General features: G+C 40.7%; 1 long non-coding RNA gene and 1 pseudogene across 1 annotated transcript; both read right to left on the minus strand.

Annotated features, from left to right (window-relative positions):
• Positions 1–22,575: 22,575 nt before the first annotated feature.
• On the minus strand, positions 22,576–28,815 carry LOC128691553 (cytochrome c oxidase subunit 1-like; annotated as a pseudogene).
• A 140-nt stretch (positions 28,816–28,955) lies between these two features.
• On the minus strand, positions 28,956–39,981 carry LOC138853266 (uncharacterized). The gene is made up of 3 exons (XR_011392466.1): positions 39,841–39,981; positions 33,065–33,282; positions 28,956–29,083 (listed from the first exon to the last, which is right to left on the minus strand). It is a non-coding gene; the product is annotated as an uncharacterized lncRNA (long non-coding RNA).
• Positions 39,982–72,089: the final 32,108 nt, after the last annotated feature.

A 72,089-nucleotide genomic window follows, 5' to 3' on the forward strand; every position in this document is an offset into this window, starting at 1 on the left:
CTACACAGTAGGCTTCTTCAGTCGAGTACAGAAAAGTTGATAGAAGCAGAAGATACTTGAAGACGATGTAATCAGTCCATCACCCTTAAAGTTTTGAGGTGGTCAGTCCCTCAGTCTGGAGAAGAGCATTGTTCCGTTGTCTGAAACAATATGAAATTGAAGTGACAGAATCGGGCCTTATATAGTGCCAGGAGGTGAGACGTAGGTTGATTTGGGAGGGCAGGTCCTTCTCAAACCCAGCCGTTCTCACTAGTAGAGGTTGTCGAAGTAGATGGTCTGTACCAAGATACCCTTGTGTTGCAGTGTCTGACAGAATGAACATTAAAATGGTATAAAATACCGACAGATTGTTAGGTAAGACACATATGCAACAGTTAGGTATCTTTATTTTGAAACGTTTCGCCTACACAGTAGGCTTCTTCAGTCGAGTACAGAAAAGTTGATAGAAGCAGAAGATACTTGAAGACGATGTAATCAGTCCATCACCCTTAAAGTTTTGAGGTGGTCAGTCCCTCAGTCTGGAGAAGAGCATTGTTCCGTTGTCTGAAACAATATGAAATTGAAGTGACAGAATCGGGCCTTATATAGTGCCAGGAGGTGAGACGTAGGTTGATTTGGGAGGGCAGGTCCTTCTCAAACCCAGCCGTTCTCACTAGTAGAGGTTGTCGAAGTAGATGGTCTGTACCAAGATACCCTTGTGTTGCAGTGTCTGACAGAATGAACATTAAAATGGTATAAAATACCGACAGATTGTTAGGTAAGACACATATGCAACAGTTAGGTATCTTTATTTTGAAACGTTTCGCCTACACAGTAGGCTTCTTCAGTCGAGTACAGAAAAGTTGATAGAAGCAGACTGAGGGACTGACCACCTCAAAACTTTAAGGGTGATGGACTGATTACATCGTCTTCAAGTATCTTCTGCTTCTATCAACTTTTCTGTACTCGACTGAAGAAGCCTACTGTGTAGGCGAAACGTTTCAAAATAAAGATACCTAACTGTTGCATATGTGTCTTACCTAACAATCTGTCGGTATTTTATACCATTTTAATGTTCATTCTGTCAGACACTGCAACACAAGGGTATCTTGGTACAGACCATCTACTTCGACAACCTCTACTAGTGAGAACGGCTGGGTTTGAGAAGGACCTGCCCTCCCAAATCAACCTACGTCTCACCTCCTGGCACTATATAAGGCCCGATTCTGTCACTTCAATTTCATATTGTTTCAGACAACGGAACAATGCTCTTCTCCAGACTGAGGGACTGACCACCTCAAAACTTTAAGGGTGATGGACTGATTACATCGTCTTCAAGTATCTTCTGCTTCTATCAACTTTTCTGTACTCGACTGAAGAAGCCTACTGTGTAGGCGAAACGTTTCAAAATAAAGATACCTAACTGTTGCATATGTGTCTTACCTAACAATCTGTCGGTATTTTATACCATTTTAATGTTCATTCTGTCAGACACTGCAACACAAGGGTATCTTGGTACAGACCATCTACTTCGACAACCTCTACTAGTGAGAACGGCTGGGTTTGAGAAGGACCTGCCCTCCCAAATCAACCTACGTCTCACCTCCTGGCACTATATAAGGCCCGATTCTGTCACTTCAATTTCATATTGTTTCAGACAACGGAACAATGCTCTTCTCCAGACTGAGGGACTGACCACCTCAAAACTTTAAGGGTGATGGACTGATTACATCGTCTTCAAGTATCTTCTGCTTCTATCAACTTTTCTGTACTCGACTGAAGAAGCCTACTGTGTAGGCGAAACGTTTCAAAATAAAGATACCTAACTGTTGCATATGTGTCTTACCTAACAATCTGTCGGTATTTTATACCATTTTAATGTTCATTCTGTCAGACACTGCAACACAAGGGTATCTTGGTACAGACCATCTACTTCGACAACCTCTACTAGTGAGAACGGCTGGGTTTGAGAAGGACCTGCCCTCCCAAATCAACCTACGTCTCACCTCCTGGCACTATATAAGGCCCGATTCTGTCACTTCAATTTCATATTGTTTCAGACAACGGAACAATGCTCTTCTCCAGACTGAGGGACTGACCACCTCAAAACTTTAAGGGTGATGGACTGATTACATCGTCTTCAAGTATCTTCTGCTTCTATCAACTTTTCTGTACTCGACTGAAGAAGCCTACTGTGTAGGCGAAACGTTTCAAAATAAAGATACCTAACTGTTGCATATGTGTCTTACCTAACAATCTGTCGGTATTTTATACCATTTTAATGTTCATTCTGTCAGACACTGCAACACAAGGGTATCTTGGTACAGACCATCTACTTCGACAACCTCTACTAGTGAGAACGGCTGGGTTTGAGAAGGACCTGCCCTCCCAAATCAACCTACGTCTCACCTCCTGGCACTATATAAGGCCCGATTCTGTCACTTCAATTTCATATTGTTTCAGACAACGGAACAATGCTCTTCTCCAGACTGAGGGACTGACCACCTCAAAACTTTAAGGGTGATGGACTGATTACATCGTCTTCAAGTATCTTCTGCTTCTATCAACTTTTCTGTACTCGACTGAAGAAGCCTACTGTGTAGGCGAAACGTTTCAAAATAAAGATACCTAACTGTTGCATATGTGTCTTACCTAACAACAACAGAGTAAAGTCCGAGGCAGCTATGGTGAAAAGCTCTGTTCCACAAGGCACAGTACTTGCTCCCATCTTGTTCCTCATCCTCATATCTGACATAGACAAGGATGTCAGCCACAGCACCGTGTCTTCCTTTGCAGATGACACCCGAATCTGCATGACAGTGTCTTCCATTGCAGACACTGCAAGGCTCCAGGCGGACATCAACCGAATCTTTCAGTGGGCTGCAGAAAACAATATGAAGTTCAACGATGAGAAATTTCAATTACTCAGATATGGTAAACACGAGGAAATTAAATCTTCATCAGAGTACAAAACAAATTCTGGCCACAAAATAGAGCGAAACACCAACGTCAAAGACCTGGGAGTGATCATGTCGGAGGATCTCACCTTCAAGGACTATAACATTGTATCAATCGCATCTGCTAGAAAAATGACAGGATGGATAATGAGAACCTTCAAAACTAGGGAGGCCAAGCCCATGATGACACTCTTCAGGTCACTTGTTCTATCTAGGCTGGAATATTGCTGCACACTAACAGCACCTTTCAAGGCAGGTGAAATTGCTGACCTAGAAAATGTACAGAGAACCTTCACGGCGCGCATAACGGAGATAAAACACCTCAATTACTGGGAGCACTTGAGGTTCCTGAACCTGTATTCCCTGGAACGCAGGCAGGAGAGATACATGATTATATACACCTGGAAAATCCTAGAGGGACTAGTACCGAACTTGCACACGAAAATCACTCACTACGAAAGCAAAAGACTTGGCAGACGATGCAACATCCCCCCAATGAAAAGCAGGGGTGTCACTAGCACGTTAAGAGACCATACAATAAGTGTCAGGGGCCCAAGACTGTTCAACTGCCTCCCAGCATACATAAGGGGGATTACCAACAGACCCCTGGCAGTCTTCAAGCTGGCACTGGACAAGCACCTAAAGTTGGTTCCTGACCAGCCGGGCTGTGGCTCGTACGTTGGTTTGCGTGCAGCCAGCAGCAACAGCCTGGTTGATCAGGCTCTGATCCACCAGGAGGCCTGGTCACAGACCGGGGCGCGGGGGCATTGACCCCCGGAACTCTCTCCAGGTAAACTCCAAGTAAACTCCTACCTTACATTCAACAACATACTTAACCCATGCCAGTTTGGATTTAGACCAAAAAAAAAAAAAAGCACGAATGATACTATTATACAAATGCTTGACCTAATATATACAGCTCTCCATAAGAATGAATATCCCCTGGGGCTCTTTATCGACCTAAGAAAAGCGTTTGACACAGCTGACCACAATCCCTTGCACCTCAAACTGTATCATGGCATAAGAGGACATTCTCTAGACTACCTAAAATTCTATCTTAACGACAGGCACCAGTACGTGCATGCAAATGGAGTCAACTCCGCTATCCAACCTGTAGCTGTAGGAGTACCCCAAGGTTGTGTCCTAGGCCCACTCCTCTTTCTCATCTACATCAATGATCTCCCCAATGCATCCCAACGCCTTACACCAGTTCTATTCGCAGATGACACTACATATGTCTACTCCCATTCAGACCAAGCTGTGCTTGAAAAAACTGTAAACAATGAACTGCTAAAGATAAATGCTTGGATGATGACCAACAAACTCACACTTAACATAGAAAAAACTTACTTCATGCTGTTTGGCAACAGAGCCTCAAATATTCAACTCAACATACTGTTAAATGGTTCCCCTATATCAAGACAGAGGGCAAATTTCTAGGTCTTCTTGACTGTAATCTTAAATTTCAGTCCCACACCCATCACATAGCCAAGAAAATTTCCAAATCAGTAGGAATCCTTTCCAAGATACGCTACTATGTATCACAAACGACTCTCCTTACCTTGTACCACTCTCTAATATATCCTTACTTCACTTATGGTATCTGTGCCTGGGGCTCAACCACAGCCAACCACTTTAGACCCTTAATAATCCAACAAAAAGCTGCTGTGCGGGTGATAACCAGCTCCTGTGCTTGACAGCACACCCCACCACTTTTCAAGACAACTTGCTTAATATACAAAACATACACTCTTATTATTGTGCCTACTACATATACAGAACTTTAAACTCCACTCTAAACCCTCCCCTAAAACTATTCCTCGACAGTTACAACAGAATGTACAGTCACAATACAAGGCATAAGGTCCTTTTCAACATCCCTCGAGTAAAACTCTCACTATGCAAGTACGCTGTGCACATAAAAGGCCCAAAGATCTGGAAATCGCTACCGGAACAAGCAAAGGATCCCCAGACAACTTATAAATTTAGGACTGCTAAAAAATCATCTTATCTCACAATATTAACTAAATCAACCAAACATTTACTGGCTAGATTTATCATTGACCTCCTGGCTTTTAATTCTGCCATTCCATAAAATATTACCACCTGCACCATTTCTTGTAAATTAGATTTTGTACTAAGTATGTATACATAAGATTTATGAAGTCCAAATAAGATTGTAAAACAGCTAACCACTATTGTGTGTTTAGTTTTAAATAATAATTACTATGTACTATTATCTTATCTAGTTTTAATTAGTTACTATGTATTAGGATTAGTTTGCCCGAAATGCCTCAGCATGATAGTGGCTATCTTTGTACTAAGCAAATCAAAATTGTAATTACACATAGTAACCTTTACAAAGAAATAAACTTTGTATTATTATTATTATTATTTCATGTGAAAAAAATTATTTTGTTTAATACTTTTGGGTGTCTGGAACAGATTAACTGGATTTCCATTATTTCTTATTGGGAAAATTAATTCAGATTATGACAGATTTGGTTAAAGACACACACTCTGGAACAGATTAATGTCATAATCCGAGAGTCCACTGTAAATTTAAATTTAGTAACAAAAATATCTTATACGTCAAATCTGATTTACTCCTTTTAAAGGGAGAGTTCCTTAATGCTAGTGAAGGGCTCTTGATTCAAGGAACTGAATCAAGAGTCCATTGCAATAGATCATTACCTCCCATTGTATGCCACCTACTGGTTTACTATAAAAAAAAATAGTAACCCCCATGGCAAAGCTCTCGCTTTACACATGGAGGGCCCAGGTTAGATTCCCGGCGGGGTAGAAACATTGACATGTTTTCTTACACCTGTTGTCCTGTTCACCTACCAGCAAGTAGGTACCTGGGTGTTAGTCGACTGGTGTGGGTCGCATCCTGAGGAGACAAAACTGAGGACCACAATGGAAATAAGACAGTCCTCGAAGATGCACTGCCTTTCTTGGGTTATCCTGGGTGGCTAACCATCCAGGGTTAAAAATCCGAACGAAATCTTATCTTAACAATTGTAAATGACCTCACGAGGCAGTAACTGGTAGGCTTAATATATTAGGTTATAGCCTACTGGCAACAAATTAATTTTTTAATACTAATAATGTCAATAATACTAATAAAAAGACTAGTACAGTGGACCCCCGCCTTTTGGTAGCCACAACTTTCGTGATATCCGACTTTCAGCAATTTTTTTCGGCAAAATATAGCCTCGTGGTTCATGACTGACCTCGTGATTCGGCAAACATCTAGTATGCGTCCGAACGGCATCCCAGCGTCAACGTGCACACAAAGCCAGACTTCCGCACCATTCACACTCTGTGGCAATGTTTATCAGAGTGACCATCACGCCAAGGGTTCATATGACACATTTCATAATAATCCATTGTTTTTTTTGTGCTTGCAACTGCTAAAGAAGTCACCATGGGCCCAAAGAAAGCTACTGCCAGCCCTTTGGTAAAGAAATTGAGGAACACAATTGAATTAAAGAAAGAAATTGAAAAATATGAAAGTGGAGTGCATGTTTCAGAGCTTGTCTGGATGTATGGCAAACACCATTCAACCATCACTTCGATCATGGCGAAGGGAAAGGAAATCAAGGAAGCTGTTGTTGCAAAAGAGGTAGACATGCTGACAAAAAAGAGATTTCAAATCCTCGAAGAAGTGGAGAGGATACTGTTGGTGTGGATTACCCAAAAACAGTTAGCAGGAGATAGTGTTATGCAGTCAATAATTTGTGAAAAGGTAAGGCAGTTGCATGATGATCTCGTAAAAAGAATGCCTGCAACAAGTGCTGTTTGTGATTTTAAGGCCAGCAAAGGCTGGTTTGAGAGATTTAAGAAGCATAGTGGCATACGCAGTGTGGTAAGGCATGGCGAGGCTGCCAGTTCTGACAAAAAAGCGGCTGAAAAATTTTTTTATTTTATTATCACACCGGCCGATTCCCACCAAGGCAGGGTGGCCCGAAAAAGAAAAACTTTCACCATCATTCACTCCATCACTGTCTTGCCAGAAGGGTGCTTTACACTACAGTTTTTAAACTGCAACATTAACACCCCTCCTTCAGAGTGCAGGCACTGTACTTCCCATCTCCAGGACTCAAGTCCGGCCTGCCGGTTTCCCTGAATCCCTTCATAAATGTTACTTTGCTCACACTCCAACAGCACGTCAAGTATTAAAAACCATTTGTCTCCATTCACTCCTATCAAACACGCTCACGCATGCCTGCTGGAAGTCCAAGCCCCTCGCACACAAAACCTCCTTTACCCCCTCCCTCCAACCCTTCCTAGGCCGACCCCTACCCCGCCTTCCTTCCACTACAGACTGAACAATTCAAACCCCAACAGGTATTCAATTGTGATGAAACAGGCCCGTTGTGGAAGAAAATGCCAAAGAGGACCTACATCACGAAGGAGGAAACAGCATTGCCAGGACACAAGCCTATGAAAGACAGGCTAGCTCTCATGTTTTCTAGTAGTGCTAGTGGGGATTGCAAAGTAAAACCTTTACTGGTGTATCACTCTGAAAATCCCAGTGTTTTCAAAAAAACCGGATCACCAAAGCTAATTTGAGGGATGTGGAAGGCTTACAGTAAGGTTTGGGTCACGAGGGATATTTTCCTCGATTGGTTCAATGAAGTGTTTGACCCCAGTGTGAAGAAATACCTCCTGGAAAATAAATTAGAACTCAAGTGCCTCCTGGTAATGGACAATGCTCCATTTCATCCTCCAGACTTTGAAGAGCAAATGGTGCAGGAGTTTCGTCTCATCACAGTGAAGCTTTTGCTCCCTAATACCACTCTCCTCTCCTCCAGCCCATGGACCAGGAGGTCATTTCAAACTTTGAAAAAATGTACACCAAAGCATTGAAAAGTGCTGTGAAGTGACCTCAGACACTGAATTGACCCTAAGAGTTTTCCAGAAAGATCACTTCAGTATCCTCCACTGCATAAACCTATCGAGTAAGGCTTGGGAGGGAGTGACTTGCAGGATTTTGAATTCTGCTTGGAGAAAATTGTGACCTGAATGTGTACAAGAAGGATTTTGAAAGGTTTGAGGCTAACCCTGAGGAGCCTATGCCAGTTTTGGAAAGTATTGTGGCATTGGGGAATTCCATAGGGTTGGATGTGTGTTTCGAGGACGTGGAAGAGTTGATGGAGGACCACGATGAAGAGCTAACCACTGAAGAGCTGCAAGGTCTAGAACGGATTAATTGGATTTTCATTCTTTATGGGGAAAATGGTTTCGCCATTCATGAATTTCAACTTTCAGCAGACTCTCTGGAACGGATTAATCATGAAATTCGAGGGTCCACTGTACTAATTACAATATTACTAATCAGGAAAGTAATATTCTTACTATTACATATTATACCTATTATATAAAGAAGTGTCAAACCTAAGAAATATATATAAAAATTTTAAAGATTAGCAATGAGAATATTATTAATATTTCATATATAGTGGACCCCAGACTTACGATGTCCTCAATGTAATGTATGTTAAAACCGACTTATGATGCTTGTCAGCATTAAAATTTGACCCCAACATGCATTGAAAAACTTGCATCATTCATCCTGTAGCATCCAAGCGTATGTCTGGCCTAAATGCCTCAGCTGAGCTTGTGTGACATTGTTTACAAGCCGGGGCAGACACGGTTGCACGGTTAGTGCTTGTAACTGCTAAAAAGGCCACCATGGGCCCAAAGAAAGCTTCTAGTGCCAACCCTGTGGTAAAAAGGGTGAGAAATACTATCGTACCACGGTCAGCTGTACTACTCGAAGATGTGGAGAGACTGTTATTGGTGTGGCTTATCGAGAATACCGAGAAACAATTAACCCCAGAGGGTTAGCCACCCAGGATAATGCAAGAAAGTCAGTGTGTCATCGAGGACTAACTTATTTCCATTGGGGTCCTTAATCTTGTCCCCCAGGATGCGACCCACACCAGTTGACTAACACCCAGGTGAACAGGAAAAAATGCCTGGAACTAGTGCTCATATTGGCGAATTTAAGGCCAGCAAAGGCTGGTTTGAATGATTTAAGAATCGTAGTGGCATACACAGTGTGATAAGGCCTGTTCTGGAAGAAAATGCCAAACAGGACCTACATTACTCAGGAGGAAAAGACACTCCCAGGACAGTCATCACTACATTATCGATAAAGGTGTCATTATTCTTCATTTAGTACACTAGTACAAGCACAATATATATTGTGCATGTATCCTCCTTTTTGTGTTTAGGAAAATGTATATTTCATGTGGTAAATTTTTTTTTCATACTTTTGGTTGTCTTGAATGGATTAATTTGATTTCCTTTATTTCTTATGGGGAGAATTAATTCGACTTACGATAATTTCGTCTTACAATGTGCTCTTAGGAACTGATTAATATTGCAAGTCGGGGTCCACTGTATAACAATTTTATATTTTAATGGAATGTACTACAAACACCATTGATGGATTGGGTTTAAAGCCTATCTACTACATGGTCATGATTTATTGGGTTTAAAGCCTATCTACTATACAAAGGTTATAATTTATTTATTGGGTTTAAAGCCTATCTACTACACAAAGGGCATGATTTATTGGGTTTAAAGCCTGTCTACTACACAAAGGTCATGATTTATTTATTGGGTTTAAAGCCTATCTACTACACAAAGGTCATGATTTATTGGGTTTAAAGCCTATCTAATACACAAAGGGCATGATTTATTGGGTTTAAAGCCCATCTACACAAAGGTCATGATTTATTTACTGGGTTTAAAGCCAATCTACTACACAAAGGTCATGATTTATTTATTGGGTTTAAAGCCTACTACACAAAGGTCACTAATAATTTATTGGGTTTAAAGCCTATCTACTAATCAAGTTATGATTTATTGGGTTTAAAGCCTACTACTACACAAAGGTCATTAGTGATTTACCGAGTTCAAAGCTTATCACACGAAGGTCATGATTGATATATTGGGTTTAAAGCCTATCTACTATACAAAGGTCATGAGTGATTTCCCGAGTTAAAAGCTTATTACACGGTTATGATGGATTTATTGGGTTTAAAGCCTATCTACTACACAAAGGTCATGATTTATTTATTGGGTTTAAAGCCTATCTACTACACAAAGGTCATGAGTGATTTCCCGAGTTAAAAGCTTATTACACGGTTATGATGGATTTATTGGGGTTAAAACCTATCTACTACACAAGTCATAATTGCTTCATTACCTGGAGTTTACCTGGAGAGAGTTCCGGGGGTCAACGCCCCCGCGGCCCGGTCTGAGGGTTTGTTCCCCATGTATGCGTGGAAGAGTATTTGGTTTAGATTTAGTAAAATGAAGTTAAATCCTCGGGCGCGTGAGGTGATGTTTCGTTTTCTGTATGGGATCCTTCCGTCTGGTGAGATATTACGAAACAGACAGGTTGTAGAGGGTGGGGGGTGTGGTACCTGTGGAGGGGATGAGACAGCGTTCCATGTAGTTTACTTTTGTGAAGGGCTAGAGGAGGTTAGGTGCTGGTTAAGTAGGTTGGTACAGAGGGTGGGGGGCCGTGGGGTGTCGGTTCTGCGTGCTTAAAGTCTAGATATGGGTGGGTTAGACGAGGGTGTCATAAGAGCTTTAGATTATATCATGGTAGATTATATATATATGTCGTGGGTGATGAGGGGGAGAGGGGATAGTGAAGAGAGAAGGAAGGTTCTTGCGGTAACGTTCTATCGTACGATGTGTCATAACAGAGATTTGTATGGGAGGAGGTGGGATCAGGCTTTCTCAGAGGGGTATAGAATGCTAACGTTAGGGATTCTCGTAAATCTGTGATTGATAATGAGTGAGTGAAGGGGTTTTCATAGGTTGGAGGGAGTCAGGGGATCACAGCGGGCTCGCCTCCCTGGGGGGGGGGTCGTGAGAGTGTTGTGAATGTGGGTTTGGAATGTTTTCCTGGTTTTCATTGAGACTTTATGGCATCCAAGTGTGGATGTAGAGCTCAAGGTCTCGTTATGTTAGATATAACACTTTTCAGAAGGTAGGTATAATATAGTAGATTTTTTATGTATAATTTTGATGTGTATCAGTCTTGTATAACATGATTCATGAGTAATAAGTTCTTTGCGACATGAAGTGTGTTTTCATTTGTATTTATGTTACGTGCTGGGTTTTTGCACGATGAGATATACTTATATACTGTTTTGCTTTGTGCATACAGTGCATCTGATTAATGTGATTTTGTGAAAATTTTTGTGTGTACGTGTGGGTGTGTGTGTGTGGATGTGGGTGTGTGTGTGTGTGTATATATATATAAATATATATCCGTTTCTTTTGTATTGAGCCTTTGTCATGGGTCAGACGTTATGTAATACTTTATATATGCATGATTGATTCTTTTTAAAGTTTATAATTATGGTCTGTACCCTGATACCGATTTGGTGTTGATGCTAAGTTCTTGATGTTAAGTTTTAGTCTGTATGGTATACAGACATATCTAGACAGTTTAGTGACGTAGTCCATTTGTGTCTGAGATTTGTATATGGGTTTATTGTAACAGTATAGAGCTTCAGTTATTGTGTTCTAAGCTGTATTCTTTTTCTGTTTATTTGTATGTTGGTATATGTAAAGCTGTATTGTTAGGGATAAGTATGTAGATTTTCTAGTAAGATTATGATGTTAGGTTTTGGGTTTTTGAATGCGAAGGATGGGATTTAACTGATATAACTTCTTTGTATATTTCATGTTCAAGTGTATTGAACCTTTGTCAGATGTCATTTATATGTACAATTTATATATATGCAAGGTTTTGTATATATGTCAATTCATGACCCTGTGACATGGAATTTTTTTTAGCTTTGTTCTTGCTGTAAGTTATTGTTGTATGTTTGGCAGCAATATCTTGCCAGCATGTAGGTACAATCCGTTTGTCAGTTAATTTGATTAGGATCCATACTGTATTTTTATTTTTATGTTAAACTGTATTGGTTTTAAATAAAAAAAAATAATGATTATTGTAAAAGGAGGGTTTGTAGGTTATGTATATAGGTTGTGGGTTATGTATATGGTTGTGGGTTATGTATATGGTTGTGGGTTATGTATATGGTTGTGGGTTATGTATATAGGTTGTGGGTTATGTATATGGTTGTGGGTTATGTAAATGGTTGTGGGTTATGTATATGGTTGTGGGTTATGTATATGGTTGTGGGTTATGTATATGGTTGTGGGTTATGTATATAGGTTGTGGGTTATGTATATGGTTGTGGGTTATGTATATGGTTGTGGGTTATGTATATGGTTGTGGGTTATGTATATGGTTGTAATATGGCCATGATCTATGGTGTTCTTTAAATGTACCGGGATTGTGTACTAGAGGTTTTGTAATATCTAGTATGGTTTTTAATTTATACTCTTATACATTATTGTATTTGTTCTATGTTTTAAATAAAAAAAAAAATTCATTTTTTGTTCCGTTTTTTTTTTCGTGTATTAAATGTTTATACTAGTAAGCATAAGTCACCTTATGTAATTTTCTTATTTACTATTGTTTGCTTAAATATTAGCTGAATTGATACTTTCTCTGTCCATATTACTACCTCATATTTTTTTTAAATACTATTAATTGATATTACTTACTAAAATTAATAATTAATTACCATTTTTACTATCAGTACAATTTACTCTTAACATTTTTGACATTGAATTACCATTACTTGTCTAATTACCATAACCTGTTTTAATACCACATTTACTATCTTAGAGTACTCTTAATTACCTTGTACTGCCATATAACCTCTAGTATAACTACCAGTGCAATATTGAATGAAATAAACATTACTTTTTCACTTTTTTTGTAATCATTATTACTTACTAAAATTTTATTAAACACCATATTTACTACCAGTCAATTTTACTTTTGTACATTAAACATTATTTTATACTTTTCATAACATTTTGTTGCCAAATTTTCAAGTTTGTATATTCAACTCCAACCTTTATATTATCCTTTGTACCTGTGTACCTGTGTACCTGTGTACCTGTGTACCTGTATACCTGTGTACCTGTCTACCATCTTACTATCATATTATAACCAAGTCATTGCCATTGTTATTTTTTACTTATTATTCTTTTGGTAAGAGATAAGATAAGATTTCGTTCGGATTTTTAACCCCGGAGGGTTAGCCACCCAGGATAACCCAAGAAAGTCAGTGCGTCATCGAGGACTGTCTAACTTATTTCCATTGGGGTCCTTAATCTTGTCCCCCAGGATGCGACCCACACCAGTCGACTAACACCCAGGTACCTATTTGCTGCTAGGTGAACAGGACAACAGGTGTAAGGAAACGTGTCGAAATGTTTCCACCCGCCGGGAATCGAACCCGGGCCCTCCGTGTGTGAAGCGGGAGCTTTAGCCACCAGGCCAATTTAAATCAATTTAAATCTAGTTATACTCTTGATCTTGTTAACAACCTGTATCAGACCCTAGTGCAATTGCAAGTACCATTTTAATTTGTATTTTTATATTATAAGTTTATAAGTCCTACTCTAAGATTATTTTCATATCTTAGTCTACCTGGAGGTTATTCCGGGGATCAACGTCCCCGCGGCCCGGTCCACGACCAGGCCTCCCGGTGGATCAAGGCCTGATCAACGAGGCTCTTACTGCTGGCCGCACGTAATCCAACGTACGAACCACAGTCCGGCTGATCCGGCACCGTCTTTAGGTATCTGTCCAGCTCCCTCTTGAAGACAACCAGGGGTCTTCCCGTAATGCCCCTTATTGCTGGTGGGAGGCTGTTGAACAGTCTTGGGCCCCGAACACTTATTGTTTTCTCTTAGTGTACCAGTGACGCCCCTACTTTTCACTGGGGGTATGTTGCATCGCCTGCCAAGTCTTTTGCTTTCGTATGGAGTGATTGTTGTGTGCATATTAGGGACCAGTCCCTCCAGAATCTTCCAGGTGTAGATTACGATATATCTCTCTCGCCTGTGTTCTAGTGAGTACAAGTCAAGTCCTTCCAGGCGCTCCCAGTAGTTAAGGTGTTTGATGGAACTTATACGTGCAGTAAAGGTTCTCTGTACATTTTCTAGCTCTGCAATTTCACCTGCCTTGAATGGGGATGTTAATGTACAGCAATATTCCAGCCTAGAAAGAATAAGTGATTTAAAAAGGATCATCATTGGATTAGCATCTCTTGCCTTGAATGTTCTCATTATCCCTTAGCCTGGTCCCAGCGACTTCCATATATTTCCCGATTACAACACAACGTTCTATAAATGGTCGCCGCCAACACCCTTTTGCGCACCTCCCAATCCCCATTCTCTCTCATCGCCCAGGATACATAAACAAAATCCGCAATTATATACGTGATTGCACGTTGCACAGGCGCCTCTACGCCTCCCACGTCCAAACTTAACGCCCTCAATATTGGTATCCCGCCCCCTCCCACTGTCCTCAGAACCTTACCCATCCATTCCCTGATACTCCCTAGATTATCACAAAAATATACTACATGAAACGCCGTCTCCTCATCCCAGCACACCTGACATGCGCCCTCCACCATCAACCCTCTTTCCTTAAGTGCAGCACCCGACGGCAGTATACCATGAAGAAAACGGAAAAATACCTCTCGCACATTTGGTCGCACGCGCATCAACCGTAACCTCTCCCATATATCCTCCCACGCATACATAGGGTAGATACTCTCAGCCTTCGCGACTATCTTCGCCCTTACAGCCCGCTCTAAAACACTCACCCGAACTTTATTAGGGTCCCGGACATGCAGCAATGCCCGCAACACGTCTTCACACACCCTCATCTCCGACCCTCCCCACCACATTCGCACCTCTTCACCTGGAGTTTACCTGGAGAGAGTTCCGGGGGTCAACGCCCCCGCGGTCCGGTCTGGGACCAGGCCTCCTGGTGGATCAGAGCCTGATCAACCAGGCTGTTACTGCTGGCTGCACGCAAACCAACGTACGAGCCACAGCCCGGCTTGTCAGGTACCGACTTTAGGTGCTTGTCCAGTGCCAGCTTGAAGACTGCCAGGGGTCTGTTGGTAATCCCCCTTATGTATGCTGGGAGGCAGTTGAACAGTCTTGGGCCCCTGACACTTATTGTATGGTCTCTTAACGTGCTAGTGACACCCTTGCTTTTCATTGGGGGGATGTTGCATCGTCTACCAAGTCTTTTGCTTTCGTAGTGAGTGATTTTCGTGTGCAAGTTCGGTACTAGTCCCTCTAGGATTTTCCAGGTGTATATAATCATGTATCTCTCCCGCCTGCGTTCCAGGGAATACAGGTTCAGGAACCTCAAGCGCTCCCAGTAATTGAGGTGTTTTATCTCCGTTATGCGCGCCGTGAAGGTTCTCTGTACATTTTCAAGGTCAGCAATTTCACCTGCCTTGAAAGGTGCTGTTAGTGTGCAGCAATATTCCAGCCTAGATAGAACAAGTGACCTGAAGAGTGTCATCATGGGCTTGGCATCCCTAGTTTTGAAGGTTCTCATTATCCATCCTGTCATTTTTCTAGCAGATGCGATTGATACAATGTTATGGTCATTGAAGGTGAGATCCTCCGACATGATCACTCCCAGGTCTTTGACGTTGGTGTTTCGCTCTATTTTGTGGCCAGAATTTTTGTACTCTGATGAAGATTTAATTTCCTCGTGTTTACCATATCTGAGTAATTGAAATTTCTCATCGTTGTACTTCATATTGTTTTCTGCAGCCCACTGAAAGATTTGGTGGATGTCCGCCTGGAGCCTTGCAGTGTCTGCAAAGGAAGACACTGTCATGCAGATTCGGGTGTCATCTGCAAAGGAAGACACGGTGCTGTGGCTGATATCCTTGTCTATGTCAGATATGAGGATGAGGAACAAGATGGGAGCGAGTACTGTGCCTTGTGAAACAGAGCTTTTCACCGTAGCTGCCTCGGACTTTACTCTGTTGACTACTACTCTTTGTGTTCTGTTTGTGAGAAAATTATAGATCCATCTACCAGCTTTTCCTGTTATTCCTTTAGCACGCATTTTGTGCGCTATTACGCCAAGGTCACACTTGTCGAAGGCTTTTGCAGAGTCTCTATATAGTACATCTGCATTCTTTTTGTCTTCTAGCGCATCTAGGACCTTGTCGTAGTGATCCAATAGTTGAGACAGACAGGAGCGACCTGTTCTAAACCCATGTTGCCCTGGGTTGTGTAATTGATGGGTTTCTAGATGGGTGGTGATCTTGCTTCTTAGGACCCTTTCAAAGATTTTTGATATGGGATGTTAGTGCCCCCTTTGTGGAGTGGGGCTATGTCTGTTGTTTTTAGTAACTGTCGGACGACCCCCGTGTCCATGTTCTTGATGAACACGGAGTTCCATGAGTCTGGCCCTGGGGCAGAGTGCATGGGCATGTCATTTATCGCCTGTTCGAAGTCATTTGGCGTCAGGATAACATCAGATAGGCTTGTGTTAACCAAATTCTGTGGCTCTCTCATAAAAAATTCATTTTGATCTTTGACTCTCAGTCTGGTTAGCGGCTTGCTAAAAACTGAGTCATATTGGGACTTGAGTACTCACTCATTTCCTTGCTGTCATCTGTGTAGGACCCATCTTGTTTAAGTAGGGGCCCAATACTGGACGTTGTTCTCGACTTTGATTTGGCATAGGAAAAGAAATACTTTGGGTTTCTTTCGATTTCATTTATGGCTTTTAGTTCTTCCCGCGATTCCTGACTCCTATAAGATTCCTTTAGCTTAAGCTGACCAGTGACTCCCTACGCATTTCAGATATATTGGCCTCTTTTAGCCGTTCTGTTATTCTTTTCCGTCGCCTGTAAAGGGAGCGCCTGTCTCTTTCTATTTTACATCTACTCCTCCTTTTTCTTAGAGGAATAAGCCTTGTGCATACATCGAGTGCCACCTAGTTAATCTGTTCTAGGCATAAGTTGGGGTCTGTGTTGCTTAGTCTATCTTCCCAGCTTGTATCGATTAGGACTTGGTTTACTTGGTCCCACTATGTTTTTGTTATTGAAGTTGAATTTGGTGAATGCTCCCTCGTGACTAATCTCATTATGTCGGTCTGGGGCTCCGCGCATACATGTCTGAACCTCAATTATGTTGTGATCTGAGTATATTGTTTTTGATATGGTGACATTTCTTATCAGATCATCATTGTTAGTGAAGATGAGGTCTAGTGTATTCTCCAGTCTAGTAGGCTCTATTATTTGCTGGTTTAAATTGAATTTTGTGCAGAGATTTAAAAGCTCATGTGTGTGTGAGTTCTCGTCCGAGCTGCCTCCTGGTGTTATTACTGCAACAATATTATTTGCTATATTCCTCCATTTTAGGTGCCGAAATCCCCCAGGAGCAAGATGTTGGGGGCAGGAGTTGGAAGATTTTCCAGACAGTGGTCAATTTTTAACAGCTGTTCCTGGAATTGCTGGAACGTTGCATCCGGAGGCTTGTAGCCTACCACAATGACTAGGTTTTGGTTCTCGATCTTTACTGCTAAAACTTCCACTACATCATTTGAAGCATTAGGCAGTTCTGTGCAAACAAGTGACTCTGCGATGTACAGGCCAACCCCCCCCCCTCCCCTTTTGCCTGTTCACTCTGTCGCATCTGTATAGGTTGTAACCTGGGATCCATATTTCGTTGTCCAAGTGATCCTTTATGTGGGTCTCTGTGAAAACCGCGAACATTGCATTTGCCTCTGCAAGCAGTCCACGGATGAAAGGTATTTTGTTGTTTGTTGCTGGCTTTAGACCCTGTATATTTGCAAAGAAAAATGTCATCGGACTGGTGGTACTGTTGGTACTGGGGGGGGGGATTTTTTCCGGCATTAGTATCTGTATCTGTTGGTTTGGAGTGGAGGCCATCGACCGTGGTTCCACTCCAGGAATGACTGGATTTGGTGTACGATTTCTGCCATTTCCTGCCAGTTTTTTTTTCCTTCCTGGTACTAAAAAACCTCTCCCTCTTGAGTGGCTGTGGCTACCCCGGTTTTCCCATGGCCTGGATGTTTTGTATCTTTTTGTCCCCTTTAGATGGTGTGCCTGGCAATTTAAGTTATAGCACAGTCTTTCCTGTACTGAAGAGGGACACATTTCAGGGTGAAAAAGCTTACAGGAAGATAGTTTGCATTTTCCTGTTCTCATATGGGCACGGCATTTTCTAGGGTGGTCATAGTTGCACGTCCCATCTGTTTTTCCAGATTTCCCATGCCTGCAGATACCAAGTGCATAGTATGTGCATAGGCTTGGTTTCCGTTTGCCTTGGGTTTCTGTGACTGTATTCCCTGTTGGTCCATGTTTACCTGTCTTATTCCTATCCTCACTAGCACCAACAATGGAGCTCTCACCAGTTGTTCATGTAAGTCATTCACGCCCCTCCCTGCTTGTCCTCGCACACGGCGTAACCCCCACTTTAAATAAATACACTTGACTCTTAACCGTAAATCAATCAACCCCAATCCTCCTCTGTTGACCGATAGAGTAATCACACTCCTACTCAACCATTCACACCCGGAACCCCAAATTATTATTATTAAATATTCGCCGGTATTCTCCCGGCCCGGGCCTTTACCAAGTGGTGGCCCGGCCTGGAACCCCAAAGAAAATGGAAAACTGCGTTCGCGCTTGAACTTCTTTATTTTTCTTTTGATTTCTTTCATTTTTGTTTTTTGTACTTAAAGAAGCACCTTTCCATTGTAATGTGACCAAGTTTCAATAAGATAGCTCAAAAAACAATTGAGAAAAAAATTATTTACTAATAATCATACATATTGAACTGTATTTTCGTAATGGGACTTGGAGAAGCTGTTTTGGCATTATCTACGCATAAAACAATGCTAAACTGTATTTCTGATGGTTAAGTTTACTGTAATTTATCCTTTCTTCATTCTTAAAAAAATAAAGTTTGTATGGTTTTGACATTCAGCCAAATATCTGACTTTTGCCCTCACAAAAATAAAAAACAAATTATGATATCTCAAAATGCTAACCACCAGCTTGTAAAACAATCTTTCCCTTATGTTCTCTGTGAATTTCATTGCATTCCTGCTATTAACGAAAATACAGACATATATATGTGAATAACCTACTTCCGAGATAATCCGCGAAACAGCCGGACCACCGATTTTCTTTTTTTTTTCGAGAAAAATAGCATTTTTCTCAGCATTACGAGTGTATATCATGGTTACCCATGTCTATTTTCTTTAATATAAGGACCCTGGAGGTGAAAGGAGAATGGCAGCCCATCTCTGACTATGGGAATCTTATATTCCCGAGGGAACGCTCTAGGAATATGCCATATATTATTCATTCTGGAGTACTTACCATATTTCTTTGTTATTTATATTGTTTATTATGTCATATTAGATCAATTGTGATAGATAAATAAGCCGTAGAAGCTATAATAGCGTTATTTTGAAGCATATTCCCCGGCCATCCCAAGACTGGAATTTTCCATGACGCCAGCAAGATGTTGCCAGGAGGTTCCTGATTGGCTGTAAGTCTACGTATAAGTCCCACCCACTGTATTATGATGCTAAATCGTCAATTATTATTTATTTATTTATTTATTTGAACATGATACAGTGAAGTACAAAAGAATACAGTTAAATGCAGCATGCCAAAACCACTTGAATGCATAGCATTACGGGCAGGCTTAAAATTAACTTAAAATTAACTAAGCAATGAAGTATTCAGTGGTAAAACATTATTGTAAACAGATAACAATTAAGCACAAATGAGTATTACAAAAACAGGTCGTATGGTTGCTTGCATTGCTGTACAATCAGTATTTATTTATTTATTTATTTATTTATTTATTTAATTATTTAATTTGAACATGATACAGAGAAGTACAAGGAATACAATTTTTAAAGTGCAACATGCCAAAGCCCCTTGTATGCTGAGCATTATGGGCAAGTAAGTAAGTAAGTAAGTTTATTCAGGTATACACAAATACAGTTACATAGAATTATCATACATAACAGCATATGTGTAGAGAACCTAGGATAACCCAAAAAAGTCAGACAGAGTGATATATTCAGTGGTACAAAAATTATTGTAAACAGATAACAATTTAGTACAAATGAGTATTACAAAGACAGGTCATATGGTCAGTTACTGTGTTGCTGTGTAATCAGTAGAATGGAGTATTCTGTAAGGTAATGAAGTTAAATAGTAACAAAGTTTGATTGGGTCACAGGTTGACATTTATGAGATACAATAATGAGATACATATATGAGATACAATTTTTGAGACACAATTATTCAGTATTTATTTAGTTGTGGGTGAGTGAGCGATTTTTGAAAAGAGACTTAAATTTATAAACAGGTAGTGTTTCTTTTATATTCACAGGTAATGAATTCCAGATTTTAGGGCCTTTTATGTGCATTGAGTTTTTGCATAGCGTGAGATGGACACGAGGAACATCAAAGAGTGATCTGTGCCTTGTGTTATGGTCATGTGTTCTGTTGAGGTTGGTAAGGAGATGTTTGAGGGGAGGGTTTATGTCAGAGTTAAGTGTTCTATGTATGTAATAGGTGCAGTAATAAGTATGGATGTTTTGTATTGTGAGTAGGTTTAGTGTTTTGAATATTGGTGGAGTGTGCTGCCTGTAGTAGGAATTTGTTATCATTCTGACTGCAGCCTTTTGTTGGGTAATTAGTGGTCTGAGATGGTTTATTGTTGTTGAGCCTCATGCACAAATTCCATAGGTGAGATAGGGGTAAATAAGTGAGTGATATAGGGTCAGGAGGGCTGACTGTGGAACAGAGTACCGTATCTTCGATAGTATGCCTACGGTCTTGGAATTTTTTTTTTGGAAATTTGTTGTATATGTTTTTGAAATTTGAGTCTATTATCAAGGTGGATTCCTAGGAATTTTCCCTCTGTGAGTTTTATGATAGGTGATCCATTTATCATTATGTTAAGAGACACATCTGCAGCTCTGTTACCAAACTGAATGAAGTAGGTTTTGTCAATGTTTAGAGTAAGTTTGTTGGTCCTCATCCAGGTTGATATTTTCTGTAATTCGGTATTTACAGTATTGGCTAGCATGACTGGGCTCGGGTGAGAGTAGACGTATGTAGTGTCATCTGCAAATAGTGTGGGTTTGAGTAGTTGCGATGCATTTGGTAGGTCATTTATGTATATGAGAAAGAGAAGAGGGCCAAGGACACTTCCCTGTGGGACACCAACTGTAATTGGCTGTGCGGAAGAGTTTGCCTCATTTGTGTACACATATTGGCTTCTGTTGCTGAGGTATGACTTTAGGTAGTTGAGGGAGTGCCCTCTTATACCATGGTGTGACAATTTTATGTGGAGCAAGTCGTGGTCAACTGTATCAAAAGCTTTACGTAAGTCAATGAAGGTCCCCAGTGGGACTTCTTTTTTCTTTATTGCTGTATAAATATATTCTAGCATGTGGATAATAGCGTCATTAGTATTTTTATTAGGCCTGAACCCAAATTGACAGGGGTTGAGTATGTTGTGGGAGATGAGGTAGGAATAGATACGCTTGTGGATTAATTTTTCAAAGATTTTAGAGAGAGGGTGTAAGTTGGATATTGGCCTATAGTTATTGAAGTCTGTGTGGTCTCCTCCTTTAAGGATCGGGGTGACCCTTGCTATTTTGAGAACTGTAGGAAAGGTAGAGGATTCAATGAATTTGTTAAAGAATGTTGCAATGATTGGTGACAGCACCTGTGACACTTTTTTGTATATAATGGGTGGTAAGGTATTTAAATCTCCTGTCTTGTTTTTTAGTTTGTTGATAATAAGGGAGACTTCAGTTGGGTTAGTCGGAGCTAGGAACAGTGTGTTTGGGTAGTTGCCAGTGAGGTAGTCATTTGGTGGGGTATCTGAGCTTGGGATTTTATTGGCAAGGTTTTTTCCTATAGTGGAGAAGAAATCATTGAGTCTGTTTGCTGTTTCAGTAGGTGGGAATTGGGGTTCATCTGGTTTTGTTAATTAAATTTCGCTATTTCGTGTTATCTTTTTTGTTCCTAGTATTTCTGATAGGGTTTTCCAGGCCATTTTTATGTCACCTCGTAAGTTGGATAATCTGTTCTCATAATACAATTTTTTAGCCCTTCTTATTAAACTGGTTAGGATTGACGAGTAACGTTTTGTTTGGTCTCTGGTTATGTGGCCCATTCTGTACTGTTTTCGTATAGGTGCTTTTTATTTATGGATTTGAGGATACTGGGTGTTAGCCAGGGACTGTTCAGTCTCTTTGCAGTCATCTGTTTAGTTTTTTAGGGCAGTGCTTGTTATAGAGGTATTGGGTCTTTTTTAGAAAATTATTAATACATTCGTCAATATCTGTATAGATTTCTAGCTCAGTGTGCCAGTCAATGTTTGTCACTGCTGCTGTGAAGTTATTGATAGCTGCCTCACTGTGAAGTCTGAAAGTGACTTTAGTAGTGTCTAGGGGTAATTTACCAAGGTTTGTTATGAGGAAGGTAGGGTAATGGTCTGTGGTATTATCTGTGATTATGCCTGATCTTAACGGTTCTACAATAGTTGTCATAAACACAGTTGTTATGGTCATTCACTGGTGGAAAATTATACGAGGTATTCTCTCACATTGTGTAACAATGTGTGAGACTATGCCGAAAACTGGGAGAATTAAAATATAGACTTCGGGGTGTCCAAAAAATCAGAATAAGTGCTGGTAAAGAATAGGGTCACCTCCACCAGCTGGATCGAAGAAAGTAGTGTTTATATTTCGGTCTGTAAGAAGTATGGTAATTGCTCCTGCTAGAACGGGAAGGGACAGAAGCAAAAGTACCGCGGTAATGAAAACGGATCATACAAATAAAGGTATTCGATCTATGGTTATTCCCCTTGTTCGTATATTGATTGCGGTAGTTATAAAGTTTACAGCTCCTAAAATTGAGGAGACTCCGGCTAGATGTAGGGAGAAGATTCCGAGATCAACTGATGCTCCCGCATGAGCGATTGATGCTGCTAGAGGGGGGGTAAACTGTTCACCCTGTTCCAACACCCCTTTCTACTATTCCTCTTGTAAGGAGAGTAAGAGAAAATGGTAGAAGTCAAAATCTTATATTATTTATTCGAGGGAAGGCTATATCAGGTGCTCCGAGTATAAGTGGAACTAATCAATTCCCAAAACCTCCGATCATAATTGCTATAACTATGAAGAAAATTATTACCTTTGAAATTAGTTGACATTAGTCAGTGCATGTGAGTTCAAGCTGCGTGGGGCAATGTACCATAAATATGTAATGCATTTTGTGACTGCATAGAAATTAATTATAATTTCCTGAAATTATTAGTCTTTCTTCGGGAAGATTATTAATAAAATGAATGTTAGTAAGTTTATATAGCCACAGGTACACATACATACAATTATTATACATAGTGTAAATTACCTAGGATACCCCAAAAAAAAAAAAAAAAAAAAAGTCAGTGACTTATTTCCATCGGTTTTCTTGTTTTGGGTTAAAAAAAATTGTTTATAACATCTCTTAACATATAAGTTCAAAACAATAAATGAGGCTTAATGAACACTTATTAATCCTGTAAAATAAATTCTTATTAACGGAGTCCCCTGTCCCAGGTTGTCTGGTGGGTAACATTCTCCTTCATTATTGTTTTAGAAAATGGAACCTTCCTAGCTCCTCGTCTTATGCTTAACTGTTTAGAGAGTCCCGGACAACGATCTCACTCAGTCCTATGATACGATGATACGCTGCCCATTTTTGTAGGGGGGTGATGGTTGCAATTATCACACATAATAATATATGATTTCCAGTGGGGTTCCTTTATTCTTCACCTAGATCACCTTGAAGGCATAAAGATTACACATTCTTGGGCTGTTAAACGACTTGACTGAGGGAGACTGACACTACTAGTCAGGCAGCCCCATCTATCATCATTCTCTTATGCAGGAGAAGCCACATACATGTCTACATACAGCATCCAACAAAATATACACTGCTCGCCACTGCAGGACGTCGGCTCTCCTACAGGTACCTCTACACAAATAACCCACACATAGGTGAGAGGAGCTTACGACGACGTTTCATAAGCTCCTCTCTCCTACGTGCGGGTTATTTGTGTATTATTCCAGTCATGGTATTGAGTCTTTTTTTTGTTATTTACAGGTACCTCTGGAATGCACAGCCGCTGATATAGATCCAATTAACTAAATGTAAACTTTCCCAAAGGAACTATTGTCACACTATATATAGTTATGAATTCACAGATAATTTGCAAATGTTCAGGAAATGTCAAAGTATTTTCTTTACCCACACTGGCATATTACCAGCCATTCTGGAAAAATATCTTGACCTTGATTATTATTATATTTATATAACTCATAACCGCTGAAACTTGTCTAAACTCAACCGTATCTTCTTCAGATATAAAGTATTACAAATATTTCAAAATCAATGTAATAATGCTTTTGTGACTAAATTTCAAGTTTGTACAAATAGCTTATTACGACTGTACCAAGATCATGAACTTAAAAATAGTTCATTATCACTGTAGCTTGTTTACCAGACACAAGATATATAAATAAGATAGCTTTCTTTCAGTGTGTATATGCTGAGTTTATTTTAATCACTATTTTAAATATTAAAGAATTCTAATTCTTGTCTGGTGGTGAGAAAGCTACGTGGCAGCCTTAATGGCCCTCATAAAGTCAGTAATGATAAGCTTTAAACGTTATAGATGGATATGAGTGCATAGTTAAGGTCTTAAACTAATGCCTAGGTAAGGTAACACATTCATACCAATACAAAGAAGCCATACTAAAAAAGTTTATTCATGTTCTTTACTAAAGTTCAGAGACTTACAATTCTTACAAAATTACAAGGATAAGTCACTGACTTATCCCAGTAATTTTTACAAAATTACCAGGATAAGCCACTGACTAATCCCAACAATTTTTACATTACTAGTATAAGCCACTGAAGTCAAACAAAGTGATTAATTTCCGCTGGGATTCTTGTAATACATGATTATCAGATGCAGTAATGTATCACTTAAAATTATTAACCCAAAAAAAAATAGAATGCGAGTGCATAAATTATATGACAATCATTTGCATGAGCATTAAATTGAAAATGCCAGTTGAGTATAAATGTCACCTGAATATCTTTCACATGACAATGATACTTGCCTAGTTTATCATCTTTTATATACTTATGTAGTTGCAATGACACGTACATACATGCTCATACCTGACCTGTCATCCACTACAACCCTGTAAACGTTCTACATGTACTTGTATTAATAAATATTATTATTATTATTATTATTATTATTCACGAATACACTAGATAATTGTTATTGTATTATGCAGTCAAAATCTTGTCACGATAAGCATAAAATTTAATTCATGTTCATTGCACAGGGTTTACACAGTACCTGCAGTAAATACCTTAAAGATTCAGTGTGCATAATAAACCTAACATGTAAACATCACTGGCGGAAAATAATGCGGATTTAACTTAGTTCCAGTAGACTGTCTCTGAGCTCCTGATGAGCTATTGTTATCTCTAAATTTGTTACTGTGAATGTAATTATGTGTGGCCATAGGCATTTGTGCTCTTTAAGAGAGGTGCAATGACTCTGGTGAGAGGCTCTTGAGTCAAGGAATTGGAGCTGTCCTCCTTTTCCATGGATCGAATGTGATTGTCTCCCATCTCCCCAAAGGCGCTGTAAGACTCTTTCGACTTTAGCGCTCCTAATCCATAATAATAATAATAACTAATGTGTTGTGAACCTTGATAAAACATATGTACATATTGCCTTTGAAAAATTAAGAAACACTGAAATTTTTTTCGATAAGACAATCTAGTAACCCTTTCAAAACTGAATCTTTTAGAGCGGTAGTCCCCAGCCTTTCATTATGAAAGGGCAAATATGAAAAGAAAATTTTAAAGAAGGGTCGCAGTTGCCATTGATATCCACATAAATAGCCACATAAGGTGGCTAGTTTTGATTCAATCACAATCGCTAGCCGTAATGAATATACTGTCTCTAACCACACAACCGCAGAGGCTTAAGTTCATCAGTACCTTCAGTGTTCATTTTGTTCCTAACACCTAGAAATTTAAATATATAGATGAATAATATCTAACAATCAGTGTAGACATCACCGCGGCGTAGCACGTGCTACATGTGCTACCAGCACGTGTTACATGTGCTACCAGCACGTGTTACATGTGCTACTAGTACATGCTACATGTGCTACTAGTACATGCTACATGTGCTACTAGTACGTGTTACATGTGCTACTAGTACATGCTACATGTGCTACTAGTACATGCTACATGTGCTACTAGTACATGCTACATGTGCTACTAGTACGTGTTACATGTGCTACTAGTACATGCTACATGTGCTACTAGTACGTGCTACATGTGCTACTAGTACGTGCTACATGTGCTTCTAGCACGTGCTACATGTGCTACTAGCACGTGTTACATGTGCTACCAGCACGTGTTACATGTGCTACTAGCACGTGTTACATGTGCTACTAGCACATGTTACATGTGATGCTAGCACGTGTTACATGTGCTACTAGTACGTGCTACATGTGCTACTAGTACGTGCTACATGTGCTACTAGTACGTGCTACATGTGCTACTAGTACGTGCTACATGTGCTACTAGTACATGCTACATGTGCTACTAGCACGTGTTACATGTGTTACTAGCACGTGATATATGTGCTACTAGCACGTGCTACATGTGATACTAGCACGTCTTACATGTGATACTAGCACGTCTTACATGTGATACTAGCGCGTCTTACATGTGCTACTAGTACGTGCTACATGTGCTACTAGCACGTGCTACATGTGCTACCAACACGTGTTACATGTGCTACTAGTACGTGTTACATGTGCTACTAGCACGTGCTACATGTGCTACCAACACGTGTTACATGTGCTACTAGCACGTGCTACATGTGCTACCAACACGTGTTACATGTGCTAGTACGTGTTACATGTGCTACTAGCACGTGCTACATGTGCTACTAGTACGTGTTACATGTGCTACTAGCACGTGCTACATGTGCTACCAACACGTGTTACATGTGCTACTAGCACGTGCTACATGTGCTACTAGCACGTGCTACATGTGCTATCAACACGTGCTACATGTGCTACTAGTACGTGCTACATGTGCTACTAGTACGTGCTACATGTGCTACTAGTACGTGCTACATGTGCTACTAGTACGTGCTACATGTGCTACTAGTACGTGTTACATGTGCTACTAGTACGTGCTACATGTGCTACTAGTACGTGCTACATGTGCTACTAGTACGTGCTACATGTGCTACTAGTACGTGCTACATGTGCTACCAACATGTGCTACTAGCACGTGCTACATGTGCTACTAGCACGTGCTACATGTGCTACTAGCACGTGCTACATGTGCTACTAGCACGTGCTACATGTGCTACTAGCACGTGCTACATGTGCTACTAGGATAAAATTGTTTGAAAATTACAGTCATGTCACAAAGTATCATTTTTTTTTCCACACCGGCAGTGTGCCACCAAGGTAGAGGTGACCTTCTGAACTACAGCACCCCTCCCCCCCCACATCTCTTTAAGTGTACAGGAACAGTTCTTCACACCTCCAGGATTCAAGTCCGAGTAACCGGTTTTCCTTGAATCACTTCAGTTTTTTTTTTCTTGCGCACACTCCAACAGCATGTTAAAGCCTAAACACTAATTGTCTTCACTCTGGTCTAGTACCCTCACACATGCCTGCTGAATGCTCAAGCCTCTACAACATATAAACCTTCACCTTCTTCCCTCCAGGTATGCTCCAGGTATGCTCCAGCCACAACTCATAAAATATAATACTTGTACGCCGAAAAATATGAAATGGTCTACAGAGATCAGTGGTGTCTAAAAAATAAAAAAAGTCACAATACCGTGACTTTGTAAATGGTCCAAGTCGGACCGAAACGTCGTCGTAAGCTCTCTTCTATGTGCGGGTTATTTGTGTAACAGTGGTGTCTCCTCAAACCGAAACTTTCCTGTAATAATCCAGGCACTTTCACAGTTATTGAAGACCCGGAGATCCTTGCTACACATCCAGGATTTAAGCCAATTAGGAGAGTATTCTAACATTCTAATATGCACACATCCGAAAATACACAAATATTCACTACTAAAATAAAGGTTTAGTTCTTCTCTTTATTGAGTAACTAACACAACACCAAAACTCAAAATATGGATACAGAAAAGTCTAGGAATTAACACAGAATGTTGAGGGACGGACACAGGCTGCAATTATTTACGCAGAGGGCCTATGAAGATTTGACTGTGGAGGAAGTGTCTAGGGCAACAAACAGAGAGCAGCTGTGTTACTGGAAACAACAGAGGGAGCCTGTGTGTAGTAACCCGCGTTGGTGAGTGCCACACACTCTCCCTGTCGACCAGTGGGTCCGTTGGGCTGGTTGTTGGCCCACATACCGTTCAGTACAATTAGGTTATTGTTCTTGTCCCTTACAGTGGAGTCGCTAGCCACACACGCGCCCACGTAAACTACATACCCGAAGCTGGCCACTTGGTTGACTATCACCTGATCCAGTGGAGGCGTCAGAAGGCTTCCACTCGACGTCTGGCACTGAGCTGATGCATTACTGGCATGGAATATGTAAGACTTTTTACATATAGATATATAGCTCCAATTAGTACTAAAAACATTGATATGCAAAACATGATCAGCACAGTGAAGTAATATGTCTGTCTCGCGACTGACAGACGGTGGGTGGAGCCTCCACCACTCATTCCTTTCAGAAGGCTCTACCTTGGTGCTAGTGAAGGGATGTTGTCCCAGGACACTGGATCTCTCCTCTACTTCTCTGGTTAATATGTGAGCACTCCCAAAGTGATGCATAACTAGAATATGTTTCGCTCATTCCAATGAATTTAATAATATTCCACCTCTCACCGCCAGAAATGTCTCAAACGGATTTTATGTTAAGTATAACACAGAAAACCACATGGAATCAAACCAGGTGAGGAGCTGCTTACCTCCATGTATTGACGCCCGACAGGTAGACAGGGGTGGAGTTACCAATGGTGGTGGTGATGTAGGTGCTGAGGCCTGCAGTAGGACCGCCCTTGTATCCCATCAGTACTGTCAGCGTCACACAACTCACACCCTTAGAAACACGTTGTTTTCACTCTAGCTTCGTCAGCATCATGAATAAGCGGATATTTGTAAACCAAAAACAAAACGTTGTATGGGAAATGAAAGCAGCTTGTATATTTTGCCACAAGGGACGTTTCTAATTAAGGAAGGGCAGAACTTAAAAGAAAGTGCATTCAATATTCCAGTACACGTAACCAGCAAATTTGTCATTTTCAACAACTATCATGTGTATACTACTGGAAAGCGGCTTCAGCCAAGCAAGTTGTTCTGATAATGAAAAATGTGTATAATTATATTTATCAACAAGTTTTATATTGAAGGAATTCGGTAAAGATGAAGTATCGAAGACGCAACACACAAAAGTGAAAAATACACTTCGTGGCTCCCTGCAGCAGATGGTCAGACGCTTGACTGTGCTGCCTGATCTATGACAGACCCTGGTGCTCTGTAACGCACTGCCTGATCTATGACAGACCCTGGTGCTCTGTAACGCACTGCCTGATCTATGACAGAACCTGGTGCTCTGTAACACGCTGAGTGTTCTACGACAGACCCTGGTGCTCTGTAACGCGCTGCCTGATCTATGACAGACCCTGGTGCTCTGTAACGCGCTGACCCCTCAAGGAAGGTTCCTTGATGTTGGTGAGGGGCTCTTGATTTAGGGAATTGGATCTGTGCTCCAGTTCCCCAAATTAAGCCTGAATGCCTTCCACATCCCCCCCCCCCAGGCGCTGTATAATCCTCCGGGTTTAGCGCTTCCCCCTTGATTGTAATAATAATAATAAATGTAACGCGCTGAGTGTTCTGTGACAGACCCTGGTGCTCTGTAACACGCTGAGTGTTCTATGACAGACCCTGGTGCTCTGTAACGCACTAAGTGTTCTATGACAGACCCTGGTGCTCTGTAACACGCTGCCTGAGTTATGACAGACCCTGGTGCTCTGTAACACGCTGCCTGAGTTATGACAGACCCTGGTGCTCTGTAACACGCTGCCTAATCTATGACAGACCCTGGTGCTCTGTAACACGCTGAGTGATCTATGACAGACACTGGTGCTCTGTAACGCGCTGAGTGATCTATGACACCCTGGTGCTCTGTAACGCGCTGAGTGTTCTGTGACACCCTGGTGCTCTGTAACGCTCTGCCTGATCTATGACAGACCCTGGAGCTCTGTAACGCTCTCCTTCAACTTCCGCTTGGTCTGGACTACATACATTGCATCATCTATATTTAAATAAATATACAGTCGAGAACTGCAGATCAACGGGTATATTATCCTTGTATTCTTATAAGGAGCCAAAAAATACAACGCATAACGAAACCTGTGGTTAAAATTTACTCAGTAATACAAATTTATTCTTAATGCATTATTGCATCGACCTTGATAATCAGTAGAGAAGTAATTGGTAGCTTGAAAACGACCTACAAGACCAACTGGCCCATGCTTAGGCACGTCCTAATTACAAGTAATAAGTCCCACTTGTAGGAGTGAGGAAGAGCCAGTTGTGAGTGTGGGGGAAGTTCGTGAGGCAGTAGGTAAAATGAAAGGGGGTAAGGCAGCCGGGATTGATGGGATAAAGATAGAAATGTTAAAAGCAGGTGGGGATATAGTTTTGGAGTGGTTGGTGCAATTATTTAATAAATGTATGGAAGAGGGTAAGGTACCTAGGGATTGACAGAGAGCATGCATAGTTCCTTTGTATAAAGACAAAGGGGACAAAAGAGAGTGCAAAAATTATAGGGGGATAAGTCTGCTGAGTATACCTGGTGAAGTGTATGGTAGAGTTATTATTGAAAGAATTAAGAGTAAGACGGAGAATAGGATAGCAGATGAACAAGGAGGCTTTAGGAAAGGTAAGGGGTGTGTGGACCAGGTGTTTACAATGAAACATATAAGTGAACAGTATTTAGATAAGGCTAAAGAGGTCTTTGTGGCATTTATGGATTTGGAAAAGGCGTATGACAGGGTGGATAGGGGAAGCAATGTGGCAGATGTTGCAGGTGTATGGTGTAGGAGGTAGGTTACTGAAAGCAGTGAAGAGTTTTTACGAGGATAGTGAGGCTCAAGTTAGAGTACGTAGGAAAGAGGGAAATTATTTCCCAGTAAAAGTATGCCTTAGACAAGGATGTGTGATGTCACCGTGGTTGTTTAATATATTTATAGAGGGGGTTGTAAGAGAAGTAAATGCGAGGGTCTTGGCAAGAGGCGTGGAGTTAAAAGATAAAGAATCACACACAAAGTGGGAGTTGTCACAGTTGCTCTTTGCTGATGACACTGTGCTCTTGGGAGATTCTGAAGAGAAGTTGCAGAGATTGGTGGATGAATTTGGTAGGGTATGCAAAAGAAGAAAATTAAAAGTGAATACAGGAAAGAGTAAGGTTATGAGGATAACAAAAAGATTAGGTGATGAAAGATTGGATATCAGATTGGAGGGAGAGAGTATGGAGGAGGTGAATGTATTCAGATATTTGGGAGTGGACGTGTCAGCGGATGGGTCTATGAAAGATGAGGTGAATCATAGAATTGATGAGGGGAAAAGGGTGAGTGGTGCACTTAGGAGTCTGTGGAGACAAAGAACTTTGTCCTTGGAGGCAAAGAGGGGAATGTATGAGAGTATAGTTTTACCAACGCTCTTATGTGGGTGTGAAGCATGGGTGATGAATGTTGCAGCGAGGAGAAGGCTGGAGGCAGTGGAGATGTCATGTCTGAGGGCAATGTGTGGTGTGAATATAATGCAGAGAATTCGTAGTTTGGAAGTTAGGAGGAGGTGCGGGATTACCAAAACTGTTGCCCAGAGGGCTGAGGAAGGGTTGTTGAGGTGGTTCGGACATGTAGAGAGAATGGAGCGAAACAGAATGACTTCAAGAGTATATCAGTCTGTAGTGGAAGGAAGGCGGGGTAGGGGTCTGCCTAGGAAAGGTTGGAGGGAGGGGGTAAAGGAGGTTTTGTGTGCGAGGGGCTTGGACTTCCAGCAGGCATGCGTGAGCATGTTTGATAGGAGTGAATGGAGACAAATGGTTTTTAATACTTGACGTGCTGTTGGAGTGTGAGCAAAGTAACATTTATGAAGGGGTTCAGGTAAACCGGCAGGCCGGACTTGAGTCCTGGAGATGGGAAGTACAGTGCCTGCACTCTGAAGGAGGAGTGTTAATGTTGCAGTTTAAAAACTGTAGTGTAAAGCACCCTTCTGGCAAGACAGTGATGGAGTGAATGATGGTGAAAGTTTTTCTTTTTCGGGCCACCCTGCCTTGGTGGGAATCGGCCAGTGTGATAATAATAATAATAAAAAAAAGTCCCACTCATGTACCATGTACCTGTAGAAATAAAGATTATTATTATTATTATTATTATTATTATTATTATTATTATTATTATTATTATTATTAATAATAATAATTTTCTGTAAAAGCTCTTCAAATAATTCACTTCAACTTGTATACTTCGTCAAGGTCTAAAGCATGATTGTGTATGATGAATATTGTATGAATGTTGTGGGAATACCGATGAGCTGTAAATCACAGAGGTAGACACCAAGTGTCTGCTTCTGACAGCTATTTTCTTCTATGCATTTGTTTGTGATGTTTCAAGCAACTAGTATCGAGAAAGATTCAATATCTCCTTTGTTGATAGTTTTACTTGTGCTCAGTATTTTTTTTTTTTTTTTTTTTTTTTTTGCTCCTTGGCAACAATTTAGAATAAAAACGAAGGGTATTGTAGATTTTTTAAAACATCTGTGGCCTGGCCCATGGCCAGGCTCCGAGAGCAGAAAGACTCTCGAAACTCACCAAAGGTATTTCAAATGTATATATAACTACCAAAAAATTGGGTCTGCAAATTTTAAATTAGATTAAGGAAAGATATTAATTATAAAGGAAAGGATCAGTGATCTGAAAAAGGCCTTTGGCACAGACGAAATGTTATCTAAATAAAATTTCTAGTTTCCTCACAGTATTTGTTTCATTTATAATGCACATTGTACCTGTCTGTACCTGTGCCTCTGACCAGGTGAAGGCCTGACACCCAGGCTGGATGTCACAGGCGTGGGCACACTGAAGGCGGCTGTTACGGTTAAGGACTGACGTTTGCTGAGCGCCTGGCAGGTCGTTGGGCAGTAGTACATAGAGTCTTCCCCAGGAGCCAACCACCAGCCACCACAAACATTGTACCATCGACCACACCATCACAGTCATGATGATCTTCTCTGCAGCTAAAAAGAAAGATCACGAAGCGATAATTTGGTGGGGTTAGAACCCGCGATCAGTCTCAAAACTCAAGACCAGTCTGGAGTTTTGAGATTCTCTGATCGCCGGTTCTAACCCCGCCCGTGGTATGGTTTGTTTTGCAATCGTGTCATTACGATTTCGTGAGTCAGTTATGTCTAATTTGTCATATGCTAGGAATATGTCAAGATCCAGTGTGCCTATATTTGCATCCAGTGTAAATATATTCGTTCCGAATAGGTAAAGTTGGTCAATTAGCAAGAACTCATTCAAAATTTAGTTCTTCCTAAGATTTTCTCTTATACATTTAAATATATATATATATATATATATATATATATATATATATATATATATATATATCTTTAAATGTATAAGAGAAAATCTTAGGAAGAACTAAATATATATATATATATATATATATATATATATATATATATATATATATATATATATATATATATATATATGCGTGTCGTATGAGGCGACTAAAATGCCGGGAGCAATGGGCTGGTAACCCCTTCTCCTGTAGACATTTACTAAAAAAGAGAAGAAGAAAAACTTTATAAAACTGGGATGCTTGAATGTGCGTGGATGTAGTGCGGATGACAAGAAACAGATGATTGCTGATGTTATGAATGAAAAGAAGTTGGATGTCCTGGCCCTAAGCGAAACAAAGCTGAAGGGGGTAGGGGAGTTTCGGTGGGGGGAAATAAATGGGATTAAATCTGGAGTATCTGAGAGAGTTAGAGCAAAGGAAGGGGTAGTAGTAATGTTGAATGATCAGTTATGGAAGGAGAAAAGAGAATATGAATGTGTAAATGCAAGAATTATGTGGATTAAAGTAAAGGTTGGATGAGAGAAGTGGGTCATAATAAGCGTGTATGCACCTGGAGAAGAGAGGAATGCAGAGGAGAGAGAGAGATTTTGGGAGATGTTAAGTGAATGTATAGGAGCCTTTGAACCAAGTGAGAGAGTAATTGTGGTAGGGGACCTGAATGCTAAAGTAGGAGAAACTTTTAGAGAGGGTGTGGTAGGTAAGTTTGGGGTGCCAGGTGTAAATGATAATGGGAGCCCTTTGATTGAACTTTGTATAGAAAGGGGTTTAGTTATAGGTAATACATATTTTAAGAAAAAGAGGATAAATAAGTATACAAGATATAATGTAGGGCGAAATGACAGTAGTTTGTTGGATTATGTATTGGTAGATAAAAGACTGTTGAGTAGACTTCAGGATGTACATGTTTATAGAGGGGCCACAGATATATCAGATCACTTTCTAGTTGTAGCTACACTGAGAGTAAAAGGTAGATGGGATACAAGGAGAATAGAAACATCAGGGAAGAGAGAGGTGAAGGTTTATAAACTAAAAGAGTAGGCAGTTAGGGAAATATATAAACAGCTATTGGAGGATAGATGGGCTAATGAGAGCATAGGCAATGGGGTCGAAGAGGTATGGGGTAGGTTTAAAAATGTAGTGTTAGAGTGTTCAGCAGAAGTTTGTGGTTACAGGAAAGTGGGTGTGGGAGGGAAGAGGAGCGATTGGTGGAATGATGATGTAAAGAGAGTAGTAAGGGAGAAAAAGTTAGCATATGAGAAGTTTTTACAAAGTAGAAGTGATGCAAGGAGGGAAGAGTATATGGAGAAAAAGAGAGACGTTAAGAGAGTGGTGAAGCAATGTAAAAAGAGAGCAAATGAGAGAGTGGGTGAGATGTTATCAACAAATTTTGTTGAAAATAAGAACAAGTTTTGGAGTGAGATTAACAAGTTAAGGAAGCCTAGAGAACAAATGGATTTGTCAGTTAAAAATAGGAGAGGAGAGTTATTAAATGGAGAGTTAGAGGTATTGGGAAGATGGAGGGAATATTTTGAGGAATTGTTAAATGTTGATGAAGATAGGGAAGCTGTGATTTCGTGTATAGGGCAAGGAGGAATAACATCTTGTAGGAGTGAGGAAGAGCCAGTTGTGAGTGTGGGGGAAGTTCGTGAGGCAGTAGGTAAAACGAAAGGGGGTAAGGCAGCCGGGATTGATGGGATAAAGATAGAAATGTTAAAAGCAGGTGGGGATATAGTTTTGGAGTGGTTGGTGCAATTATTTAATAAATGTATGGAAGAGGGTAAGGTACCTAGGGATTGGCAGAGAGCATGCATAGTTCCTTTGTATAAAGGCAAAGGGGACAAAAGAGAGTGCAAAAATTATAGGGGGATAAGTCTGTTGAGTATACCTGGTAAAGTGTATGGTAGAGTTATTATTGAAAGAATTAAAAGTAAGACTGAGAATAGGATAGCAGATGAACAAGGAGGCTTTAGGAAAGGTAGGGGGTGTGTGGACCAGGTGTTTACAGTGAAACATATAAGTGAACAGTATTTAGATAAGGCTAAAGAGGTCTTTGTGGCATTTATGGATTTGGAAAAGGCGTATGACAGGGTGGATAGGGGGGCAATGTGGCAGATGTTGCAGGTGTATGGTGTAGGAGGTAGGTTACTGAAAGCAGTGAAGAGTTTTTACGAAGATAGTGAGGCTCAAGTTAGAGTACATAGGAAAGAGGGAAATTATTTCCCAGTAAAAGCAGGCCTTAGACAGGGATGTGTGATGTCGCCGTGGTTGTTTAATATATTTATAGATGGGGTTGTAAGAGAAGTAAATGCGAGGGTCTTGACAAGAGGCGTGGAGTTAAAAGATAAAGAATCACACATGAAGTGGGAGTTGTCACAGTTGCTCTTTGCTGATGACACTGTGCTCTTGGGAGATTCTGAAGAGAAGTTGCAGAGATTGGTGGATGAATTTGGTAGGGTGTGCAAAAGAAGAAAATTAAAAGTGAATACAGGAAAGAGTAAGGTTATGAGGATAACAAAAATATTAGGTGATGAAAGATTGGATATCAGATTGGAGGGAGAGAGTATGGAGGAAGTGAATGTATTCAGATATTTGGGAGTGGACGTGTCAGCGGATGGGTCTATGAAGGATGAGGTGAATCATAGAATTGATGAGGGGAAAAGGGTGAGTGGTGCACTTAGGAGTCTGTGGAGACAAAGAACTTTGTCCTTGGAGGCAAAGAGGGGAATGTATGAGAGTATAGTTTTACCAACACTCTTGTATGGGTGTGAAGCATGGGTGATGAATGTTGCAGCGAGGAGAAGGCTGGAGGCAGTGGAGATGTCATGTCTGAGGGCAATGTGTGGTGTGAATATAATGCAGAGAATTCGTAGTTTGGAAGTTAGGAGGAGGTGCGGGATTACCAAAACTGTTGTCCAGAGGGCTGAGGAAGGGTTGTTGAGGTGGTTCGGGCATGTAGAGAGAATGGAGCGAAACAGAATGACTTCAAGAGTGTATCAGTCTGTAGTGGAAGGAAGGCGGGGTAGGGGTCGGCCTAGGAAAGGTTGGAGGGAGGGGGTAAAGGAGGTTTTGTGTGCGAGGGGCTTGGACTTCCAGCAGGCGTGCGTGAGCGTGTTTGATAGGAGTGAATGGAGACGAATGGTTTTTAATACTTGACGTGCTGTTGGAGTGTGAGCAAAGTAACATTTATGAAGGGGTTCAGGGAAACCGGCAGGCCGGACTTGAGTCCTGGAGATGGGAAGTACAGTGCCTGCACTCTGAAGGAGGGGTGTTAATGTTGCAGTTTAAAAACTGTAGTGTAAAGAACCCTTCTGGCAAGACAGTGATGGAGTGAATGATGGTGAAAGTTTTTCTTTTTCGGGCCACCCTGCCTTGGTGGGAATCGGCCAGTGTGATAATAAAAAAAATAAATAAAAAAAAAATATATATATATATATATATATATATATATATATATATATATATATATATATATATATATATATATATATATATCATTTATTTTAATATAAAAATTAGTGATTTTGTATCAAAAGAACCTTAGGAAACTTACCTAACCTTATTATAACAAGCGTAATTTAATTTAGCCTAATCAAACTAAATATATTTTAGATAAGTTTACAATAATTTAATAATAAACAAACACAAGGAAATATATTTTTTTCGTTAGATTCAGAATGATTTTTGCTAAATTACTGCATTCACAAATTTTCGCTTGCCCTGTCAGGCAAGAATTGCGTTGCTATTTAAGCTAAAATCGCAAGTTTTACTTATTCGGCACGACATATGTAAGTAGTTCATTCCCAGGACTGAAATGTTTTTATTTAAATGTGGCAGTGTTTGGTCGAGTATTTATTTTAACCCCTCGACGGTATCAGTAACCAAGGTATATACCAAACTGTTCGAGTATATTTCATGTCTGATGTAAAGGAACCATGAAAATTAAAGCTAAGCAATAGCTAAGACGTCATCACAAAATTAAGCTGGCGGACACGAGTAAGTTTACTGTTGTACAGGTTTTTCATGCTGTGACAGCTAACAGGAAGAAAAAATTGCAGCGCTGCAACATAGACATGCAGATAGCAGCCGTATCTTGATCAAGACACAAGTGAAGGCAGCTAAGTCTTGACCAGGTTAACTGCTAGATCAAATTACTCACGGAGACCACCAGAACCTTACCCAGTCCCTCAGGAAAATAGTTTGTACCTAATTTAGTAGAGCACTGAGATGGCTAGCTGCCATCTTGCTGACTCAGCAGTTCCTAGTCAGGCCACAATATTCCATTCTCTCAAATCTGTCTGTGAACTGATAACCTACACTGTGGGCGAAAAGTTGTCATTAAAGGGTCACATTACAAAAAAGTGTCAGCATTGTTTATTATTTCCCTGAATCCTTTATCCCTCACAGTGATTCAGAGATTTGCCCTGAAAGTGCACTGGTCGAAATATTTGGCCGTATTCCTGAGTGAGTTATAAGATAAAACTCTAGTAAACACGAGCTTAAAGTTCATAATAACAATGTAATGATACGTGAAACGAGCATTATTCCTTAGAATTTGGTTTAAATGCAAAAGAAAAGTGAAGGCAATCACACTGATGAAGCCGCTGTGTGGCGAAACGTTTCCTCATTAAAGATACCAAAGTGTTGCATCCTTTCTGAGGATGCAACCTTAACGGAATTTCGCGTTTACCTGTGAGATAACTGAAGGTGTTACCTGCGAGGTGTTACCTGCGAGGTGTTACCTGCGTGGGGACTGGAAGTGAAGCATTATGATGTTTCTTCTTGATGCAGTTCAATGTAGATAAATGCAAGGTTCTGAAGCTTGGGAGTGTCCATAACCCTAGTACTTATAAGTTAAATGATGTAGAACTTAGCCATACAGATTGCGAAAAGGACTTGGGGGTTGTAAAGTAAAAGGACACAAGTGCAACTAATGTGACATTTATTGTAGCAACGTTTCGCTCTCCAGGAGCTTTATCAAGCCATTACCTCGAAGTTCGTGGTCAGCTTTGCAGAGCAGGACATCAAGGAAAGGAAGAGTGTTGTAAAGTAATGGCTTGATAAAGCTCCTGGAGAGCGAAACGTTGCTACAATAAATGTCACATTAGTTGCACTTGTGTCCTTTTACTTTACATATTGTCGGTAATTCTACCAACTTTATTACGACTTGGGGGTTATGGTGAGCAGCAACCTTAAACCAAGACAGCAATGCCTAAGCGTACGTAATAAGGCAAATAGATTACTGGGATTTATATCAAGAAGTGTAAGCAACAGAAGTCCAGAGGTCATACTGCAGCTTTATACATCATTAGTAAGGCCTCACCTAGATTATGCAGCTCAGTTCTGGTCTCCATATTACAGAATGGACATAAATTCGTTAGAAAACATTCAGCGTAGGATGACTAAATTAATACATAGCATTAGAAATATTCCTTATGAAGAAAGATTGAAGACTCTTAAGTTACATTCACTTGTTAGACGAAGAATGAGGGGAGACCTGATCGAAGTGTATAAGTGGAAGATAGGTATTAATAAAGGGGATATTAATAAGGTCTTGAGGATGTCTCTCCAAGAGAGAACCCGCAGTAATGGATTTAAATTAGATAAGTTTAGATTTAGAAAGGACATAGGAAAGTATTGGTTTGGAAATAGGGTAGTTGATGAGTGGAACAGTCTACCTAGTTGGGTTATTGAGGCTGGGACTTTGGGTAGTTTCAAATTTAGGTTGGATAAGTACATGAGTGGGAGGGGTTGGATTTGAGTGGGACTTTCACATCAGAACTTATTTCTTGGGTGGAATTGAAAATAGGGTTGGGCAAATGTTTTGTTAGTGGGATGAATTGTAAAGGACCTGCCTAGTATGGGCCAACAGGCCTCCTGCAGTGTTCCTCCTTTCTTATGTTCTTATGTTAACAAATTGCCGTCGGCACACGAAATGCTGAAATAACTTAGGAAGAAGGAATAAGAAATATGAGAGAACTGGTGCTACTTACCAACAGACCCCTGGCAGTCTTCAAGCTGGCACTGGACAAGCACCTAAAGTCAGTTCCTGATCAGCCGGGCTGTGGCTCGTACGTTGGTTTGCGTGCAGCCAGCAGCAACAGCCTGGTTGATCAGGCACTGATCCACCAGGAGGCCTGGTCACAGACCGGGCCGCGGGGGCGTTGACCCCCGAAACTCTCTCCAGGTAAACTCCAGGTAAACTTACCTTACCTTCCGGAGGAACAATGGTCGACAGGACTGTCACTGCAACACTGACCTCCCTCTCCAACCTTCCTAACTTTTGTAGATAATGCTGAGCACCAAAGACAAAAGATAAACAAGATATTCAGAGTATCGAGCTATCTCTTCTAAGTTATTAATGATAAACGAGTGAACTTTAGGCTGACGTAGGTCAGCATTGAATTAAAAAGCCTTAAGAATATATGATAAAGACTAGAATAACGTCATGTTGTAGGTCTCAACACTTCGTTGTTAACCAGTCACGTCGCTGATTGGTAGTTGCCTTGCTGTTAGCTGCTCATTGGACGAGATTGTTTACATGTTTATTCCTCTGGCTAGCAGTTCACCAGAGCTCCTCAATAGTAATGTCGCTAGTAAATTTGAATTCTAATTTCAGCTATAAAAAGATTGAAGAGTAAATATATTTTATGATGTGTTAGAGAGTAGTTTATCAAGCAGAGCACTCTATGAGGTCTGAATATTAACATGCCACATAGCTCATTATTGCTTGTTCAAGTTTGAACACCACAATTAAGGTTCGTAACAACAATGATAGGGTTTATTGAATATATTTGCCTTTTTAATGAATAACTAATGGAGGAGGAACACGAGACAAATGGCATTATTAAGGTTTGGTGATCTGTGGGTGAAGGTAGTGGGTCACACACACACACACACACACATACACACACATACACACACACACACACACACACACACACACACACACACACACACACACACACACACACACACACACACACACACACACACACACACACAAGGGGTCACAAATGGAAACTGAAAACTCAGATGAGTCACAGGGATGTTAGAAAATGTGAGAAATTATGAGCATGCGATTCACAAGCATTTTCCTGAATTCTTACATGCATATAATTTGAGCCAGGTACAACTAAAGTAAACACTTCACTGGTGATAGTCGCACCTCAGAGGTGGGAGGGACTTGAGGTACAGGTAACAACACTGTACCTCCCTGGATGACCGCTCACACAAAGTTGGACCTATCAATAATTTTGAATTAGCATAAGAACATAAGAAAGAAGGATTATTATTATTATTATTATAATCAAGGGGGAAGCGCTAAACCCGGAGGATTATACAGCGCCTGGGGGGGGGATGTGGAAGGCATTCAGGCTTAATTTGGGGAACTGGAGCACAGATCCAATTCCCTAAATCAAGAGCCCCTCACCAACATCAAGGAACCTTCCTTGAGGGGAAGAAAGAAGGAACACTGCAACAGGTCTACTGACCCAAGCGGAGCAGGTCCATGTTTCCCCCCCGGATTAGAACAAATACCCACACCCCGGATTATCCCAATCACCCACCCAGCCTGGTCATCTCCACTCAAGGATGGAGCACTGCACCAGACTCAGCAGCACAAGCTAGTCAGGTCAACTCACACCCACCCACACCCACTCATGTATTTATCTAACCTATTTTTAAAACTACACAACGTTTTAGCTTCAATAACTGTACTCGGGAGTTTGTTCCACTCATCCACAACTCTATTACCAAACCAGTGCTTTCCTATATCATTCCTGAATCTGAATTTTTCCAACTTGAAACCATTGCTGCAAGTCCTGTCATTGCTGGAAATTTTCAGCACGCTATTTACATCCCCTTTATTTATTCCTGTTTTCCATTTATACACCTCGATCATATCCCCCCTAATTCTACGCCTTTCTAGAGAGTGCAGATTCAGGGCCTCAGTCTATCCTCACAGGGAAGATTTCTGATACATGGGATCATCTTTGTCATCCTCCTTAATAAAAGCGGTAACTCCGGTAAAATAGAAGGTGTGGACTGTATATGACATGAATAATGACCTGACTCAGGTCATTATTCATGTTATATATATGTTTGATACTATTATGTAACATTTTTATTTATTCACCAATTACATAAACATTCTGTATAAAAGACTTGCCATTTATTTTGTGGGCAGAACACCTCACTAACTAATGCTTAACAGAAAGTGTACCTAACAGTTGATATGCAGCGCAGGAGATTTGTCGTCTTCTTATTTTTCATTCGTACAGCCTTATTAGCTGCTTTTCACTATATTTATCCATATTTCATTGCGGAGGCTATTAAAGAAATTTCTCACTTTTGATTCCAGCCGATAAATCCATTTTCGGCCTCGATGACGCTCGATTATTCACACAATTGCACAACCAGTTGCTACATCTGCCATATTGTCAGCAACTCACTCCTCGTATTTCTCCGCAGCCACTGCACACCCCCTTCACTCGAAATTTCTAAAAGGTCTATCAGTATCACAATTTTACACGCATTATTATATGTTTTCATTTATATACTCCACACTTAAGAAAATTGTAAAAATTTTCCGCAGAAATATTCTCTTGCTAGCCCCAACAAACCCTATTGAAATCTCACTCATCATCAAAACACTAAAGAGCTTACCACCATTAATGTATAAAAAAGCTTCCCATTTGTTGTCATCCATTACTGCAACACTTTTTAACAATTCTATTGAATCTTCAACCTTCCCATCCCTACTCAAGACAGCAAGGGTTACACTACTCCACAAAGGAAGTGATCCTACTGATTTATATAACTACAGACCTATATCAAACCTACCCCTTCTGTCTAAAATCTTCGAGAAAATTATACACAAACTAGTTTACTCCTACTTTGTATCCATTAACATACTTAACTCCTGCCAGTTTGGATTTAGGCCAAGCAAAATCACAAATGATGCAATTATACATATGCTCGAGCTTCTATATACGGCGCTGAAAAAAAAGGAAATTCCACTGGGCCTCTTCACAGACCTACGGAAAGCATTTGATACAGTCGACCACGATCTCTTTCACCTAAAGCTTGAACATTACGGGGGTCAGAGGACATTCACTCGATTACCTAAAATCATATCTTAGCAATGGACACCGGTATGTATACACAAATGGTGTTGCCTCCATCACACAACCTGTTCTTGTTGGAGTCTCCCAGGGCAGTGTCCTTGGACTACTACTCTTTCACATTTACAACAATGACCTCCCTAATGCCTCCAAACTACTTAAACCCGTTCTTTTTGTAAATGATGAGCTGCTAAAAATATCCACTTGGGTGACGACCAACAAACTTACTCTCAATATCGACAAAACCTACTTCATACTGTTTGGAAACAGAGCTGCAAATATTAGCTAAACATATCGATAAATGGTTCCCCCATTTCAAAACACACTGACGGAAAATTTCAAGGGCTCCACATTGACAGCTGTCTTAAATTTCAGACCCACATACAGCATATTTTCAAAAAATCTCCAAAACAATACGCATCCTCTCTAAGATGCGGTACTATGTACCCTAAACGGCACTTCTTGCTCTTTACCACTCATCTACCTTTACCTCACCTACGGTATTTGTGCATGGGGTTCAACCACAGCAAATCACCCTAAACCTTTAATTATACAACAGAAAGCTGCTGTGAGAATGATTGCAAACTCCTGCGCCAGGCAACACACCACCGCTATTTAAGAGCTTGAACCTGCTTAACATACAAAATATTCACTTATATTATTTTACCTACTACACACACAGAACATTATTCTCCAATATAAACCCTCCTTTCAGACTCCTTGAGAACTACAACAGAACGCACTTGCATGACACAAGACACAAAATACTCTTTGATATCCCTCGTGTGCATCTCTCCCTATGTAAAAATGCTATGCATATAACGAGACTGAAAATACAAAAGGGTCCCAGCTGTCAGCACACCAATTCAAGGCTCTACTTAGAAATCACATCATCTCCCAAAATTAACAACACAGACAGTATATATTATCGCCACCATCAACTCAAAAATTGCCAAATTTTATAAGATTATTTCAAAAACTAAAATGGTCTCAATCTCATTAAGTATAATGTGCTAAAATATAATGTTGTGATTTGTTATTCAACTACTTGTTGATTTAATTACTGCTAGACCGCTACTACCTCTGTTGATATATAAATAACAATGTTCAGTTCGAACCAACTATGATATATATGTCTAGTATTAAGTAGTCCGTCAAGTAGTAGGTTTAGTCTGCCTGAAATGCCTCGGCATGATTGTGATTTTCTTTGTACTTAGCAAATCAATATTGTAATTACACATTGTAAACTATGCAAAGAAATAAACTCCTTAATCCTTAATCTTTAATCCTTAATCCTTAAATTATGTAGTGGAGGCAGAATCCATATAGTTTTAAGAAGAGGTACGATTAAGCTCTGGGAGCAGGGAGTGGACCAAGAAGTGACCAGTGAAGAGGCGGGGCCAGGAGCTAGGAATTGACCCCTACATCCACAAACAGGTAAGTACACACACACACACACACACACACACACACACACACACACACACACACACACACACACACACACACACACACACACACACACACACACACACACACACACACACACACAGAACAGTGTCACTTACATGTATATTATGTAAAGTCATGGAGAAATAATATTTTGTTCCTGATCAACAAAAAAAAAAAAATCGTTGTCAAAGTTATTTGAAGAAATTTATGGTATTTTGGGGTTACTGAGTTTGAGAGATGTTGGATACCTACCCTCAAGTAAAGCCATAAATAAAATTGAAAAAAATAAATATTACTTTTACTATGCCAAATCTAAGGCCTAAACCACGTCCAGTATTGTCCTTACTTACACTAGATGGGATTTACACAGGTGACAGCAAATAAAAATGAGTGAATTACTGAAATCCCAATATGACCCAGTGTTTAGTGAGCCATTAATCAGACTAAAGGTCAACAATCTACTTTAATTTATTTATGACTGAGACTCATAATTTTGGTTACTTCAAGAATTTCTGATATAATCCTAACACAACAGAACTTTGTAAAACAAGTTAATGACATCTTCAAATATCTCGTTCTCTCTAGGCTGGACAGCGCTCTGTAGCCCTTGTGGCTTAGCGCTTCTTTTTGATTATAATAATAATAATCTCTAGGCTGCAATTGCAGCCCTGGAAAGTATAAAGAGAAATTTCACTGCACGTATAGGTACTTAAAGCACCTAAATTACTGGGAATGGTTGAAATACCTTCACCTGCACTCTTTGAAGCGGAGACGAGAGAGATACATGATCATATACACTTCGAATATCCTTGAGGGACTAGTCCCAAATCTGCACAAGGAAATCACTCCCTACGAAAGCAAAAGACTCAGCAGGCAGTTCATCATCCTCCCAATGAAAGCAAGCGTGCCGTGAATACGCTAAGAGACAACACAGTAAGTGTCAAGAGCCTAAGACTGTTCAGCTGTTTCTTGTATATATGAATGACATGACAAAAGGGATAGAATCAGAGGTGTTCTTGTTTATAGACAATGTAAAGCTAATGCGGAGAATTCAAGTGGACGAGGATCAAGTAAAACTACAAAGGGATGAAAACCTCGTCTGACAAATGGCTTCTGAAGTTTAACTCCACCAAGTGCAAAGTCATGAAGCTTGAGGAAGGACAAAAAAGACCACAGTACATGCGTGGGGGGCCAAAGGTTGCAAAACTCACACAAGGTAAAGGGTCTTCGGATGAGCATCATACCGAGCACATCCCCTGAGGCGCACATCAACAAAATAAGGAGTTATTCATGACCCTTGTACACAGTGTACGTCAGGCCCATACTGGTTTATACTACACAAGTATGGAACCCATACCTGATCAAGTGGAAAAGTTTGCTAAGGGGCATGTCATATGAGGAGAGGTTAAGGTAATTCAACCTGACGACACTGTAAGACAGAGGGGGGACATGATAATGACGTATAAAATACTGAGAGGTGCTGACAAGGTGGACAGGGCCAAAATGTTTCATAGATGGGACACAGGAACAAAGGGACACAACTGGAAAATGAAAACTCATGAACCATAGGGATGTTTGGAAGTATTTCTTCAGTCTTAGAGTTGTCAGGAAGTAGAACACACTGAAGAGCGAAGTAATGGAGGTATGATCCATACATAGGTTTTAAGAAAAGGTACGATAAAGCTCTTGTAGCAAGGAGAGATTGGATCTAGAAGTGACCAGCGAACAGGCAGGGCAAGGAGCTGTGAACCGACCCCTGCAACCACATATATGCGAGTACATACAGATGAGTACACACAAACATATGAACACACACACACATAATAATACAATAAAAATATCTTTACTTACTACAAGTACACGTACAAGGTATACAGTCCTAGCTGACATCAATGACATACTACTATATAGAAAGCCGTTTGTTATGCTGAGCATTTCGGGCAAATTAAGTCAGTTTTGTCCCAGGATGCGACCTATGCTATCGACTAAGACCCAGGTACCTATTTTAAACTAATGGGTGAAGAGGGACAGGAACAGCAGGTGTCTTATGGAAACACGTCCCTAATGTTTTCCAGCCGTACCGGAGGAGATACGAATCCCGGATCTCAGTGTGTGAACTGAGTGCGCTAGTGATCGAGCTACGGGATACACTTATGTACCAGGAGCTACGACTCGACCCCTGCAACCATAAATAGGGGAGTGTACACACGCAAACACACGTACACACACACACACACACACACACACACACACACACACACACACACACACAAATATATCTCTCTATGGGTCCTGAGAGAGGGAACAGAGGTGCTATGTGTGCCCCTAATAGCAATCATCAACACATCTATCGAAATAGGGCGACTACCTGAGGTATGGAAGACAGCAAATGCAGTCCCAATTTTTAAAAAAGGAAACAGACACGAAGTATTAAACTACAGACCAGTGTCACTGACATGTTTAGTATATAAAGTCATGGAGAAGATTATCAGTAGAAGAGTGGCGGAGCACCTAGAAAGGAATGAGCTTATCAACGACAACCAGCACGGTTTCAGGGATGGGAAATCCTGTGTCACAAACCTACTGGAGTTCTATGACAGGGTGACAGCAGAAAAACAAGAGAGAGGAGGGGGGGTAGATTGCATTTTCTTGGACTGTAAAAAGGCGTTCGACACAGTTCCACATAAGATATTAGTGCAAAAGCTGAAGAACCAGGCACGGATAACAGAGAAGGCACTGCAATGGATCAGAGAATACCTGTCAGGAAGACAACAGCGAGTCATGGTACGTGGCAAGGTGTCAGAGTGGGCACCTGTCACTAGCGGGGTTCAACAAGGGTCACTCCCAGGACCGGTGCTGTTTCTGGTATTTATGAACGACATAACAGAAGGAATAGGGATCTGGACAAACTGCTGACCTAGTCCAGCAACTGGATCCTGGAGTTCAACCCCACTAAGTGCAAAGTCATGAAGCTTGGGGAAGGGCAAAGAAGACTGCAGACGGAGTACAGTCTAGGGGGCCAGAGACTACAAGCCTCACTCAAGGAAAAGGATCTTGGGGTGAGTATAACACCTGGCACATATCCTGAGGCGCACATCAACCAAATAACTGCTGCAGCATACGGGCGCCTAGCAAACCTAACAACAGCATTCCAACATCTTAATAAGGAATCGTTCAGGACCCTGCACACCGTGTACGTCAGGCCCATATTGGAGTATGCGGCACCAGTTTGGAACCCACAGCTAGCCAATCACGTAAGAAAACTAGAGAAAGTGCAAAGGTTTGCAACAAGACTAGTCCCAGAGCTAAGGGGTATGGCTTACGAGGAGAGGTTAAAGGAAATCGACCTGACAACACTGAAAACAGGAGAGATAAGGGGATATGAGAACGACATATAAAATACCGAGAGGAACTGACAAGGTGGACAGAGACAGGATGTTCCTGAGATGGGACACAGCAATAAGCAGTCACAGTTGCAAGTTGAAGATTCAGATGAATCACATTGATGTTATGAAGTATTTCTTCAGTCACAGAGTTGTCAGGAAGTGGAACAGTCTGGGAAGTGATGTAGTAGAGACAGGATATATACATAGCTTTATGAAGAGGTATGATAAAGCGGGGCCAGGAGCTGCGATTCGACCCCAGCAACCACAACTAGGTGAGTACATACACCACACTCGGAGCTAGGAGCAGGATCGACTCCTGCAAGCACATACAGGTGACCAATCACCACACTCACCAAAGCGCCTTTAGCCGGAAAATCTTTGTGTATCCGTGCTACTAACTTATTCTCATAGTCACTTAAATTATTCATGAAAGAAATTAATGTGCAGATTGCACTCATTTATAATTCAATAAAATATTTTAAGAGTCACCTGAAATTATCTACTGGAGGATATAAAGCATCGCAGTAGTAATAAAACTCAAGCTATAACAGTTACTGAGAAGTTTTATGTTTCAAAGGAAAATGTACTCTCCCAATTATTTCTAAATATTAAATAAACGCACATATATATATAGCAATGCACTAGCCAAGGAGTCGAACCCATGCTATTTTTGCCCGCCTCATGGTGAGAGAAAACGCATGGCTCTTTAGACCACTAGACCACACAAATCTTAATAGTGCTTCAAGCCAAGCTAGATGTCGTACCCACCATTGTGGATGCCTCTGACAACACTGCGATTGCAAGCAATCGCAGACAGGCGAACGTAACAATGCAAGACAAGCCACGAAGGGTGGAAATCTTTAGCTCAAGTACTTTCACACTTCTCAGTGCGTCATCAGGAGCTATGCAATGTTGCAAGGCAGCAACTGAAGGAGTCACTGGAAGTTTTTTCACAGAGTAGAGTAGCGCGGGCTGCCACCAGCCGTAGTCTCTCTCAATATACATATATACACACATACAGTGTGAAGGACCTGTACTCGTCACATCACAACAATGTCGAAATGTCAGGAATACGATGCCTCAGTCTGCTACACCAACAATTTCGTGATAAGTTTGAGTCGAAGGTTTTTACCTCCTCATACTAACCCAGACCTGAGAAGACTGATGTGTGGATTAATTAATGTGAATAATTTTATATTGTCTCTTTGTACGCTATCAGCTTCGAAGGATTTTTTTCTTAAGCTTCAATACCACAAAACGACATGAATGCATACTCCTCACACCCCAGTCATGCCAAAATATCAGATTTACGGAAGCGAGCTGAGGTACTGTGTTTCGAACTTTCTGAAAGTCATTGCAGTGATGTACAACCCGCCACAGAACTGCAGGAGGCCAAGAGAGGAACTTGAAGACAGCAACACAGCAATGGTGGACACACTAACTGAGGTGGCCAGAAGAGCTCACACGAGTAAAGCAAAGTTAGTGGTTATGGGCGATTTCAACTACATGAGGGTCCCAAAACGTGGAGAGCCAAGATGATGGACGTGGTACTAGAAAACCTCATCCATCAACATGTTAGGGACACTACCAGAGAGAGAGAAGGGAGGATGAACCAGCAAGACTGGACCTCGTGTTCACCCAGGGTAGCTCGAACATTGAGGACATCACATATGAAAGGCCTCTTGGAGCTAGTGATCATGTGGTTCTGAGCTTTGAATACATAGTAGAGTTACAAGTGGAGAGGGCAACAGGAGTAGAATGGGAAAAGCCAAACTACAGAAGGGGGGACTACTGCAGGACGTTCAGTGGGAAAGAGAATTAGCAGGAAAGTCAGTAAACGAAATGATGGACTATGTAACAAAAAATGCAACGAGGAAGAGGAAAGGTTTGTTCCCAAGGACAACAGAAATAATGGGAAAACCTGAGGGAGCGATTGGTTTACACGAAGGTGTAGGGAGGAAGAAACTAAGTGCATTAGAGAATGGAAAAAGTACAGAAGACAAAGGACCCAGGAAAATGAAGAGATTAGTAGAAGAGCCAGAAACAAGTATGCACAGATAAGGAAGGAGACCCAGCGACAGTACGAAAACAACATAGCATCAAAAGTCAAATCTGTCTCAAAACTGTTGTATAGCCACATCAGGAGACAACAGTCAAGGACCAGGTAATCAGGCTGAGGAAAGAAGGTGGGGAGCTCAGAAGAAACGACCAAGAAATATGTGAGAAGCTCACCACGAGATTTAAGGAAATATTTACAGTGGAGACAGAAAGGACTCTGGGAAGACAGAACAGCGGGGTACATTAACAAGGGATATACCAACAAGTGTTGGATGAAATACACACAGTCGAGGAGGAGGTGAAGAAGCTGCTAAGTGACCTTGATGCTTCAAAGGTGGTGGGACTGGACAGTTTTCCGTGGGTCCTTAGAGAGGGAGCAGAAATGTTGTGTGTGCCCCTAACCACAATTTTCAACACATCCATTGAAATTGGGCAACTACCTGAGGTATGGAAGATGGCAAATGTAGTCCCCATTTTTAAGAAAGGAGACAGCAACAAGGCACTAAACTATAGACCAGTGTCACTGACGTGTATAGTATGTAAAGCCATGGAGAAAATTATCAGGAGGAGAGAGGTGGAGCACCTGGAACGGAACAAGATTATAAACGACAACCAGCACAGATTCATGGAAGGCAAATCCTGTCACAAACCGACTGGAGTTTTATGACAAGGTAACAGAGGAAAGGCACAAAAGAGAGAGAGAGAGTGGGGTGGGTAGACTGAATTTTCTTGGACTGCAAGAAGGTCTTCGACACAGTTCCTCACAAGAAATTAGTGCAAAAGCTAGAGGATCAGGCATGTATAACAGGAAGGGCACTGCAATGGATCAGAGAATACTTGACAGGGAGGCAACAATGGTACATGATGAGGTATCACAGTGGGCACATGTGACGAGCGGGGTCCCACAGGGGTTAGTCCTAGGACCAGTGCTGTTTTTGGTATATGTGAATGACATGATGGAAGGGATAGACTCAGAAGTATCCCTGTTTGCAGATGATGTGAAACTAATGAGGAGAATTAAATCAGACGCGGACCAGACAGGTCTACAAAAACAAAAAAAAAAAAAAAAGGCACTGGTCGCCGTTGCCCAGCGGTGAGAGTAGCGACTCTCATTGCTGAGGCCCAGGTAATAAACCCTGGAGATTAACATAAAAAAATAATAACCAATGGTTGAGCTTGCTACCACCTGCAGCCCACAAGACTGCCATCCCCACGAGCCCCTTTGGGGTGGGGCAGATGGCAGACCAGAGGCCTAGCTTCTCCCTACGAGCCCCGTGAGGGCGGGGACTGTGGCTAGGCCTGGGGACAGTTGGTCCCAAAGATGAGGGGGTACTTGTACCTCCTCCCATGGGAGACTTAGGTCTCGAGATACTCCCCAGACAGGGAGCCAAGGACGGGTCACCACTCTTGGAAAAGACCCGGACCGGCAGAGTACCGGCGAATAAAAAAAAAAAAAAAGAAAACAGCTGCAGCATATGAGCGCCTGGCAAACCTGAGAATAGCGTTCCGATACCTAAGTAAGGAATCGTTCAAGACTCTGTACACTGTGTACGTCAGGCCCATACTGGAGCATGCAGCATGAGTCTGGAACCCACACCTGGTCAAGCACGTCAAGAAATTAGAGAAAATGCAAAGGTTTGCAACAAGGCTAGTTCCGGAGCTAAGGTGAATGTCATACGAAGAGAGGTTAAGGGAAATCGGTCTGACGACACTGGAGGACAGGAGGGTTAGGGGAGACATGATAACGACATACAAAATACTGCGAGGGATAGATAAGGTGGACAGAGATAGGATGTTCCAGAGATGGGACACAAAAACAAGGGGTCACAATTGGAAGCTGAAGACTCAGATGAATCAAAGGGATGTTAGGAAGCATTTCTTCAGTCATAGAGTTGTCAGGAAGTGGAATAGCCTAGCAAGTGATGTGGAGGCAGGAACCATACATAGTTTTAAGACGAGATATGATGAAGCTCATCGAGCAGGAAGAGAGAGGACCTTATAGCGACCAGTGAAGAGGTGGGGCCAGGAGATGAGCCTCGATCTCTGCAACCACAAATAGGTGAGTGCACATACACACACACACACACACACACACACACATACACACACACACACACACATACACACACACACATATATATATATATATATATATATATATATATATATATATATATATATATATATATATATATATATATATATATATATATATATATATATATACATGTATACTTGCTATCGCGTACGAGCAATCAGTAAAACTACCCACTAACGGGTGGAAAATCAGCTCAATTCTTTTAGTAATGCTGATAGTGCTTCATCAGAAGCTTTGCAGTTAAGAAAATTGTGGAGAAAAATGAAAAAGTGCAGTAGATAATGTAGTGGAGATACCTGCAACACGGGCACCAGCGTGGTCACTATTGCATGAGAATAAATGGGACCACGTTCACCATTGCCTCTTATGCAATGAGAAGAATAGTCGACACAGGGAACTAAAATTGGAAGGCCTTATTCAGAGTTCAAATTCGATGGAGTTTCATGAAGGTTCACGTCTCACATGATGCAGCTCCTGGCCTGGTAGACACCTTGATCTAAGTGCTCAAACAATACATCCAGCTCCTGGCCTGGTAGACACCTTGATCTAAGTGCTCAAACAATACATCCACCATAGGAGGGATATTATTAATACTCTGCAGTTTGCCTTTGACTTACAGTTTATTATCAATAATCCTTCGGTTAAATGAAATAAAAAGGCAACTGTTTGATAAGATTTTTTCGCAGAAGTGTTAGGTAGCAACGCCCTAGCTTCACATAACTGGGTGTCTGTGGTTCAATCCTCGGCTTCACATAACTTGGTGTCTGTGGTTCAATCCTCGGCTTCACGTAACTGGGTGTCTGTGGTTCAATCCTCGGCTTCACATAACTGGGTGTCTGTGGTTCAATCCTCGGCTTCACATAACTGGGTGTCTGTGGTTCAATCCTCGGCTTCACGTAACTGGGTGTCTGTGGTTCAATCCTCGGCTTCACATAACTGGGTGTCTGTGGTTCAATCCTCGGCTTCACATAACTGGGTGTCTGTGGTTCAATCCTCGGCTTCACGTAACTGGGTGTCTATGGTTCAATCCTCGGCTTCACATAACTGGGTGTCTGTGGTTCAATCCTCGGCTTCACATAACTGGGTGTCTGTGGTTCAATCCTCGGCTTCACATAACTGGGTGTCTGTGGTTCAATCCTCGGCTTCACATAACTGGGTGTCTGTGGTTCAATCCTCGGCTTCACATAACTGGGTGTCTGTGGTTCAATCCTCGGCTTCACATAACTGGGTGTCTGTGGTTCAATCCTCGGCTTCACATAACTGGGTGTCTGTGGTTCAATCCTCGGCTTCACATAACTGGGTGTCTGTGGTTCAATCCTCGGCTTCACATAACTGGGTGTCTGTGGTTCAATCCTCGGCTTCACATAACTGGGTGTCTGTGGTTCAATCCTCGGCTTCACATAGCTGGGTGTCTGTGGTTCAATCCTCGGCTTCACATAACTGGGTGTCTGTGGTTCAATCCTCGGCTTCACATAACTGGGTGTCTGTGGTTCAATCCTCGGCTTCACATAACTGGGTGTCTGTGGTTCAATCCTCGGCTTCACGTAACTGGGTGTCTGTGGTTCAATCCTCGGCTTCACATAACTGGGTGTCTGTGGTTCAATCCTCGGCTTCACATAACTGGGTGTCTGTGGTTCAGTCCTCGGCTTCACATAACTGGGTGTCTGTGGTTCAATCCTCGGCTTCACATAACTGGGTGTCTGTGGTTCAATCCTCGGCTTCACATAACTGGGTGTCTGTGGTTCAATCCTCGGCTTCACATAACTGGGTGTCTGTGATTCAATCCTCGGCACGAGTGCAACCGCTGGCCATATTTCCTTATACCTGCTGTCACTGTTCAGCTAGCAGTATGTAGGTACCTGCTAGTTTAAGTTAGTTTAATATGTTTATTATGCACCCCATACCCATCCTGTGGGCGGTAGTCAAAAGATTACAGAGGTACATAATTGGTCCAGGGACTGGACTCCAAAGTTTTGATAGCTGAGCAAGTTACAGAGGTAATGAATTCACAATTTACAAAGGTAATGAACTCACAAATTACAAAGGTAATGAACTCCGGGTAGGTCTAGTCACAATCATGACAAGTTACAAAGGTATTTACAGATTACAGAGGTACGTAATGGATCCAGGGACTGGGCCCCAAAGTTTGGATGGCTGAACTAGGTACAAGGTAATGAGCTCACAATTTACAAAGGTAATGAATACTGTAAGAATGGTTACTTACGTTTATACATGGCTACAATCATGAACAAATTATAGTGTAATGAGCAATTCACACTTCCACACCCGGTCACAACTGTAATGAGTTATTGGTGCAAATATTGATTGTTGAGTCACACACACACACACACACACACACACACACACACACACACACACACACACACACACACACACACACACACACACACACACACATATACAAATTCTCACACACACACACACACATAAGGTACCTGCGTGTTAGTCGACTGGTGTGGGTGGCATCCTGGGGGGAGGGAACAAGATTGAAAGACCCCATTGGAAATAAGTCACAGTTCTCAATGGCACACTGACTTTCTTGGGTTATCTTAGATGGCTAACCCTCCAGGTTAAAAATCCTAACAAATCTTATTTTATACTCTTAAAGCCTATAGTTCCTCTGCCATGTTTTCTAGCTCCACCGTACACCCTACGTTCTACACCCTATCAGGACACTGAGAGGGTGTAGAACGTAACTTCAGAACTAAATCACTGACTTTTTTTGGGGGGTCATCCTAGGTAGTTTACACATACGTTACTAGGTACGATAAGATAAAATTTTGTTCTGATTTTTAACCTCGCGGGTTTAGCCACTCAGGACAACCCAAGAGAGGCAGTGCGTCATCGAGGGACTGTTTGTCTTATTTCCACTCGTGTTCTCAGTCTTTCCCCCAGGATGTGACCCTTACCAGTCGACTAACACCCAAGTACGTACTTGCTAGGTGAACGGGAGAACAGGTGTAAGGAAATATGTCCAGTATTTCCACTGGGGATCGAACCACGGTTATCGAACCACCGACACTCAGCGTGTGAAGCAAGAACATTGCCTACCAGGCCACTGGCCACCATGATAATTTCATTCATTTGTACCTGTGCCTAAATAAACTTACTAACTTACTAGGTGGACGAATGCTTAATGAGGTACAGAATATTAAACAAATACTTGCCTCATGCGCTAAGGAATACCCGTCCTGTTTCCTTACAAACCTAATACATACCTACCATCAGGAGACAGGCGTCCTCTTTCCTGACTAATAAATCACCACTACCGTTTCATTACCTTTGTAACTAGTGATGAATGGTTTGAAAAACCGACAAGGTGAAGATTGAGACACTTATGCAGCATATGGGAATCTTTATTTAGGAAACGTTTCGCCACACAGTGGCTTCATCAGTCCAATACAAAGAGGAAGGCGTAAGGAGAGGAGTATGAGGTAATCAGTCCCTCAGCCTGGAGTCGATGTGTTCAGTCCATCAATCTTGTAGAATGTACAACATAGGGCCGTAGACATGGCTTATATACTGTAGTGAGGTGAGGTGAAGCAGGCGGAGGCGGGGTCATAGTGGTACCATCCACTAGTCGAAGTAGGTCTTCGTCCAAAGGTTGAACAAGTGTTGAAGAATTCTTTGTAACAAGATCCCATGATGCTGCAGTGTCTGACAGTTGTGATGAATGGTTTGAAAAAACGACAAGTTGAAGATTGAGACACTTATGCAGCATATGGGAATCTTTATTCAGGAAACGTTTCGCCACACAGTGGCTTCATCAGTCCAATACAAAGGTGAAGCCACTGTGTGGCGAAACGTTTCCTGAATAAAGATTCCCATATGCTGCATAAGTGTCTCAATCTTCACCTTTGTAACTTGTTGAGTTATCAAAACTTTGGGGCCCAGTCCCTGGACCCATTATGTACCTCAGTAATCTTTTGACTACCGCCCACGTTGTATACCTACCTTTTTTGTATATTGACTAAACAATGCAAACAATAATATTAAACATATGTAATGCTGATTTAAACAATAATCAGCAATAATAAGTTCACTGATTGACAGGTGTTTGTTAGATTTAGATTTTGCCACCGAAGCGGCTAGTTTATTGTGCACCCCATATCCATCGTGTGGATGGTAGCGCAAGAGCATATGGATACACAAAAGGCCTAGGAAATAGGTCCCAAAAGGTTTAACAGGTATACATTTGGATTAATATCTGCATATCTACAGTTCACTTATCTGTTACAAGCAAATTTAAGAAATACTAAGCAAATTTAAGAAATTTAAGAAATACTAAGCAAATTTAAGAAATTTAAGAAATTTAAGAAATACTAAGCAAATTTAAGAAATTTAAGCAATTTAAGAAATACTAAGCAAATTTAAGAAATTTGCTTAGTATATCTGGTATCTTATTTTCATTAATAAGATATCTTTATATGTCAAATAGGTTATTATACTGTCTGTCCCTATATTCCTCAATAAGTGGGCAATTAAGCACATGTTGCTCAAGACAGTAACCAAATGCCTGACCACATAATTTACATTTAAGTGTTTGTTGCGCTGGTAAGGTTAGTCATGCACAAATACTAATATTGGTTTACGTTTTCTTTCATTTCTATTTTAGAAAATGGAACATATCTAACCCAGAGACTTATGATCTACTGTTGAGCGGGTCGGGTTAACAGAATGTCTCTATAGATCATAAACTTCATGACTCAACACAACGACGGTATCAAAAAATGGTCTACACAATGCCGACAAGTTGGTGATGAGTAAAGGACACATCAGGCGTACTCACCACGACCGGCGGTATTTCTTACCCATCACACCTACAAATTTAAGTCACGCTTCTACACAGAACTGACTCTACCACTCACTGGTTGGGTGAATTCGTGAACCACTGGAATAATAAATAGTCCAGTGGCGGGTCATCATATGACTAAGACCCGCGTTAGGTAACACTTATCCTATATCCTGACAAACCTTACCTAACATAACCTACCTACTCACCTCGCAGGAGGTACCTTAATGCCGGTGAGAAGGGAAGGGAGGCTCTTGATCCAGGGAACTGGATTTATCCTTCCTGAAAATGCCTTTAAAGCAAAATGATAATAAAGCTCACGTCGCACCATACATTATCCAACCTGTTTCTTGAAGATGACAAACTTTCTTTGAAAGCAATAGTTTCTTATATCTTAGTAAAAGCACCGAAGAGTCGTCGAAGCTGAGACAGTTTGGGCAACGGAACGGGCGAGGTTTGAACCAATGCAAGTAAGTCCTAAAATACGAATGCGTAAGCCACTCAGTCAGTCATGGTTTGTTTGCAATCGGGTTACGATTTGACTCAAGAAATCGTAATGACACGATTGCAAACAAACCATACCCCCGGCCGGGATTGAACGGGCTGGAGTTTTGAGACTCTATGACCGCGGGTTCAATCCCGGCCGGGGGTATGGTATGTTTTGGGTTACGATTTCCTGAGACATGATAGGTTCGCCAGTGTTCCTCTGTTCTTATTTGTTCTTTTTAAAATTCTTCTTACAATTCTTCTTATTTGTCTACATCAGACAAACACACACACACTTGCTCTGACATCTGATCTAATTTATACTGAATATTGATTCTTCTGAGTGAGTCGCTGGAACATTAATTAAGTCAGTGTTCAGTGTTTGAGAGGAGTCTTGCAGCGCGCCACCTCTCCATCACTACTCACACTCCTTAAGTTAGCAACTTGTCCTCCACACCAAAATTTTTGGGTTACTCAGTTTTGCCACGTATTTAATCACCTTTCCTGAAATATAATTTGCTGACAGTCCTGTAATTTTAATTCCCTCAGTAATGTTCATAAATTTTCTCAACATTCATTAGATCAAAAAAAAAACCCCAGTAAGGTCGAACGGAGGCCTTTATTGAGGCAACGTTTCGCCCGAGACAAAGGGTTTGGTCTACAAACGAAACGTCTGAATAAGGGTTTGCATTTTGCCAATGTGTCATTTTATCTGCTTATCAGTTTTATAATTTTTTTGTGAACTATTCAGCTCTTTAATTAAATCGAAGATATATGATACGAATAACTTATATGAGAAACACTTCGCCCTCCTGCGACAAATTTATTCAAATTAGTCTGATAGAATCCCCTGGTGAGAGAAATCTCTTTCAAATATACTCTCAAATAAAAAATATTCATGTCCTTTTCACCGTCTTAAAGAGTGCAACAATCCCTAGTCCCTCAACTTTCAACTCTTCACCGCCCACAGACAAAAAAGATCCTTCAGTACCAAGAATACATCTTCATAGGATCATCCATCACTATGGTCTCGCTGGCTTTATCCTTGCTGCTGCAAGTGATCCAGGGGATTTTGGGGCAACAAGTTAAATCGACGAACTCAGGTTATGCTTTTAGTTTTGTGAGAGTATGAAGCAAATATTGAGAAAAAGCCATTGAACTGGTGGAAGATTTGGACAAGCTAAAATCGTGGTGTGAAAAGTGACAGATGTTATTCATTGTGGAGAAGTGCAAAGTCGTGTAACTCCTGGGACTGAAAATAACATTCATGCCTATGAACAAGGTAATTTAAAGGCTGTTCAAAGAGAATGTGAAAAAGACTTGAGGAATCATGGTTACAGAAATTTGAAGCCAAGTGTACATAATAAAGCTGATTTCTTTATTAAAATAAGTACAAGTAACAGGAGCTCAGCCGAGGTTACAAATTGTGATTATCACCGACAAATATGTAAGAAAGACACACATGTTGTACTTAAGTCATTTATTAAGGAGACGTATCGCTCACGAAAGGGCGTTCATCCCCGTAATCCTCTCCAGCTATACTTCAGGTATACAGAGTATATACAGCATAATGGGTAAGCAGAGGTGCTGCTTGGTCTGGGTGGCGGACCTAGATGGTAGCTGTGTTCTGCTTAGGGGGGGGATATGTTTTGTAAATATTGATGAGCATAAGTTAAATAATGAGTCTCAACATGGATTCACAAGAGGAAGTTCTTGCCTGAAAAATTTCCTGACCTTGGGTAAAGAATTTGATAGAGACAATGATGCAAAGCCGAGAAGTGGTGACAAAGACAATTGCAGAAAATAGTTTGAGACATTTCACCTCTGGACAAGCGTCTTCTGTCAATACACAACTTATTCCTTCATCCAAGCCGTTCATGCACATTGTGAATATCAATGAGCCCAATATACATATATATATATATATATATATATATATATATATATATATATATATATATATATATATATATATATATATATATATACATATATATATATATATATATATATATATATATATATATATATATATATATATATATATATATATATATATATATATATATATATATATGTCGTGCCGAATATGTAAAACTGGTCAATTAGCAAGAACTCATTTAAAATTAAGTCCTTTCTAAAATTTTCTCTTATACGTTTAAAGATATATTTTTTTCATTAATGTTGACGTAAAAAATTATAATTTTGCACCAAAAAGAACTTAGAAAACTTACCTAACCTTATTATAACAAGAATAATTTATTTTAGCCTAACCCAACTAAATATATTTTTGATTTGTTTACAATAATTTAATACTAAACAAACACAGTGAAATATATTTTTTTCGTTAGGTTCGGAATGATTTTGGCGAAATTATTGCATACACAAATTTTCACTTGTCCTATATGGCAAGATGAGCGTTGCTATTTAAGCCAAGATCGCAAGTTCTGCCTATTCGGCACGACATACATACATATATATATATATATATATATATATATATATATATATATATATATATATATATATATATATATATATATATATATTTATTATATATATATATATATATATATATATATATATATATATATATATATTTTTTTTTTTTTTTTATTATCACACTGGCCGATTCCCACCAAGGCAGGGTGGCCCGAAAAAGAAAAACTTTCACCATCATTCACTCCATCACTGTCTTGCCAGAACGGTGCTTTACACTACTGTTTTTAAACTACAACATTAACACCCCTCCTTCAGAGTGCAGGCACTGTACTTCCCATCTCCAGGACTCAAGTCCGGCCTGCCGGTTTCCCTGAATCCCTTCATAAATGTTACTTTGCTCACACTCCAACAGCACGTCAAGTATTAAAAAACATTTGTCTCCATTCACTCCTATCAAACACGCTCACGCATGCCTGCTGGAAGTCCAAGCTCCTCGCACACAAAACCTCCTTTATCTCCTCTCTCCAACCTTTCCTAGGCCGACCCCTACCCCGCCTTCCTTCCACTACAGACTGATACACTCTTGAAGTCACTCTGTTTCGCTCCATTCTCTCTACGTGTCCGAACCACCTCAACAACCCTTCCTCAGCCCTCTGGACAACAGTTTTGGTAATCCCGCACCTCCTCCTAACTTCCAAACTACGAATTCTCTGCATTATATTCACACCACACATTGCCCTCAGACATGATATCTCCACTGCCTCCAGCCTTCTCCTCGCTGCAACATTCATCACCCATGCTTCACACCCATATAAGAGCGTTGGTAAAACTATACTCTCATACATTCCCCTCTTTGCCTCCAAGGACAAAGTTCTTTGTCTCCACAGACTCCTAAGTGCACAACTCACCCTTTTCCCCTCATCAATTCTGTGATTCACCTCATCTTTCATAGACCCATCATTGACACGTCCACTCCCAAATATCTGAATACATTCACCTCCTCCATACTCTCTCCCTCCAATCTGATATCCAATCTTTCATCACCTAATCTTTTTGTTATCCTCATAACCTTACTCTTTCCTGTATTCACTTTTAATTTTCTTCTTTTGCACACCCTACCAAATTCATCCACCAATCTCTGCAACTTCTCTTCAGAATCTCCCAAGAGCACAGTGCCATATATATATATATATATATATATATATATATATATATATATATATATATATATATATATATATATATATATATATATATATATATATATATATATATTTCAACAAGTCGGCCGTCTCCCACCGTGGCAGGGTGACCCAAAAAGAAAGAAAAATCCCCATAAAGAAAATACTTTCATCATCATTCAACACTTTCACCTCACTCACACATAATCACTGCTTTTGCAGAGGTGCCCAGAATAGAACAGTTTAGAAGTATATACATATAAAAATACACAATATATCCTTCCAAACTGCCAATATCCCAAACCCCTCCTTTAGAGTGTAGGCATTGTACTTCCCATTTCCAAGACTCAATTTCGGTTATATAAAATAACCGGTTTTCCTGAATCCCTTCACTAAATATTACCCTGCTCACACTCCAACAGCTCGTCAGGTCCCAAATACCATTTGTCCCCATTCACTCCTATCTAACACGCTCACGCACACTTGCTGGAAGTCCAAACCCCTCGCCCACAACACCTCCTTTATCCCCTCCCTCCAAGCTTTTCGAGGACGACCCCTACCCCGCCTTCCTTCCCCTACAGATTTATATGCTCTCCATGTCATTCTACTTTGATCCATTCTCTCTAAATGACCAAACCACCTCAACAAACCCTCTTCAGCCCTCTGACTAATACTTTTATTAACTCCACACCTTCTCCTAATTTCCACACTCCGAATTTTCTGCATAATATTTACATCACGCATTGCCCTTAGACAGGACATCTCCACTGCCTCCAACCGCATCCTCGTTGCAGCATTTACAACTCAAGCTTCACACCCATATAAGAGTGTTGGTACTATTATACTTTCATACATTCCCTTCTTTGCCTCCATAGATAACACTTTTTGCCTCCACATATACCTCAATGCACCACTCACCTTTTATCCTTCATTAATTCTATGATTAACCTCATCCTTCATAAATCCAATCGCTGACACGTCAACTCCCAAATATCTGAAAACATTCACTTCTTCCATACTCCTCCTCCCCAATTTGATATTCATTTTTTCTTTATCTAAATCATTTGATACTCTCATCACCTTACTCTTTTCTATGCTCACTTTCAACTTTCTACCTTTACACACACTCCCAAATTCGTCTACTAACCTTTGCAGTTTTTCTTTAGAATCTCCCATAAGCACAGTATCATCAGCAAAAAGTAACTGTGTCACTTCCCATTTTGTATTTAATTCCCCATAATTTAATCCCACCCTCTCCCGAACACCCTAGCATTTACTTCTTTTACAACGAAATCTATAAATATATTAAACAACCATGGTGACATTACACATCCCTGTCTAAGACCTACTTTTACCAGGAAGTAGTCTCCCTCTCTTCTACACACTCTAACCTGAGTCTCACTATCCTCATAAAAACTCTTTACAGCATTTAGTAACTTACCACCTATTCCATATACTTAAAACATCTGCCACATTGCTTCCCTATCCACTCTATCATATGCCTTTTCTAAATCCATAAATGCAATAAAATCTTCCCTACCTTTATCTAACTACTGCTCACATATATGCTTCAATGTAAACACTTGATCTACACATCCCCTACCCACTCTAAAATCTCCCTGCTCATCCACAATTCTACATTCTGTCTTACCTCTAATTCTTTCAATAATAACCCTACTGTACACTTTTCCTGGTATACTCAGTAAACTTATTCCTCTATAATTTTTACAATCTCTTTTGTCCCCCTTCCCTTTATATAAAGGGACTATACATGCTTTCTGCCAATCCCTAGGTACCTTCCCCTCTTTCATACATTTATTAAACAAAGATACCAACCATTCCAACACTATGTCCCCCCCTGCTTTTAACATTTCTGTCATGATCCCGTCAGTTCCAGCTGCTTTACCCCCTTTTATTCTACATAATGCCTCACGCACCTCCCCCACACTCACATCCTGCTCTTCTTCACTCCTAAAAGATGGTATACCTCCCTGGCCAGTGCATGAAATTACCGCCTCCCTTTCTTCGTCGACATTTAAAAGTTCCTCAAAATATTCTCGCCATCTACCCAAAACCTCCATCTCCCTACTCTGTTTTTAACTGACAAATCCATTCGTTCCCTAGGCTTTCTTAACTTGTTTAACTCACTCCAAATTTTTTTCTTATTTTCATTAAAATTTCTTGACAGTGCCTCTCCCACTCTATCATCTGCTCTCCTTTTGCACTCTCTCACCACTCTCTTCACCTTTCTTTTACTCTCCATATACTCTGCTCTTCTTATAACACTTCTTCTTTGTAAATACCTCTCATAAGCTACCTTTTTCTCTTTTATCACACCCTTTACTTCATCATTCCACCAATCACTCCTCTTTCATCCTGCCCCCACCCTCCTATAACCACAAACTTCTGCCCCACATTCTAATACTGCATTTTTAAAACTATTTCAACCCTCTTCAACCCCCCCACTTCTCATACCTGCACCAGCTCACCTTTCTGCCAATAGTTGCTTATATTTCACCCGAACTCCCTCCTCCCTTAGTTTATACACTTTCACCTCTTTCTTACTTGTTGTTGCCATATTCCTCTTATCCCATTTACCTCTTACTCTAACTGTAGCTACAACTAAATAATGATCCGATATATATATATATATATATATATATATATATATATATATATATATATATATATATATATATATATATGTCGTGCCGAATAGGCAGAACTTGCGATCTTGGCTTAAATAGCAACGTTCATCTTGCCATATAGGACAAGTGAAGATTTGTGTATGCAATAATTTCGACAAAACCATTCTGAACCTAACGAAAAAAATGCATTTTACTGTGTTTGTTTAATATTAAATTACTGTAAATAAATCTAAAATATATTTAGTTGGGTTAGGCTAAAATAAATTGTTCTTGTTATAATAAGGTTAGGTAAGTTTTTTTAAGATTCTTTTGGAGCAAAATTAAAAATTTTTACATTAACTTTAATGAAAAAATTATATCTTTAAACGTATAAAAGAAATTTTTAGAAAGGACTTAATTTTAAATGAGTTCTTGCTAATTGACCAGTTTTACATATTCGGCACGACATATATATATATATATATATATATATATTATATATATATATATATATATATGTTATATATATATATATATATATATTACGTAATATGGCACAAAAAGGTTTAAGAGATACATTGTTGATATAATGATGGCATATACAGTACATGAGATGTGAGAGATAAATGTCTAGTACATATTGTTACATGTTTGTCACTAATTATAATGCGAAAATCTCATCCAGCTCTTCAGAACTGAGGCGCATGCCCAAAATACAGCAGGCATTACCCCTCTGAACAGCAGCGCTGAGTCGCTGGAACAGAAAACTAGATGCCATGGGATCCCTAGTTATCCTGATGAGTCTTATTCCTTGCTCATTATGGAACTTAGATGCACTCTTTCCCCATGAGCCAATGGTCTCTGAGCCTATGGGAACAAACATATAATGATGGGCAAGTTCTCCATATTTTCTAGACTTTTGGGACTCCCTGAAGCTGGCGGCTGCCCCTCCTTCCTCCCTGGTGTATTGGAGATAGGTATCAGACAAGGTAGATGCACATGTGTAGTCCCACACCACCTGCTTACCGTCTGTCCAGGCTTGAAGAGTGATACCATCTGGACGCTTCTGGCTGCCATCAGATCTGCATAGTTGGGGTGGCTCCTTTACTGCTGGGCATACGGCTGTTGTGAAGCACACAAGACCATGGTACCCGAATCAGTCTGCTGCTTCACTGCCACAAATACACCTGTGTTCGGCGAGAATAGGGGCGGTAATTTGAAGGGCAACACCAGTGTAGATGGGATGTGGGTCGAGGCGTGTGCCAAGGCTGGAGTTGGGAACAGCCAACAGAATGACCCATGCATGATGAGCTCTCACTGCCAGGAGGAGGGCTCTATCCTTCCCTGACACACTCTGAAGCATTGTTGAGGCTATTTTCTCCACTATCGAGCCATCCCAGTGCGACTGTTTGTAGTTGTTGGGGGGAGCAGGTCTGGTTTCAGAGTCCGTTAGATTATCCCAGATCATGGCTCCGTCAATGAACTTTTGGTCCTGGACTCCAGTCTTGTCCCTAAGATGCTCAAGGGGAATTGCTGCTACAAGCCCTCTGGATGCAATGCATGAGGGCAGAAAAGGAGGTAGTGCAATCTATGATGACACCAATGCCTCCTAGTATGACTGGAAGTGTAGCTTGGTTCCACTGCCCGTCTTCTAGAGTAAGGTTAAGTACTTTCGTAAAAATCTGCCTCAGGATACTGTCATATTCGTGCAGTATAGGGTTATCATTTGAAGGTGCACATCTTAGGAAATATGTCAACTTGGACAGGCTCAAGCACTTTGTGAGAAGGTACAAGGCATCATGGATGTCAAGATTGAATATTCGTTGTTCCATTCTCAACAGTTCTTCCAATTTCTTCCTGAGAATTGTGTCAATGGCATCGCTTCCCAGAAGTGCTCCAAGCAAGACACTATTTGTGGGGGCAATGACTGATGCTCCTGGTCGTTTGGATCTCACTACATTTATCATTTGTTGACTGACTGAAATGATTTTACATTTGGATGGATTCAGGATGAAACCCATTTCCTGTCCCCGTGTAAAATCACTTGTGTAAAATCACCTAAGAGGAACTCCTTTGTACCTGCTAGTGTGCCATCATCCAGGAACCAGATGTTTAGCTCGCTGGTCAGTCTGACTGTGATTTTCCTAACTGCTATACAGAAGAAAAATGGTGCAAGAGAATCCCCTTGCTGGACACCCTCTGATGATGTGATTTCATGCTCTCCAAACAGGAGCATTGATTCCTTGCTATACCCATCTGAAACAAAGGGGAAGTGACCAGGGAAATGTTCTTGTACCGCTGCTAATACCACATCTCTTTTCAGGAGATTAAATGCATTCTTGAAGTCTAATTTTACCACTGCATTGTCCTCAGGCAGGTTGTTGATATACGCTCTTGTTGCATGAACCGCTGCTTCACTTCCTTGAGAGACCCCCAAAACCAAGCTGGTTTGGTTGAAACATCATGGCTGCCTCTGCGCGAAATGCTTCGGACAGCAGCTTTGGAAACGAGGCGGCGAAAAGTGTTGCCTACTGCAATAGGCCTAATTCCTCCATCCTCCTTTTTAAGTGCACAAAGTGTTGCACCAAAAAAAAAAAAGATCTAATTTCATCAGATCTCAATTGATTGATGTTCTACATCACTTCCGTCGCAAATGCTTAGTTTTCAAGTTGCGACGGAAGTGATGTAGAACATCAATTAATTTACTACATATTTCCCCAGAAACACATAAGCCACATCAGAAAATCGTTGGTTGGGTGAAACTGAAAATTGTCCCTGCATTCTTTAATTCTCATGTCCTTATCTATGGTGGTAGGCCATATATCATGATTAGTTTAGTTATGAAAATGGTAATATAAATACCATTGTGCATTGTTCTTGGACTCAGTATGATTTCTGTTTAAGTAAATTGGAGATCAAGGAGGATGAATTAGTAAAATATTCGTAGCCCAAATCACTAACCTAATCTATGGTAAAAGTTCTGTATATGACTCCTTTCTGGTAACGTTTTGAATTTTTAGATGCGCAGCCAGAGGAAAGGGGGCTACAAGGGCCATATCCCCCCAATTGACAGAAAAAAAATTAATAATAATTAAAAAAATAATAATAATTGATAATGAAAAATTTGTATTTGTATGATTACAGACAGTGATACATCCTCATTATGGCATCTCGTGAACGTGATGTTGGACGTTCTTATGCGAGTGGGTCACAGAAAAGAAAGAAGAAAATTCAAGAAGAAGAACAGAAAAAGAAAGATGTAGGAAGCTACAGAAAGATCACAGACATGCTCACGAAAACAGTTTCTGATGTTACCAGTACAGTTGAATCTGCAGATACGTCAGATCATACAGGAAGCCCTCCCTCCATTATTTCTCAGCCAGCATCTACTTCTTTTGTGTCTCCTCTCAATGTCTCAACGGACATTTCATCCACAGGATTTGTCTTAAAAGATCCTGCCTCATGGCCAAATGTAATCCTAGATTCTCTACGTAATGCTTTCATTGCAGAAAACTTCAGTCAAACTCTGAACATTGACTTTAGGAAATCAGCAAGGATTTATGATGATGGAAGTCGTCGTTGTTTAAAGTCATCTATGTTTTATAGGAAGCTTGCAAATTCAGAAACTGTGAAAAGATCATGGATGGTATACTCTGAAAGCTCAGGAAAAGTGTACTGTTCAGCATGCAAGCTATTTTCTACCAAAGAAAATACCTTCACACAGGGGTTCAATGACTGGAAAAATTCCAAGCTTTTCGAGGAACATGAAAACAGCACCACTCACAGGAGCTGCATTTTAGCCAGTGTATTTCGTGCACAGAAAAAAGACTTATTGGATTCTCATTTGGAAAATCAAACTGAAAAAGAGCGCATTTATTGGAGAAAAGTTCTAGAAAGAGTTGTTGCTGTTGTAAAATTCTTAGCTCTAAGAGGACTTGCTTTCCGTGGAGAAAATGAGGTTTTTGGTTCGGAAAACAATGGCAATTTCCTAGGGATCATAGAACTGTTAGCACAATTCGATCCATTCTTAGCAAATCATGTGTCACGCCTTGGGAATGCAGGAAGAGGCACTGTATCTTACATGTCATCTACTATATGCAATGAATTTATTGAACTGATGACTAAGAAGGTCCTCAATAACATCATAGCAGCTGTGAAAACTGCAAAATACTTTGCAATAAGTGTAGATTCAACACCAGATATTTCACATACAGATCAATTGACATTCATTGTTCGCTTTGTCGACTCCAGTGGTAACCCTGTAGAGCGCTTTATAAAATTCATTCCTCTTTCAAGCCATGATGGAGAAACAATGATGAATGTAGTACTGGATACTCTGCTTGAACATGATCTCTCTATTATGGATTGCCGTGGCCAGAGCTACGACAATGCAAGTAACATGTCGGGTAAATATAATGGATTGCAAGCCCGTATCAAGCAAATCAACCCACTTGCTGAATATGTGCCCTGCTCAGCACATTCTCTTAATCTTGTTGGGTCATGTGTTGCGGAGTGTTGTGTCGCTGCAGTTTCATTTTTTGGACTTTTACAAGCACTCTTTAATTTTTTTCTCTGCTTCAACGCATCGGTGGAGTATACTCAAGTCAACCATTCATGGAGATGTCATCAAATCATTATCAACAACAAGGTGGTCAGCGCAGCATGATGCAACAAATGCTTTGAAAGACAGCTTTGCTGAAATACGTTCTGCTTTGATCCAAATAGCAGAGGATGAAGACCAGACAGCAACTACAAGAAGCGAAGCAGCCAGCTTAGCATCGAAAATTGGAAGATTTTGAATTGGCCTTACTCTGTGTGCTTTGGGGCTGTATACTGGAACAGTTAAATGCCACGAACAAGACACTTCAGAAAATTGAAATTGAAATGGCTACTTGTGCTAACCTCTATGCAGGCTTAGTGGAATTTGTAAGCTCACTTCGCAATGATGAAGCTTTTGAAATGTTTGAAGAGAAAGCTAAACTGCTGGTGAAAGACTACAGTTACCTGGCTGATCCTCAGCGGTCAAGGAAGAGGAAACGCAATTTTGAAGAGCCAGACAATGAAATTGTGTTGCTACCAAGGCAGAAATGTAAGACAGCTACATACTTCGTCATTCTGGATTCACTGATTACAGAATTGGTGAAAAGAAAAGAAATCTACCAGAATCTCAATGACAAGTTTGGATTTCTGTTCAAAATTACTACTATGCCAGATGCAGAATTGAGAGAAGCTGCATTAAAGTTGCAACAACACCTTTCAGCAGATGTTCAGGACACATTTGTTGAAGAAATTGTTCATTTTTCTGGGTATATGAATCAGATTAAAGCTCCACCTGAAAAATGTGCGCCCTCAGCTGCTTTGAAACATTTAAGAAATGTAGGTATCTCAGAAACCTTCCCTAATGTTGACATAGTGTATCGCCTTTACCTTATACTTCCAGCTACTAACTGTGAAGGAGAACGTTCATTTTCTGTTTTGAAAAGAGTGAAAAACCAGCTCCGTTCAACAATGAGCCAAGACAAATTGTGTAACCTAGCCTTGTTGACCAGTTATTTTTTAGTTTAATATGTTTACTATGCACCCCATACCCATCCTGTGGGCGGTAGTCAAAAGAATGCAGAGGTACATAATTGGTCCAGGGACTGGACTCCAAAGTTTTGATAGCTGAGCAAGTTACGGAGGTAATGAACTCACAATTTACAAAGGTAATGAACTCACAATTTACAAAGGTAATGAACTCACAATTTACAAAGGTAATGAACTCCAGGTAGGTCTGGTCACAATAAAATCAGTTGACCATTGAGTCTGATCTAACAAGAAATATTGATTTTCAGAATATAATTGATGATTTTGCCAATATGAAATCCAGAAAAAAGTTTATTTAAGAAGTGCCTGTGAATATAAACAATTCTTTACTTTCTTGAGTTTATATGATTTGATAGTCTTATGCATGATGCAATGATAACAATAATGATCAGTGATTTATAAAGGGAATAATAGTGCTGTAGTGGTTATGCTGAATATAATAGGTACATGATGTCACTACTTTAATAGCCTAATCTAGTAATACTATGCTGTCTTGAGTTTATTCTCTTTAAAATGCATGATTTAACAAGATAGTTATAATGGCTGTTGGTAAATGGTTTTGGTTGTCTTGATGTACTTTCCCTATTAAATTTAATCTAAATAGCCAGAATGTATTTAATTAGACCTTAAACAGGCTCACACCGACCCCCCCCCCCACCCCAAGTAACAAAAATACTAAAAATATGTCATGTTGATTTAAACAAAAAATAATTAATTCACTGCATGTCAGCGGTCCGTTTTATTGGTCAAGTTAGTCATGCACAAAGACCAATATTAGTTTACATTTTCTTTTATTGCTCTTTTAGAAAATGGAACATGTCTAACACAGAGACTTATGATTTACTGTTGACAGGTCTGGTTAACAGACTGTTTCTATATATCATAAAGGCGAAGATAAATTTGATTGATTGAGATATCTAACTAACAAAAAAACAAACAACTATATTTAAGTGGAGTACAGTATACAATTGTCATTGGAGTAATTTGCATGCCTTAAAATTAGTTTATGCAATTACTTGACAATGAGAAAAATATAGTTCACAGGTACCATATTTGACATTTAAATACTGTGAATTATACATCGATACCATGCCTAACCCTTCTAGGGTAGGGTAGGTGCCCGAGCCTTTAGCTCATAAGACTGTCATTCCCATTTGCCCCCTTGGGGTGGGGATGGTAGACCAGAGAGGCCTAGCTTGTGGCTAGGCCTGGGGACAGTTGGTCCCAAAGATGAGGAGGTACTTGTGCCTCCTCCCATGGGAGACTTAGGTCTCAGACACTCCCTAGAGAGGGAGCCAAGGCCGGGCCACCACTTGGAAAAGGCCCGGGCCGGGAGAATACCGGCTAATCTTTAATAATAATAATAATGTGAATTATAATCATATTTAAAGATCTTGGGTAACCATTCGTTACAACATTTATATCGGGGAATACTGAGGAAGAAGATATATTTGGTTGGTTAGCCCCCGAAATGCCACACAATATCTTATATGTAAACCCGACATTGTAATCTTTATAGAGAATAAACTTGATTTGATTTGATGATGAGACAGTAAATCCTGTATAAATGCAGCTGACCACCAACACCACTGCCACCACCACCATCACTACCGCCACCACCATCACCACCATACCACCACCACCACCACCACCACCACCACCACCACCATACCACCACCATACCACCACCACCGCTACCACTACCACCACCACAACCACCACCACCACCATACCACCACCATACCACCACCACCGCTTCCACTACCACCACCACAACCACCACCACCACCACCACCACCACCACCACCACCACCGCTACCACCACCACCACCACCGCTACCACCACCACCGCCACCGCCACTACCACCACCGCCACCATGACCACCGCCACCACCACCACCACCGCAACCGCTACCACCACCACTACCACCACCACCACCACCACCACCACCGCTACCACCACCGCTACCACCACCGCTACCGCTACCACCACCACCACCACCACTCCCACCACCACCACCACCCCCACCACCATCACCACCACCACCACCACCACCACCACCACCTCCACCACCGCTACCATCACCGCTACCACCACCGCTACCACCACCACCACCGCTACCACCACCACCACCACCACTCCCACCACCACCACCACCCCCACCACCATCACCACCACCACCAACACCCCCACCACCACCACCACCACCACTCCCACCACCACCACCACTCCCACCACCACCCCCACCACCACCACCACCACCACCACCACCACCACCACCACCACCACCACCACCACCACCAGCGGAACTAGAAGTTGTACTCGCTGAAGGGGATGGAACTGCCAGTCACAGGGAGACCCAGAAGATCCGCAAATATGAAGGCCCTTGCTATAACTTCATCCCAATGAGGTCGGAGACCCTGAGTGGAAAACTCATTATAGAAACCAAGGACCACAGGGCTGCCAGCTTCCTCTTTCAGAGACTCAGTGTTGCAATCCAGAGGGAAAATGCCTGCAGCATTCTGAGCACGCGGCCCACCGCCGGGAAGCTGAACGAAGTATTCGAGATGTAGTTCTGAGTTGTTATCTATGTTGTTTTACTCCCTATTGTATTTGTGTCAATGTATTTTGCGCGAGTGTGTTAGATAGGAGTGAATGGAGACAAATGGCATTTGGGACCTGACGAGCTGTTGGAGTGTGAGCAGGGTAATATTTAGTGAAGGGATTCAGGGAAACCGGTTATTTTATATAACCAGACTTGAGTCCTGGAAATGGGAAGTACAGTGGCTGCACTCTAAAGGAGGGGTTTGGGATATTGGCAGTTTGGAGGGATATATTGTGTATTTTTATACGTATATACTTCTAAACTGTTGTATTCTGGGCACCTCTGCAAAAACAGTGCTTATGTGTGAGTGAGGTGAAAGTGTTGAATGATGATGAAAGCATTTTCATTTTGGGGATTTTCTTTCTTTTTGGGTCACCCTGCCTCGGTGGGAGACGGCCGACTTGTTGAATATATATATATATATATATATATATATATATATATATATATATATATATATATATATATATATATATATATATATATATATATATATATATATATAGAGAGAGAGAGAGAGAGAGAGAGAGAGAGAGAGAGTGCACACACAAAAAAAAATTACATTTCCAATGCAAAAAAATGTATACACGAGATTTT

The sequence above is a fragment of the Cherax quadricarinatus genome, chromosome 26 (assembly GCF_038502225.1).
Source record: "Cherax quadricarinatus isolate ZL_2023a chromosome 26, ASM3850222v1, whole genome shotgun sequence".
NCBI classification, from domain to species: Eukaryota; Metazoa; Arthropoda; class Malacostraca; order Decapoda; family Parastacidae; genus Cherax; species Cherax quadricarinatus.